This window comes from Symphodus melops, assembly GCF_947650265.1.
Source record: "Symphodus melops genome assembly, chromosome: 10".
Taxonomy (NCBI): Eukaryota; Metazoa; Chordata; class Actinopteri; order Labriformes; family Labridae; genus Symphodus; species Symphodus melops.
Window position 1 is genome coordinate 23613608 of NC_136700.1, and position 70572 is coordinate 23684179.

General features: G+C 40.5%; 5 protein-coding genes and 1 long non-coding RNA gene across 12 annotated transcripts in view; all 6 read right to left on the minus strand.

Annotated features, from left to right (window-relative positions):
- LOC306830928 overlaps positions 1-3065 on the minus strand; it is a 131751-nt gene extending 128686 nt beyond the window's left edge. For 3 of the 6 annotated variants that reach the window (XR_013780031.1, XR_013780032.1, XR_013780036.1), the window contains exons 1-2: positions 2617-3065; positions 1524-1688 (exon numbers count right to left, since the gene is read on the minus strand). This is a non-coding gene — a long non-coding RNA (uncharacterized lncRNA). The remainder of the gene's footprint in view (positions 1-1523; positions 1689-2616) is intronic. The other 3 variants (XR_013780034.1, XR_013780035.1, XR_013780033.1) reach the window with 2 other exon arrangements.
- Positions 3066-22900: 19835 nt separating this feature from the next.
- On the minus strand, positions 22901-26990 carry LOC306830466 (dehydrogenase/reductase SDR family member 13-like). Its single transcript, XM_079354000.1, has 5 exons — positions 26803-26990; positions 25847-25965; positions 25486-25609; positions 25086-25412; positions 22901-24076 (listed from the first exon to the last, which is right to left on the minus strand). The coding sequence occupies exons 1-5, from the start codon at positions 26927-26929 to the stop codon at positions 23817-23819; spliced, it is 957 nt and encodes a 318-aa protein (XP_079210126.1). The 5' UTR covers positions 26930-26990; the 3' UTR covers positions 22901-23816.
- A 7617-nt stretch (positions 26991-34607) lies between these two features.
- LOC306830468 (dehydrogenase/reductase SDR family member 13-like) lies at positions 34608-38613 on the minus strand. Its single transcript, XM_079354002.1, has 5 exons — positions 38434-38613; positions 36930-37048; positions 36555-36678; positions 35970-36296; positions 34608-35361 (listed from the first exon to the last, which is right to left on the minus strand). The coding sequence occupies exons 1-5, from the start codon at positions 38555-38557 to the stop codon at positions 35102-35104; spliced, it is 954 nt and encodes a 317-aa protein (XP_079210128.1). The 5' UTR covers positions 38558-38613; the 3' UTR covers positions 34608-35101.
- A 1677-nt stretch (positions 38614-40290) lies between these two features.
- On the minus strand, positions 40291-43650 carry LOC306830467 (dehydrogenase/reductase SDR family member 13-like). Its single transcript, XM_079354001.1, has 5 exons — positions 43452-43650; positions 42166-42284; positions 41791-41914; positions 41205-41531; positions 40291-40884 (listed from the first exon to the last, which is right to left on the minus strand). Exons 1-5 carry the CDS (start codon positions 43573-43575, stop codon positions 40625-40627), a joined length of 954 nt encoding a protein of 317 aa, XP_079210127.1. The 5' UTR covers positions 43576-43650; the 3' UTR covers positions 40291-40624.
- Positions 43651-44885: 1235 nt separating this feature from the next.
- Positions 44886-55550, minus strand: phf12b (PHD finger protein 12b). Of its 2 annotated transcripts, none has more exons than XM_079354582.1 (15): positions 54786-55550; positions 53999-54180; positions 51722-51794; positions 51158-51611; positions 50850-50970; positions 50625-50757; positions 50364-50528; positions 50093-50236; positions 49114-49810; positions 48107-48208; positions 47839-47988; positions 47636-47731; positions 46712-46794; positions 46488-46626; positions 44886-46087 (listed from the first exon to the last, which is right to left on the minus strand). In XM_079354582.1, the coding sequence occupies exons 1-15, from the start codon at positions 54849-54851 to the stop codon at positions 45609-45611; spliced, it is 3084 nt and encodes a 1027-aa protein (XP_079210708.1). In that variant the 5' UTR covers positions 54852-55550; the 3' UTR covers positions 44886-45608. The 2 variants fall into 2 exon arrangements, with proteins under 2 accessions (XP_079210708.1, XP_079210707.1); XM_079354581.1 differs by having other exon boundaries at positions 51158-51614; positions 54786-55549.
- Positions 55551-62377: 6827 nt separating this feature from the next.
- Positions 62378-70572, minus strand: part of LOC306830035 (seizure protein 6 homolog) — a gene marked incomplete at its 3' end in the record, with an annotated part of 130905 nt that continues 122710 nt past the window's right edge. The window contains exons 13-17 of the mRNA XM_079353252.1: positions 67878-68072; positions 66270-66302; positions 65533-65641; positions 63887-63986; positions 62378-62395 (exon numbers count right to left, since the gene is read on the minus strand). Of these exons, the coding sequence (XP_079209378.1) occupies positions 62378-62395; positions 63887-63986; positions 65533-65641; positions 66270-66302; positions 67878-68072 (455 nt within the window). The remainder of the gene's footprint in view (positions 62396-63886; positions 63987-65532; positions 65642-66269; positions 66303-67877; positions 68073-70572) is intronic.

Consider the following 70572-nt stretch of genomic DNA (forward strand, 5'->3'; position numbering starts at 1 on the left):
GCAAGCAGAGTAACAAAATATGGGCAAAAAACAGCCATCTAACTATTCCTAAATAGCACAATGTAAAAGTCATTGTACAGCATTTCACGGAATGATGACTGATCCAAATACATTTAAAAAAAAAACCACTGCTATATAAGTAAATATATCTGTCTCAGCTGTCATCTCCTATCAAGAGAAGACAGGAATTAAGGGGGAGACCCACCTCTGGAATCTCCAAACAGGATGTAACAACTGAATGGAAAATATTCAAAGTCGCCATTGCATTGTCATCTTTTGACTGGTGAGCCGCTGTTATCAAGTTTGACCTTTTGAACATCAGCGAGTTAGGGTTTAACATAACAACGTGGCCCGCTCTATGTGGAACAAACACTGAACAAGCTAAAAAGAAAGGTATGGTGAGCACAGAGAAACTGATTACTGCCAATAAGTGCTTAAAGATCAGACATATTGAATTGTGTGCAAGAACAATAAACCACACAGCAAGGCAGATTGTTTTTGTCTGATATTTAAAGGCACATTTCAAAAAGGCTTAAACATCACAAACATGACCCAAAGGTTAAGATCAGGGACACCCATAGCAGATAACTAGAGGCTCCCACCTGTCACTCAAGGAGGCCACGCCCCTAATGATGCACAGTTTTAAGCCTTAATATTCATGAATCAAGATAAATCTATGAAATTCACTCGTGTGTTTCCAGTTTTCAGAGCTACCACAACAGATTTTGTAGCATTATTTCACACGTTTAACATGAGGTTTGGCTGTAATCTGTCACCTATTACGATGTTTCCCACAACGAGCAACCACGGCCTTCCTCCTGTTTTTACCTGCCAAATATCAAACAAGTAAGATAGCGGGGTCTCTTTGCGACCCCTCAAACAGTCCCTTCCTGCGCTAAATACGGCATAAAAGAGGAGGCCATTAGCTCATGATACACAATCCTCCCCAACTGGCGGGAAATTAGTGTCAGCGGGACAGCTCGCGCACTGCAAGCCTCAAAACAATGGATGGGCCTCGACTGAATTAAAGCTTCATAAATCACAAGGTGTTTAAGAACGCAACGCATGTGGTGGCTCGCCTCAACGTGAAGAAACCAGAGGGGGAAGAGATGGAACGCAGATGGAGGGGTGTCACAGTGTGATGAGTTTAGGGTGTGTGTGTGTGTGTGTGTGTGTGTGTAGCATCAGTATAGCAATAAAGAAGGAGGAGAGCTTCTTCTCGTTTCCTAATGTGAATCAGAATAAGTGCAGCATATAACACCATGGTGCAATGCTACAGGTTCACCTGTGCCGGCTGACGGTGCCTCACCATCAGAAAACCAGGCAGCCAAAACGTGAAAGAGTCAAACTTTTTAAGCCCACAAAGTTCTTCATTCAAAATAGAAGATCCTGATAATGCAAACAGATCAGGCTTTCAAACATACTGTTTAAAAGAGCCTATAGCATTTTCCAAAGCCTGCCCCAGCTGTAACCAAGCAGCCGTCAGTGAGGATCTTTCCCTCTCTTTACTTAATTCCTCTTACCTGAGAGACAGAGTTGTTCTTTAGCCACGTGGTTCTTTAGATCAAAGCGATGAGTGGCTCCTGGTCTTCAGAAAGCCCTTGCTTTACTGTTTTGATGAGACGGTTCAGATCCATGTTTACAGCTGTCTGTTTTCCACTAGAGATCCTGCCGACAACGACAAGTTTCTGTTGAATAAAGCAAAAAAAAAAAAAAAGCGTCTGCAGAGTGGAATGAATGATCGATGCAAGTGAGCCCAGAACAAAGGAAGAGTCAGCTTTTTATAAACAACGACACTGCGAGGTCAGAGAGATGGTGAGTGACTCAGTATCTTTTAACTGAATAAAAACAAAAGCATCTTAGAAGACAACAGAGCGAGTAAGGCTATATGTCATCACGTTCATTGTGACTAAGCAGGAGATGGTGGGGAAAAAATTTTTTTTCTTTCTCTGCAAATAAAATTGATGAAACAGGAGGAAGGAACTTCTACATGAGCGGATCATGGTCACCTTTATCAGTCTGGATTGAACATAACAGCTGAGTACATCCTATAATCAGATCAGTCTAAATCTTGATTTCTATTTAACCAACTGGTATGAAGTCAGCTCTTTAGTTTAAAATCACATGTGGTTTTAATTGAGGAGTACCCAAAAAGACTTTCAAGTTAAACAAGTTAAAAGACATGTTTTAATTTATTTCCATTGCAAAAAAAATGTTTCATCTTAAAAGGAAAGCACTAAGTTGTTGAGAATGTTTGGCCTTTCTTTGAGCTTTCTAGAGCCGTTTTCACGTTATGCACTCCTGAAAATATCTAGATAATTTTAGGATGAGTGCTCCATATATTTACCTGATTTATAGAGGGAGAACATCCCTGTAAGAAAGGAGAGAGGGTAAGATGTGACGTAAAAAAAAAAAAGGACACAGAAGTAGCAGACAAATTATGGTATTACAAGAATATTTGCCTTTATAGCAATGCTACATGTATTTCAATGGAATCACATACAGTAAACAAAGACAAGAGTAAAGAACAACATACTGGCAAACAGAAAACGTAATGCAGGAATTTAACAAAGTGTGCAGAGATCGTAGTGTTCATGTGCAGACATTCATACGCACCGTGCAGCAGTTACAGTATACAAACGTCACTCCCTCTCCTCTTGGCTCGAGGTCAGTTCACAGGCTAATATCCTGCTGAGTTCTCACATCAGCTCACTTGGACTTGCAGCGGAAAAAACACCAGGGGTTCTGGCAGGAGAAACTCTTGAAGTGAAGTCCGAGTTTGCGTTCACAAAGTTCCACCTGGAGTTTTCTGCAAGTGTGAAAGCCCTAAAAGGGAACTGTCCCATTGCTCAGCTCACATGCTTTGAGCATGTCCTCAAAACTTGGTATTTGACTCTAAAATATATTCATTAATTATACACTCTAACTATGAGTTACTGTTACAGCTGTATGTTTCCCTTTACTATTTGTCCCTTCTCCCGTTGTTGCGTCCAGCCCAGGTGAAGTCACTAATTGCCCAACGAGGCGCACCTGGTCTCAGAGCCGAAAAGACCGGAGCTTCAGCAGAGAGGAGGCATTTAGAGTACTGACTGCTGTGCCTCTCAGCCAGGGATTGTGTGTGTGTTTTTGTTTCATTATATTAGTTTAAAAATTTGAAACAAAACCACACACAAAAAAACGTTGTTTTAACGATGTTATTTTAATAGTAATATGATTCCAGCGGTTTGGCTTTGGTTTGGTGTTTAGTTTATTTCAATTGATCATGTGTGGTTTGTTGTTAGCTTCATGAGGCTGCCTTATGGTGGGGCTTAATAGTTCTTTCTTTCAATTAATTAATTAATTAATTAATTTGTTGCAAGCATAGCGTGTACCAGAGGTTGAGTAGGATATCAGTATTTGGTTCTCTGGATCTTTGTATCAATAGTTTTGGCATAAGTGTGTTCTCACTTTTGCTCTTAAGCGTTTCAAAAGCAACATACATGTTGAAAAAAACACTGAAAGTGGAGAAAATAGAGTACCATCGTCACTACGAACCAATTTAACAGACCGTTTGTATTTCAGGGCTTTGTGCCTTTAAACAAACAACAACAACAGTATGGCAAATCAGTAAGAGAATTGGCCAAAGCTGATTCGAAACAAACAAATAAAAAATAGCTGGGTTGGCCTCGACCGTCTGCTGTAACTGCCGTGGTCACAGTCATTTCAAATGAACTGAAATAGTCTCTGAACTCTTTCGCTCTTTTTTTCCGGCTGAAATAATCGAGCCAGGAGTGGAGGTGTGCTGCAGACCTCAGACACAACATTTTGATAAGAAGGACAGAGACATTTTTTTTGTTTCATTTTTCAAGGGCACTGTGCTGCTTTCACCAAGGTCCTCATGGATTTTCAATCAGCGCTAACAGCAGTATTTGGTGACAAGCGCTCAGGAGAGGACCTCACACAATGATATTTGACTTTAGGTTCAAAGAGGCCGTCAAGTCATTCAGACGTTGGCTTTCCCTTTTTCTCCCCTCGCCGTTGGCTGAATGTAACATTTCAGACAGAATGGAAGCCTTTGTGCGATATGCTCTAACAACAGCCACCACAATGACTTCTCATTACTTAAAGATATTTGGAGCAGTCTTTTAAATTACACCAGGCCTGACAATCGGTACGACCTGGAATTCATTTTCACTGAAATGGACAGGTGGACAATTTTCAACTCTTACATCTCTTCGGAGATAATAAACCATTTCAGCGTGAGGAGGAAGAGGACAATTTTGTGGACTGAATTGTTGGACACATTAGTACAGATGAGTTCTTCAAGGTGCAGTTACAGGCACACTGTGATAGTTGTACAGTAAGACAAAAAAGAGCCCCACAACAAAGCAGATCCAGTCCTGTCAGCTAACTATTTATGGAGGTTTATGGACCAAATTTACCTGAAAAACAAAACCATCAAATGTTTACAATTGTCCGCTTAGCTAAAAAGAGATCCATGTGGTCAATGCAGAAATATCAGAAGAGTCTTTACACTCCCAGAGTACATTTGTACATCACATTGTTCTGTCTTTGAGGGTTATGTTCGGCTTTACTGATGTTGGCTGTAAGCAAAGCACGAGTCAAGCATAAGTGTTAAGATTTTTTTTTTTAAAGCATCGACTTAAAAGCTGGAAGTTTTTAAATAAGGTAAGAATAAAAGTAATTTCAGTCAAGCTGAAACATATTTGAAAGAGACTCTCCTCGATGCGTTCCACACATTTGGGGAAAATGGGACGATGATGGCCTAATGGTATGGTTATCCAAGCGGGTGGCCTGGGTTCAAGTCCATCTCCCGCTCCTGTCAACGTTGTCATTTCCAACTCTCTCTCGTTGGATTTCCTACTGTATGTCCTTTCAAAATAAAGGCAGAAGGCCCATAAACAAAAACAAAAAAAATAGACCAAACTGGGCAAACTGTTGGATTTGCAACAATTCAAATTTGTTAGTTTGCACTTTTTCAGTATTGGAACTAATTATGTAATTGTAGTGTTTCCCTTATCAACAAAAACAACATTACAACGCTTGGTATGTTTTCATGCCTTTTACTCCACACTCTTCTAGGAACATACAACTGTATGTTTTGTCTTAACATCATCTATGTCACAACACGCCACCTATTACAGTAATACATTTTATTTCCATTCAATTCAATGTGTTCCCTAATTCTTTTCTAAATATATATATATTTATTTATTTTTTACTTGTTTTACTTTAATTTGGAGAAATAATCCTCATGGAGAAACGAGCTCAGTGTGCATGTGCTGCAGATTCAAGCAGCAGTTTTAAAAGAGAAAGTAATTTCCTCCACTGATCTTACCCAGACTGAAAGCAAACTTGTGATTGAATAATGTACATGATTAAAGACGAAAAGTAAACGGCTGTTCATAAAGAGCACTGCAAGGCGCAAACACAAAGACACACACAGACATTTATCATTATTTAATAATGAGCAGGAAAACAATACAAAAAACCTCCAGAGTGAAATCAACAGGGGGCTCAGTTGATCACTTTAAAATAATGGTAAAGACCATCTTGACCTTTTTTTTTTTTTTTTTAGATTAAGTTTTTAATTTTAAATGATTTGATTAAATCAATCAATCAATATGAATGTTTGAACTGTGTCAATTCATAAAAATGTTAACCTCAGGACATGTTAAAAAAGAGCAGATTAATTGCTGTTCAATTGTGTACACAGCGCAACATCATTCATCCTGTTTTTTTATACTTTTATACTATGTGTTTATGTGACCAGTTTTTACATCTGTTGGTGCTTTCACACATGCATTATTTTTTTGGGGTGAGTTGCTTGTGCGAACGTGAACACTTTTTCACTCCCAATTTTAATGGGATTCTTCCTGTCAGCCCCCCCAGTAGATTTTTCTAAATCCAGCACGTGACCATTGTTCTGTTGGAATCTGCATGCATGTAGAAAAACTATTTCATCTGTTTGAAAGTATGTTCTCCTCCACTCGTTGGTTAACACTGTCCATGATAGATTGATGTATGATTGATGCATTGATAATCAGTACTTGGACGTAAAGGCATAAATAGTCTATAGAGTTAGACTCTTGTTTCATGACCGTCCTTCTTGTACCGCCTCCTCCCGTCTGACGCTGATAGTTTCCCACTGTGAAGTGCACAAGTGACTCAGAAAGTCAGAAAGATTTCAGGGGCGGAATGCCTGAAATTAATAAATAAATAAGCTTTACGCTAATTAGCAGACAAATGTAAAGCTTATTGTTGTGGCGCTTCATCTTTAGTAACTAAATCTTACATGTGGGATGTGTACCAAAAACAAATACAGAAAGTCCGTTTTTAGAATACAGTAGCAGCAGCCAGCTGTGTGAGGTTCAATGAGATGGAGGTAGTAAAGGTAGGCAGTGCACAGGATCAGGGTGTGAGCTGCCTGCAGTATGATTGCAGCGCCATCTAGTGGCACATACAGAAAGCTCACACATGACGCTATATGGGCAGTGAAAATAATGCCCTTATCAGCCATCTATTCGTGTATTTGTTTCTCATCTATCCAAGCTAAAACGAGTCTTAGAATATTCAGTTTGAGAATTTATCAATGTGCGTTTGCATCAGAGTACTGACCTTAAGAAGGGAAGAGTTAGGAAAGCAAGCTGCAAAGGTTTGAAAATGTTCAATATATCCACAAGATGACAAACACATCAACACATCAACAGGGAAAAAGGGATTACATATACTAGAGGAAAAATGTCAAAATTAAAATAGAACGAGGACGGATATTGATACAATTTAATATGTCTAGGCATTGCTTTAAGTTCAGTATTATCTAAACTATCTAAACTAAATCTAAACAAACATTTTGCTTGCTTTAGCTGATCGTACTGGTCTTTGAATTCTGTTTTTCAGAGGCTAAAGGTAAAATTGTTCTCCCAGAGAAGTTCAGAAAAAAAAAAAAAAAAAAAAACCTGTGACCCATTGTTTCTGAGTTTGATTTTTTTTCCTGTCCAGATATAAAAATAGTCTTTGATATTTTTTAAAAATTGTTCTGTAATTGTAGTAAACTAACCGAGGTCTGAGCAGAACAAACAGCAACCTGGTGATTAATCTGATCCACGTGACATTCTTGAACAAAACCTATGCAGAAGCATCACCACCTTAAGCATACAGTTTCCATTCTGCCCCAAACTGCACATGTATGTATGAACTGCAGCTTCGAACTGAACACTTCTATATACTAAGACTCAGTCATAGTCATAGCATCACCTGGTGGTAAGAGGAAGTAAAACTTCTGTTACTCAATCTATATTGGTACACTGCGTGGTCTCGTCTTGATGTGCGGAGCTTAATGCACGTTTGCTTCCTGGTCTTCAACGTCAGATAGTCACAGAAAAACATGTTCCATTTTAATCTTATTTTTCTATCATGTTAACAATTGGATGTAAGTCCCATCTTATTATGTTGGCAATCAGTCCTTGTTTTAATGTTCCTTCTCTTTGTATTCATTTACATTGTTTTCTTACATCCATGCTGGATTTGAAAGTGCCATAAACATATTGTTATTATTATTGAATAAAATTCACTTAAAACCAAGTATACTTTATGTTAAAAGGGGTTGTATGATTGCTTTAAAAATACAAATAAAGACACTGATGCATATAAGCAAAGTGCAGTGAGTAAAATAAAAATAAAGTCTATTACAGTGAGCTCGCATCACAGGAGTGGCCCCCTCACCTTTTGTTTCTATCTCGGGCCCTGAAATCCGCTGAAGGGCCTGACAGCGGAGCATATCACACTGCCACACGCTGCCTATCTGCATGCTGAAAGACAGATCCTGCCTATAGCACATACACCTCTCACCCCCACCAGCCTCCCCGTCCTTCCCCGCTGCATCCCCGTCTGGGCCCGCCCGCCGCCGTCACTGCTTCTGCTGCCGTTGCACCGAGAGGGAATTTACATTTTAATAGGCAGAGCTGCTCACCGTCTCCGAATGAGGGTATGTGTTCAGGCGAACAGCAGGAAACGCACCCAGCTGCACAAGTTTCCAATGAACCCTCCAGACGATTCCTGGGCTGGAGAAATTGATATTTTTAGCCACTGGGCCTCCCTGTCTGCAGCTTATGGCAGCATATACATAAACATGTGTGTACACAGATGCATATTTTAAGAAACAAACCCGAAATGAGATTTGATGTGTTGCCACCTTAGATGAGAGGTGATAAGGCGAGGATGCAGGGCCGTGTTCGACCGGCATAGCGCTCTGATTGCTGCTGGGGGTGGATAGAGACAGAGAGCGAGGCGAGCGGCGGCAGCAGAAAGAAGGCCGGGCAGTGAGCCGGTGTGATCACAGAGCATGACGGTTCCATCACAGCTGTCATTAGGCACCAAACAATAGGCACATCAAGAGCAGGACAGAGAGGAAGAGGCGGCAGGGGGAGGATGGTCCTCGTCACTCCTGCTCTGTCACAAGGCCTCTTGATGAAGTGTCAGCCCCGCAGCACTGAGAGGGAGGTCAATACAAGTGCAGCTCTGCAGGACCCAGCCTGCAGAGGGGGAGTCGGGATGCCAGAAAGACTTTCAATGCTGAGACAGATCCTATGTAGGATATCAGCAGATGTATTCAACAGTTTTCCCATCTTATTTATGAATAAAGGCTATAAAAACTAGCAATGCAATGAACAAATACATAATGTAAAGCTGTCACTACTTCCCCAGACAACAACCATGGCGAGTAGGGGCTCATGGGGTCTAGAGACTGCCAAAGAGACTGAACAAGCCCCCCCATCCCAACCCAGCCTGCTCAAAAGGAAATTTAGTAATATGTATCATCTGAATTATATTCAGAAAATTGCCATACTTGTATGTTTAAGTGTTTTAAAGCAAGCTATTGTGAAAACCTGGGATTGACATATTTCTTATAATGATTCTGATACAGCTACCAGGCAGCTGTTAGCTAGCAGGAGTTGTATTATGTTGTTTCAGTGGCTTTAGACTAACCTGGTTTAATTTCTCCTGCTCCAACACTGCTACAGGTTTCTGTGTTAAAAAAAAAAAAAAAAAAAAAATCAGCAAATGTTTGGAATCATTCAATCACTAGTTAAATATTGTTAAGCACAAAAAGCATTTTTTTAGGGTCTGTATGCATTGAATTTGTTCATTGTTAATGATTGAAAGAAATTGCACAATCGTCATACATTTACAGAAATTGAAAAACACAAACTCAGGAAAGAAACTGATGCAACAGAAAATAATGCTGAGACTGACTTAGTAATCTCCAGGCCTCTAGGAGGCGCTCTGAGTGATGATATAAACAATGTCACATTCTGAAATTGTGGGAAAAAAGTAAACTGTGGCTCTTGTTCCTGAACATGTAAGTAAATGCCCAAAATACATTTTATATGAATGCATGACATAGAGTAATAGGAGCAGCACACTTCCTGTTCAAATCTCGCTGTTTTATATGTTCTTAGTTTAATAGTCGATACCTGAGGGGTTAGAACCGCCACGCTCTCGACCCTCACCACTCTTTTTTTAACTGCATCTCTGTTATTCTGAGTGTGAGACAATACAATGACTCACAGCTCCGGGCGTGCAATCAAGCCTGGGACCCCTCCCCGCTCTAATTAATAACTATTGAACACGCCAACAACAATCAACACTAATTAAACTGTGTGCTTGTTGACAAGGGTATAAGCCTTATCGAAAGACAGGAGTGTGTGTGTGTGTGTGCCTCAGTTTTCCATAATAAGTTAACAGAGGGCCTCAGGCAATAGTTTTAATTCAAAAACCGCCACAACCGCCGCTGCTGTGTGACACTGACTGTTGGCAGAGGGAAGCAGGACGGCTCGCACAGCTGCAGAGGGGTGACATGGACGGTTAGAGTGTGTGTGGGTGGGTGTTGTTTTATAGGGTTGGGACCTTTGCAGCATCACTTGATTAAACACAGACACAGTATGTGGACAGGACAGTCCATTTCTATTTGATTTTTTAATTATGTGGTACAAAAATAACGTCGGAGCTGCAGAGGGGAAGCGAAGATGGCTAAAATGTTAAAGTAACCTAGCTTAATAAAACTTTACATGTTGTGATTATTGATCAGAGATTTAGTTAAGCTTCATAGATCTCTGATTAGTCTTGAATTAAATCAAGATTGGTTTTCCAGGTTGACCATTAAAGTTCCAGTAATCACTATGTTTTTTCAGCAGGCTAAATTCTTTTTAGAGCCTAACCAATATGGCATTCATTAAAACCAAAACAATACTGGAAGAGAAGGTTAATGATTACTGATACTGCACAATATATGTTGAACCTTTGAGTAAAAATAGACCCTTTCTACATATTGTCCACATTAACCCTGATATGACTCTGTAAAAGAATTACCATAGCTGACTTGGTTTACAAGCAACCTTTTAAAGAATATGTTGCATGATAACTGTCTTCATGTTCAGGGTCGAGCATTTTACAGCTCAAAGTTCAGCAAAGACAGAGATAACCTGATGTGCAAATATAGGAAGACTTTCTTTTAAACAATGCATATACCACAGAAAACTCTGCTCAGGGAGTTAAAAACTGATTGTGTAGTTTGTCTGGTTTAGATAAGTTAAGTTTTCAGCACTCCGAATGACGTCAAATATATTTGTAAATAGGTGTTGTGCCTCATAAGGGGCTTAAACAATTGGAAAGGGGTCCTATAAGGTGACACGTCATACAAGGTCATTTCTGCAAGCAAGTTTGTTTTCAGTGATGTCATAAGCTCCACAGATATTGAATAATTGATCCTTGAAATGACCCAGAAACCCTTTAACCTGCCGAAGCCCAGTGAGAGTGGCCTACATTAGAACCTCTGACAGTCCTTTGGGTGCAGCGTTCCCAGAGGAGCAGAACCAAATGAAAAACAAGTAGCTTAGCCTCTTCAGATCGGACAGTTCAAGGATTTAAAGGAGAGAGAGCCACTGGATCAGGGCAGGACTGCAGCGTTGAGGTGTGTTTGTGAGTGTGTGTGTGCAGAAACTGAAGTTCTTGAGGGGTCAACAATGAGTGTGGCAAGGTGTACGAGTGTAATTGCTTGTCTTGAAAAACACGGCCAGGAGCTCAAGATTCTTACAGCTCTACTGTTACAACTTGTGCTTGGATCAACAAAATCAAAAGCCCTCAAGTTTACAAGTCAGACACTCGACCTGGACATGTTTTCACCGAGCTTTGAAGGCCCCGAGCCGGAAGCTGATGAATCAGCGCTTTGCTCCTCGTAGTGTTTTTGGTGGTAAAGGCAGCAGAGGGGTAGACGGCATGCACCGCTTAACTTATTTTAAGTTAGTCTTCACTTTAGTTCAAGGAATATAAATATCAAGAACATTGGCCAGATACATTGTTCCATATAGAGGTAACTTGCCTTCAGATGGGATTCTGTGACATTTTTAAACAGTCAGTGAGATGACCACTGATAAATTCATTGGATAATTGATATCAAAATATGGCTCTTAGCCAAATGCATTTTTAAGCTTTGCTCACAATGAAATTTCCTAAATTTGTCCTGCTTTATCATCGCACATGAGCTTACACAGAAAATCTTACAAAGGGGCTGGCAGAAAAAAAGGTGAAGTTGAGGTTTCGTATGTGTAAAAACACTATCATGCTTTTTTTGTTTTCATTATGGCTCCATGAGTACAAGAAGCCAAATTCTGAAAGACAAAACTGCTTAGTCATTCCTAAAGTGAGATACCTCAGTACAGTAAGTATAAGCAGTGCAGCCTGATGAATCAAAGTCCAGACTGAAGGCTTAACGCTGACTAAAAAAAAGGCCCCTCCTATTCTGTACAATACAATCACAATCAATGAGCGAATCAATAGCTAGCGACTGATATTGATGGCACTTCCTCATCTGTTCATTCCCAGCTTGTGTTGGTTCAGTTTCACACACACACACACACACACACACACACACACACACACACACACACACACACACACACACACACACACACACACACACACACACACACACACACACACACACACACACACACACACACACACACACACACACACACACACACACACACACACACACACACACACACACACACACACACACACACACACACACACACACACACACACACACACACACACACACACACACACACACACACACACACACACACACACACACACACACACACACACACACACACACACACACACACACACACACACACACACACACACACACACACACACACACACACACACACACACACACACACACACACACACACACACACACACACACGCACACGCACACACATTTGTAAATGCGGTCAATAAGGGTACAGAGAAAAGTGTTTATCGTGCTTCTTTGCGATTCTCTTTATTAATAACTGATTGTGAATCACTCATTACTAAACTAAATACTACAATAAATAAAAACTTTATTACAATAAGAAGTTGGCATTGAGTAACAGGAATGAAACACCAACAGGGTCATGCAGTGAAAGCTGAGACTCTCCGCTTTCCACCCAACCAGCTAACATTATATATATATATATATATATATATATATATTATATAACATCTTTTTTTCTGCCAGCCCCTTTGTAAAATTTCTGTGTAATCCAAACATTTCAGTGAGTTGTGAATGGGTTGCTGCAGCATCCCATAGTTTAACCTCTGTTTATCATTTTTATGAGGCTTTAAATGCCGCATAATAAATTATGCTAAGAAAAACGCTGATTTCTGACATTTTTCTGGCTTTCACTAAAATTACACTCACGATTAATTGACAAAAACTAGCTGTTTTTTGGAGCTGACAAGTAATGCTATCAGCATACCATATTTAAGGCACTGTTGGAGGCCGATACTGATACTGAATATGTGTATTTTACTGGTATTAGCGTTTTAAATTCTGCACTTTTATTTTCCCTCAAACTCTAAAAGGAGATACTTTTTAAGTCTGGAACTTAATGTAAGAAAAAGCAGAGTATGACCTACTGTATAAGACAATATTTGTACTGAATTAACCCTATTTTAAAATCAAATGTGTGCTTGGAAGAGCATGGCACTGTGGATGAAACATGGAAAGCAGCTGAGGTGCACCAGGTGGTTGCTCTGAAGCCAATCTTCAGCAGCCACCTGATTTAAAACTCCTCAGATATCTACAAGGAGGCCTCCGAGTACCAATCTAAATGGGGTCTTGGCTGAGGGGGCTCTCATCCTGAAGCTCAGGTGCAGTTTGGTTTTACCTTTCTTCTCTCAATCTATGTAAATCAAAGACTGAATACACCAAAAGATTGGCTCCTTTAATTAGGAAGGCTGAAGAGGTTGGTATTTTGGAGTTTTTCAACTTTAAATGTAACAGCTGGAACAGTTAGAGCAGGTTAGATGGCGATTAAACAGGGAGCATGGAGAGGGGATGCAGACATAAAGAAGCAGTACAAGATGAACAGGAACCACATGAAAGGATAAATAAAGGAGTTGTGATGACTGGAATTTGAGTAAATTGTATGTGGAACAGGAAATGGAGGATGTGATCCATAATGAAGATTAATGAATTTGTTTTGTGATTTGTAATGGTGTTTAAATGCACAGTGAATGTCATGGCTGGCTGGGGAATATTAAAATATATAGTAAAAACAATTATTTTATACTTTTTTGGCAACTCACGAAAACGATCGAACAGAAGACATGATCTGTTGTGTTCAGATGGGCTTGTGTCAAGGATTCATTGATTTGGCAGGCTACCGGTAAAAAAAACATTTAAGAATAAAATGAAATCCATAAAAGAAAAATGTAATGTAATCATTTTTCTGTTCATCTTTATTTTAAATTTAGCCTTTTGGTTGACTTAATTTCTTTATTGATTTCTTTAATGAAGCTATTTGTGCGAAATCTGTCATTCTAATCCATCCATGCCATTATAAATACCGCCTTTTCCCCATTCTGGAACGTGTGGGACTGGAGCCGATCCCAGCCGTCATTGGATGAGAGGCAGGATACACCCTGAACTGTTCCCCAGTTAATCACTGCGCAGAGACAGACAACCAGCCACACACACCTCTCACCAGTGAACCTTACAAGCATGTCTATGGACTGTGGGAGGAAGCCAGAGTACCTGGAGAGAACACCAACAAACACGAGGAGAACATGCAAACTCCACACAGTGAGGCCACTGTTAGACAGAGATTAACCATGAACCTCCTCGTTAACCACTACCCCAGTCATTTTTGTGTCAAATAAAAGTGCTTGTTTTTCTATGTCGTGTATATCTATGTCATTCTTCTGTATTTATGTTTATGTAATTGGATGTACTCACTTATTATTAATTACTTTTATTTGTATTTATTCTTCTTTCTGCTTGTGTATTTTTTCTGATTCCTAGTAGTATCTGGTTTCCATCAAACCTTTCTGACTCTACTTTTGGGACAGAAAGGATACACTTCACAAACTGTTGGTTTTCATATGGGTCTCTTATATTTCGCGTCTGTGCATCCTTTGTTGGCTGCCCAAAACCAAACTGACACAAACTTTTACATCTACAAGTTTCTTTGACAGTGACCCTGTGTCTATATTGTGAATGTTTGTTTCCAACCCTGACCTCGTTTCAGACGTCTTCAGGGAAAGAAAGGCGTGCTGCGAGCAGAGTAAACAAGTCCCACATCACAAAGAGAGACAGATTCCTGCACTACAGCTGCAGGAAAATAACCCAGCACGCACAGAAGAACACTTATCATGCAGGCCATTGTGTAAACAGTGTGTGTTTAAATGCACAGACAGCTGACTTCGATCTGCGACTTCTAGCGTAGGATGTTTGGCTTTTCTTGCCCACCCACAATCACAGGGAAATCAATAGTTCAGCTGTTGAGGAATTTTTCAATCAATTTCCGATGAAAAGCCGAGAAAACCTGCAACCTTGAGAAAGATGAGCTGCTGTCAGAAGGCTTCAAGAAGCTGCAAACGTTACAGCTGTTTACGTACTGTTTCTGTTTCAGGTTATGTCTCACACTCACTGATATGATCGAGATATAAAAAGGTGGTCCAAGTCTTAAACACAAGTGGGTCGCGGCCAGTGTTGGGCTTGTTACTGAAAAAAAGAATGTTACTCTTTTTTAAAGTCATATATTACTCCCTGTCAATGGTAATATGTTAAACTACTATCTATGTCACAATGTAATTAGTTCTTTTTTGCCTGTAGCTGTCAACCATTTAAATCCAGTCTTGGTTGTTTTGCAGGCATTTGTAGGTTCTACAGCTGGCGGGATTTATTTCCACAAGTTTCAAGTTGTGTTGTTGTCAGTCATTGTAAGTGCTGAAGGAGGTTCGAAGTCGTGTTTTTTCAGTAGAAAGAGTCCTAATACCGGGGCCAGTTTATTTTATTTATAATTAATTTGACAATGATGTTCTCGTCATCTTTCCTCTCAACAAAACTCAAGTAATGGGAATATTTCCAGTCACTAAATTTAAAAGTGTGCGCTTCCATGTTCCAGGGTTGCTCGGTATGTGACAACAATTTATCAAACAAGAAAAAAAGTGAACTTGAACATTTTTCACCAGAGAGCTCAGGCTGTTTGTACCTGAGGGATGTGTAGTACAGAGTTAGGAAGTTATCATTTTAAACTCAAACATTATGGCAACAAAAACAAAAGCAGTGACACAGTAGGTAGTATGTAGGTCGCATTCTCCTCAACATCCCCACTCTGAGTCTCCAGCGTTTTCCTCCATGCTCCATGTTTTCCTTGGCCCTGGACTCGTTTCCATTTAGTTTAGATGTAGTTTTGAAATACTTAAGAATTTAAACCCAACAAAATCTTGTTTTTGTTTTAAGAGCTTTCATGAAATTCTGTCAAATATTTGAATGATGTGCATCTATTCTTTCTTTCTCTCTGCCCAGGAAAAATAAATTTTTAATCTCAATGAATTTCTCTTCCTGGTTAAAGAAAGGTTAAATAAAAAAAATTATCTTTTGACTTTGGATTTTCAGGGCACACGATTCACTGATGTTGACTGACCACTGATTTATCCTTTTAAAATTAAACTAAGAAAATGGACACCATTATTACTGTGAAGAAGCAGGAGGATTCAAGCTTTACAGTCTGGATGTAACAATATTACATGAAGGCATGAGAAGTATATTTTTCTGAGCATCTAATTGGCAATTAGTTACCATAGCGACCAATAAAACAGTATGATTTCTGCCTAATTAATATGTTGTACAACATTTACCTCTCTGCTACGTCACCGTTTTATGATCTCCGCTCAGCAAGCAGCGTTTTCTCATTACATTTTAGCAAATTGGACAACAAAGGCTCATTTAGCTTTAAGTGCTTTGACTGAACGTGTTTGGAAATGCGGCAGGTTTGATTTCTCGCCACGTCTGTGGCGTGTTGTTTTCAGACCCAGTGGGTAACAGGCAGGATCATTAAAACACCAACATGACTGACTGGAAAGAGTTTACATGATTTAAACTTCTATTAACGTCTGCACAATGGAGAGTAGTCGTTTAATGCAGGAATTTGTCTGGAATCTTACAGTGTTCACAGGAGACTTTTTAACTGGTGCAATTGAATACATTGCATTTAAAGCTGTTTTTCTGAATTGCCTTAACGTGGTAACCAACCTATTTTTTGGCTCGTGACCCCACTTTGACTTTACAAAACTATTGCGGCCCCAGACGTCCAAAACACAGACAGCTTTTTGCTAAAATGAATTTGTTTTCAATCATGTCATAGTATTTCTATTTCATTTGAGAGCACATTTTGGCTCATGTGCGTATTATTGAGGACAGAGGAAGAAGGGCTGAGATGACATTTCTGCACAATGGATGACCGACAGACGGACAGAGACTCAGGTCAGGTTTTTTTCTTTTAGTAATAGCTATAGGGCACAGAGCACACTTCTTTTCTTCTTTTTTTTTGTGTTGTATTTGAATTTCCTTTTTTGTCTCCTATTTCTGCTGCCCTTTTTACTACTTCCTTGAGGTTCCTTCAAATGCGTTTTGTAAATCCAAGATATTACTATTACTATTACTATTATTTAGCCTGTGTTCATTATATTTTCAAATACAAAATATTTGTTATTGATCAATAAATAAACAATTTCAGGTAATGCTATTCAAATTCTATGTAACCTGACATGAGGATGGGACCCCGAGGGTGGGACGGCCTGTCTTAATGTTCCCTCCCCTCTGTGCGCCCTCTAAAGCCACGCCCCTCACTTACATGCACAAGCCAAAAAACAAATTCAAAGAATAAACTCTGTCATCTGTGACGCACGTTGAGGGAGGCCTGATTGGTTCTTCAGATTGGTACCTCATGGCAGACATTGGCCAATGTTTTTACTTCCTTATAACTGCTACAGATGATGGACTTCTTCATCCATGCATTCATGTCAGGACCTAAAGACAATTTCAAACAAAATGTAAAATTGTATCTGGGGAAAATACCAACTCTGCCTTAAAAACTATTTTGGTACCTCAAATGATATTTATGTATTTATTATTTCTAATAACATCTCATTTACAATTGAGCTCGATTCACAAATGTAAATATTCTTTCAAGATCCTGACTTCCAAAAAAGCAACAAATTAAAAAAAGCTCCCACACAACCCTCCAGAAAGCCAAGTGGGACTTGACAGACACACAGAGTCAAGTGAGTCCAGTGTTAATCTTGATCAATGAATTGTTCCGATATGTTAGAAACACAATCAGTGTGGATAATCTGGGCTGCAGCATATGGCACAGTAATTTAGAAATCTTTCACTTTTGTGGGCAGATCCAAAAATCCCAGGAGACCAGTTCTGATAAATCCAATGTTGACAGTCTGAGCTGCAAATGGGAGGAGGGATGAAGGTGTGTGTGGGAGGAGGTGGAGGAGGATGAGGGTGTGTTTGGGAAGAGGGAGGAAGGTGTGCTCTGTTACTGGAGCAGTCGAAAACGCCACAGCGTATCGGTAAACACCGTTAATCACAGGTTAGCAGATGGGAACGTTAATTGCCGAGGAGGAAATAACAAGACCCAGAGGATGCTTCTATTTATCGACACCCCCACTGTTGCTGATAAGAACTGGACGATGTGTGTGCATGTGTGTGTGTGTGTTCACGCTGCAAAGTGAGGAGTGTCTGGAGGGAAGAGGTGACGAGGGGGGGTTTAATTTTGAATATGCGCTCACTAACAGTTGTCTTTGTTGTTTACATGTCGCTTGCCCTCATCACTGTCAGAGAACACAACAACTGATTAGGTCTAAAACCATCACAAGTTTAAAACCCTTTAAAAAACTGGATTCAAATGACACAATGCTGGTGATGTAACAATACACTGAAGCCACTATTCGATAGCCTGCATGTCACAAAGCTGTGTCACACTATAAGTTATTCACAATTACTTGAGACACATTTTTCTACACGCTGCCTCTGTTTTCTAAAAAGACGTAATGACTTCAGAAGCAGAAAGCTGAAGCAGATAACCCTCTCTTTTGCTTCGAGAGTTTCCCAATGGTTTAGTCTCAGCGATTACAATTGGTCTCTTATTTGTCATTTTTCATCATACATCCCTACACAAACAACACAACATTAATTGAAACAATTTAAGGACAAGGACGCCATGGATGTGTTCCTAGAACTGGATAGTAATCCTGTCTTCAGCCTGGCTGTGTGTTGTCTGCGTGACAGCTTGGTTTTATTTTGTCATGCATCCTGGAAATCTGACAAAAACACAAGGCAGGCCGATTTTCACTGCTAATGAGTGCGGTTCTTAGCTAAAATTTAAAACTCTTCCCACAATGCTCACAGGTGTTTGGCTTTTCATCAGTGTGGATATGTTGGTGTATCTTCAAGTTACCTGATTGACTGACTCTTCTCACATTGGTTGCAGGGAAAAGAATGAGGGCTATCCGTGGATTGGTGGAGGCTGACCCACATCCAACATCCAACTTTGGTAATGGGTCATCTGGGTTTTTGCTGACCGGTTCCTACAAAGCAACAACAAATAAAGAAAAAGACAATCATAAGATTGTATTAGGATATCATACACATACTTCCTGAAAATATAAGAGAAGTTGTCAGGATCCAAGTGAACATTTGCTTAGTTTTTTGTAAGACCTATAATTGCTTCAAAAAGACATGCATTCTGGATCCTAAAACATGGTAGCCTATAGATCATCCGTGTAATGCCTATGCCTATGGTTGACCACCTTTCCATTGGTCAGTTGGTCTCAGTTAAAAGTGCTGCTACAAAGCCTTAACCATTTAGGAATACATGTTGTCTTTGATAGTGTTCCCTGTTTTAAGTTGTAGTTCTGTCTTCAGTGTTTCATGGTTTACTCTGTAGTTTTCAGTGTTCCCTGCCTCTCTATGTTTTCCCTCCTGTCTTGATTACCCTGATTGTCCTCACCTGTCTCATTAGTCTCACCTGTGTCTGATTACCCCTGTCTATTTAGTCTCTGTGTTTTCGTACACTCTTGTTGGTTCATTGTCTTTTGTACTTGGCTTGAAGTTGAATGTTTCTCTGTGCGCTTGACGGATTGGATTTACTTTGTTTTGTGCTCATGGTTTTTTCCCCGTTTTGGATTTTGTTTTGAATAGCACGTTTTTGTTTGTGTTTTTTTTTTGCCTTTTTAGTTAAAATAAATATTTTTTGTTTCTGCATTTGGTTTCTCCTCCCTGTTTTCTGCCCACACACGTGACTTGAACACCATTATGTGAAGTTTGAAGAGTTAATAAAAAAAGTTAACATAATGCCACAAGTGATCCACACTGCAGTCGGTTGATTTTGATGCCATGAACGTTATGCTTCATCAATCTAATCAGTCGAAAATGGAGGACCAGAAATCCGCTAAGGAGGAACAGGACCAGAACATCTGGTCCAGTGACACGTGAGTGCCACATCTGGGACAGGTGGGGAGACCAGCCCAGTATATTTTAGCTAGCCTGTCGTTGGAGTAATGTTACCGATGGAATACTTTGGATTGTATCAGCCCGTGCCTTAAACACATAGAGGAGGTTTGTGTGTTGGAGATGCATTTAGCCCAAACATCATCTAGAATCACAGTTCCCAGATCCCGCTCCCATGCTTTAAGTTTTTTCTTGTGCGATGGTGAATCCATGTTGTGTATTATATATTATAGGCCCTGGAGATCAGAGCAATGTTCCACGGATTCAGATTTAATAAATCATACACAGAATCTTTGATCTGCTGCTTGGGAAAAGTAGGGAAATGTTTGGAAGCAAAATGACATGCTTGGAGGTATCTCAAGAAGTGAGAACTTGGGATATCATGGTCAGGGTCAAAATTTTGACCCAACTGTTTTACTATCAGAGTTATCTCTGAGTAGAAATCCACGAGTCATGTCCTGTCTTAACAGTTTTGCCACTGTGACACTTTGACCCTGATATTTAGATATGTTTTTGTTTTACATTTATCTCATGTTTACAAAGTGACATCCCCAAAAAAATGTCTTTATCACATAGTGAAAATCAGACACAGACTGAGTGAAGGATCAGAGTTCTTCTCCTTCACATGTGTTGATATTGTCCTCAGACAAACAACCTGCACGAGGCTCTCAGCATTCAAATCAATCAGCATGGCTCTATGAATCCAGAAGCTGCCTAATTGATGCACTAATCCAGTCGCTAAGTACTGCAGCGCCGTGAAGTCTGCCCAAAGCAAACAGTAACACACACACACACACACACACACAGGAGTCATCAATGAGCTGCTTCTCAAACAGCAGAGAGCTGCAGGACTGACAGAACGTCTATGAAGTATAGATCAAGGAGAAGTGCAGCGTCCTCTGCTCAACACCTTCAGCCAGAAACAACAACGCTCCTGTCCAATGAGCATCCAGGATGTGAGGATGTGACACTTTTTCATTGTTTGTCAAACACTCCTGTAGATTTATGTCATTTAATTTGGCTGCAGGGTAAAAGTTGAGATGACTAACTTCCAAACATTTAGAGACTTTAGTGAGTTAACGTTGTACTAAAACGTGTACTCTGTTGAGTTTTTGTTTCTTACATCACCTCAAACCTTACTTTATACATATCCTCTGTGTTTTACGCAGACTTTAAGGAGTTAAAGAGCCCATTAGGAAGGTTAAGTTATCAGTCAAAAAGATTGTTTATTCCACATCCTATTCCTCAAAGCATCATATCTTCTGTGTTTCCAGGTGGTTTCTCATGATCAAAACATGCACGTCTCCTTTTTTACGTCTACATATAAATAAATCCACTCCTTGCTCAGAAACGGTCAAAGTCAACCACGTCTTCAAAATCCAGAGGACAGGGTCTGTGCAGACAGTCACCACCACACGTGTGGAGTGATGATTGAGTGACGTTACTGTGATGAAGTCTTTACATGACAGAGATTCAGAGGTTCAAATTCACTGCAACAGGTCTTCGGTTCATTTGGCGTCTCAGTAGTCTGCTTGCAAATTTCTTGATTATAAAAGACAAGAAATTGCAATTTGGTGTCAAAGCCTTACACAGTTGACTTAGCAGACGCTGTTATCAAAAGCGACGTACATTACAAGCAAGGACCAAGAAAAAAAGGAAACAATGTCAGTACATGCAAACAAACAGCTTTTAGTCAGATCGGACACACAGGTGCGGACAGGCATCACATTGACGGCAGTTCTGTAGAGTTCTAACCTGTATAGAAAAGTTTTGTTGCCATGGTATCGATATTGTTTTATTTGTCCAAATTTCAATCGCTGGTATTGAGACAACCCTAGTCTGTAATGTGAGAGCGTTGCAAAATGATACTTTATTAACTTAAGAACAACATGTCTGTTTTCAGCTTCATCTGAAGACCTCGGAGTCAAGAGTCTGCACCGTAACTGTTAGCGTGTTAAACTTTGTATTCTTGTTCATGTTGACACTGAACTTCAAGACCTCTCGTCTCCAAACTGTGAGATGAAGTCCTGAAGTAAAAGAAGAAGAGAAGCTTGTCATTAAAGCTGCTACTCAAGGAGGATTGAAGTTTAGCGCAGGTCCTTTCAGCATGCAGCTGAGACAGCAGGAGAGGAGGGGGAGGGGGGACGAGATAGGAATCGATCGAGAAAGTGTGTTCCTCCCCACCAACGCTGAGGTTAAAGGAGAAGCCTGCGCAGAAGAATGTCCTACTGAGTAATTACAAGAGCACCCCTCTTAACACACACACACTGACCCGGCTTTGAGGCGTACGCCTGTTAATAATCAGAGCTCATAATGAACAGAATCCATAGGTCCGCTGGGTTAAGGTCCTCTACAACCTTGCTCCAAGCAACAACGACCAAGAAACAGCACACTGCAAGAAACGCTGTGCTTTATAATGTTAGAGCTGTGCTGTGCTACTGCCCCCTTGTGGACACACAGGACTCAGACAACCTCGAGTGGATTCAAACTGTTTCACTTGAACTTTTATTTTACAAGAGAGGAAATCCATACGAGTCGGTTATTTCATGAGGAGGGTCACAATCACCCAACCAGGAATGATCCTGTTCAGTCCTGTTGGTCTGTTTATATCATTTCATAATTCTGGGTGTTTAAGAAATGGATTTTTCGTATTAGTTGTTTTTCCATCTTATGCATCTAATTTTTTGTTGTTTTTACAGACCCTTTAAGAAGCAGAAGGACTGCAGTTTAACTTAAACACCATTCTCTCAATACTAAATCAAATAATATCAATAAATACATGAATAATTTACAGTAATTCTGCTTTTCCATAGAGAGTATTTGTCATTGACCATCCAAGTTAGCTCACTTTGTTTTTATGAAATAATGTTTGCTTTCAGAGTGAAATGATTTGTTGGAGCTAAAACAGTAAAACAGGTTTTTGTTTGGGTTCATTTCAAAGGAAAATAATACCTTTAACGTTTTTTTTTTAAGAGTTATAATCCAACCCGAAAACATCCAAATCCCTCCAATGACTGTCAAAAGAAAAGAAATAACAATTTATCTTAGTTGTTTTAATATTTATTCATTTTGTCCAGTGTAAGAAACTTATAAAACACATGTAGATGATGTGATGAGCTTCCAGGAGTTAACACCACAACACATACAAACATGGTTTTAACTGGGAGTTAAATTTTCCCATATAGAGTTACACATATGAACATTTACATTTCTAAAATGTTTTCAAATGTCTTTTATTCTTAAATGTAGCTTATGCATCATTAGACAAGGACACATTTTCTGTTAAAATGACTCAGCATTTAAAGGAAGAATGTGCAACTTTTGACACAAAAATCCATCCCGTGCTAATGTCTCTCTGAGTCAAGTCAAGAAGCGTGCTAACATTAGCCTGCGAACACAACAATACAGGACGCAGACAATCATCTCGAGTAAAGAACAATTAACTCCATCCATTACTCCATTGTGTGAATGCGAGTGGAGAGGGGTTGGAGGTGTGTCACTACAGCAGAGTCAAGGATTTGGTTTAAAGCTGGTGGTCGATGATGACATCTACTGGATCACAAAGTCGAAAAGTTCTTCCTTTAAGAGGTGAATTTGAAGAATCTCCACAAAACCTGCTGCAGGTCCTTGTAGGACACTGTGCCTTTTAAGCAGGTATAAATGCAGACAAGCTGGAGTGTGAAGGGTTAATAAAAATCTGGATAAACCACACATGCTATCGTGAAATGTCTTTGTTTCTGTCACATCTGCCATCTGATAAAAAAGAGAATGTGAGGAGCGCAAACAGAAATATTCCAACATTTTAACCCTTTGTTTCCTGTCCTCACTCAAAGATCATCTCTCATGTTTATAGAACCACAAGACAGCAGACTTTCACACTGAGTCCTGAGAGGTCTCACATGAGACCCACAGAGTCCTCAGGGCTCCAGGATCCAGTCTCAGTCTCTCATGATAAGCCGGTTAATCTTTCGCTCACTTCCCACAGCTTCTTAGCCAGAGCATCATCTCGTCCCCGGGGCCCCACTTGCTGCAGAGCACAGCTCGAGAAGTAGCGCCCACTGAGAGGTTCGATCCCCTCCTGCAGGGCGCAGTACAAGGTGGTCTGGGACCCCCCCTCAGGGTCCAGGAAGAAGAGCTTGGCGAAAGGAGACAAGAGGAGCTGCTGCCACAGGCTCATACTGCGACACAGGTCTGTGTAGATGACTCCTGGAGGAAGAAATACAAACAAACATGAAGTACCCCGACATTCACTGTATTAGGAAACAGGTAACTCCCAAAGAGTCAATTAAACAGTCAACCAATGAGAGAGCGTCTCAGTCCTCTAAAAACCCTCTTTGATTTGTTCCCAGCACAGCCTTCCCCTTTAAGAAAAAAGTCCTTGTGGGTAATGTATGCACGCAGAGTAGCCTTTTTCCAATGACGGATAAAACCTTGAACTGGCACGGCTGCTCAGCGTTGCGTCGTGGTTTGCCCGGTGGTCAGTCTGGGTATTGCAGCCAAAAATGTGCTATGGCCCACATAGACCCCCGCTATCAAAGAGAACCATGAAAAACTCCTATAAGTTCAAACTGTCAACACATTGACTTTCACACAAGCTGAGAAGAGCCATTTATGGGCCTGGCATGAATTCTTCAGCCAGCAGGATAATCTCTATAACCAAATAAATTTGACCCCAAACTCAGGAAGAAAAAGAAAAAACAAACCACCTGATGTACAGGATCCTGGGTGGAAGACGTGGGTGATTTAAATTTCTGCTCACGCCAGCGTAATATTAAAATGTTTTCTGACTGAATTTAAAATTTTACGCTGTGTAAGTGAGATGTTTAGAAGAAAATAATAAATGCCAAGCAAAATGATAAAGCTTCACTCTTTGCATAGCTACATATCTGTGTGTAAAATTTTAATAATACCAAGTCTGAGCTGCTTGCTGAGTTTTTCTTTAATTTCTTTTATATAAGAAAATAAATGTTAAATACTTTCATGTATTTTTTTATTTTTTATTTCTGTACTAAGAACTTGCTGTAATGAACACAAATTATATTTATTTCTATTTTATTTCTGCAAGGGATCTATTCGGTCTTGTAAGAATAAAGAAAAAGCTCAAAATCATACGATTAAACTGAAAATACTTCCTGATCCTGAAACCCAAAGTAGCTTCCTCAGGCTCTGTTACATAACACAAACATCCTGTACCAGCTGAGCAGTGAGCACGTACCCGGGTGCAGACTGTAGCAGGTGACGCTGGTGCCCTCCAGCCTGTTGGCCAGCTCCCTGGTGAAGAGCACATTACACAGCTTGCTACTGCTATAGGCCTGAAAGCCGTGCCAGGTGGAATGACCGGACACTAAATCCTTTTTAGAGGCAAGAAGGGGGAAGTCGATGTTGCCCAGGCGATGCAGAAGAGCAGAGACCGTGATCACCCGACTGGGACCGCACTTCTGCAGACGCTCCAGGAGGAGGTTAGTGAGCAGGAAGTGACCTAGGTGGTTCACACCGAATGCCACGCCGAAACCATCCTCAGTCTGTCCTGAACCCATCACACCTGAGACACAGAGCTGGAAACTTAAAACACTTTCTTTGCAGATATTTTGAGGTACTAAACATTCATGCCTCACCTGCGTTGTTGACGAGGAGGTCCAGTCTGGGTTCAGTCTTCAGGAAGTTTTCTGCAAAGCTTCGAACTGACTTCAAACTGGCTAGATCCAAGTGCATAAACACCACCTGATTGTTCCCAGTCTCCTAAAGGACATCCATGCTTAGTCAGTCTGACTGTATTTTACAAACAAACAAATATTTCTTTTTTTTTTAAATTCTTCAGTAATTAGAATAATGTTCCTTCTACAGTGCATTGCAGGACACTTTTTTTATTTAACTATATATATATATATATATATATATATATATATATATATATATATATATATATATAGTTATTTTGCATTGCAGAACACTTTCCAGTGGATGTTGACAACGTACTCTGCGGATGTCGTAAGCAGCCATCTCAGCCTTCTCCTTGTTGCGGCAGGCCAGGATCACTCTGGCTCCTCTCCTCGCCAAATCCAACGCTGTTGCCTTCCCAATGCCCGTGTTGCTTCCTGTGTTGGTGAATAATTCTCATACATTAAACTGTGTGGTAAAGTGCAGCATGTGACTTCAAAATAAAGGTGTTTTTATTTGTTTATTTGAGCACAAGACGATAATGAAATCGAAGACGTATAAATCGTCATGTGAAACAAAAATAGCCTATGGCAGGAAGTACCTCAAAGCTGTTTCTTTTCATGATCTCTTTTATTGAACATATTTAAACAAGTATGGTTATGTTCAAAAAGTAAATAAGCTAATGAAAAGAAAATGCATTTCCAAATATGTCATCGTTATATAGTTTGAGTAAATCTTCAGGCAGGGATATTGTAAACATTTACAGAATTAATAAAAAAAAAAAAAACATCTGAACGTTTTCATTGATTTAAATCGACACAAGTAGGCGATATAGAAAAATGTTTATAATACTTGATATTTAACAAGGATGTTGATTTGACTTAGGACCTGTTTTAATGTTGTCGTTTAGAGATAATGTAAACTTGTCTGGTCTTGTTTTTTGTGATAAAATAATCTGTTGTAGAGGCTGCACTTTCTAAACATCCAAGTTGCAGCATGCTTCATATTAAAAAGACAATAACACGTGAAAGAGATTCAGTGTGGGCAAGAAAATATTTCAAATAAACTTCAAACTTCCCTAAGAGCCCTTACTGAGACTATAAATCAAAGTCTCAAATGTCTCCTGTGTTTCAGACTCTAGCAGCTGTGTTTACTTTGCTGTTTCTTTATTGTGACGGGTGAGTCCGTCCAGCTGTGTCAACAACATCCGGGTAGTTGCAAAAACACCAGCTTACAGCTACGACGTCAGCATAGCTAACAGGTGAGTGCGTTACCTGTAACAATGGCCGTCTTCCCCTTCAGCTTCACTGAACTTGAGCACCGGGCTGCTCTGAAGACACCGTAGTAAAGCAGCACATAAAAGGAGACTGCTCCCGCTGCGAGGCAAAGCAGAAGCGACATCTTTTAAACTTCGAAATAAAGCTACCGACTGACATTTCAAGACTCAGCGCTCGACTGTGCACTTAAGATCCCGGTCAAGACTTTCAAAATAAAATGTGTGGCAAGGTAAAAACACGATATAGCCTTTAGTGATCATATTAAAGGCAGATAATTGTAAAGACGGGATATGTAGCATTATTTATTTCAAAGTGGTAAGCCAACAAAAAGTAATAAGTGAATTTGGTTTCATAAAAAAACAAAAATAATTTATTTTGAAGGACAGACCGATTTTTGTAACATTGGCGCAACTTCCGTTTGCGCTTCCTTGTTAAGCGAGCATCAACCGGAAGATGTCGCCATTTATTCCAGTAAAAAATAAATAAATTTAATGACCTCTGTATTCGTGTGCAGTTACAACCACAGATCTTTAAGAGTACATGATAAAAAACAAAACAATAAAAAAAACATTTTTAAATTCTTCAATACCACTACCTCACTCAAGTATCTTAAATGTGTGAATTATTATGTTTTTAAATATGAGTAGGACAATTTGAAACTCTTATGACATTGGGGAAATATCTTTATTGATGGTTTTAGGCAGCAAGTTAACCATTCTTTTCATTTTACTCAATTAAACCCCAAACTCAAAGGAAAGACTCTTTAATGCACCAATCGGATGTTTCAGTCTTTTAAAGTTTATTCTTTTAGTCTTTTGTTGTTGTTATTTTCCTTTCTAACTATCTGATGTACCTTACCGTTGTTTTCATGCATTTATTTGCATTTCAATTGTGTTTATTTTATTTTAGCAGTTGAAACTAATGATTAGCTGTTGTTTTTTGTCCATCATTTTTTATATTCTTTAGCCTTCTGTCTTCTCCATTCGAATAATTCTTTCCCCTGTGTTACATTGAATTTAGTTTGCTTGAAGTAAAGCAAAACAGGAAACAAAGCCCAAACAGGATGCGATTTTTTTTCTTTTTTTTTATGCAGTTCTCATTGTGTCCAGAGTCTTGGAGTTTATTAGAAAAAAAATCAAGTCGGTACTCAACTTTGAAAAGGATGCTTTGAAATAATTTGTTTACTCTTGGTTTGTGGTGAAAGAAATGTTGACTTTTAGCGATGGCATTGCATAAAACACACTGTAAGCAACATGTTATTCTCATTATGCTGTATAAGAGTGTTTGACCCTATTAGTAGAGGCAGTATTTTAAGATCATGAGTGGCTGCACCTCTGGACTCTAAAAGATAAGTAGAGTAAATAAGAAATAATAACCATTTTGAAATTGGATTGATTACTCTTGACATTATCATCACAGAGAGTAGAATGTCTGAAATGCTGTAGCTGATTTATCTCGACATAATAAGTTTGTAACATGCAGGCAAATTAAATATCAGCCCAGATGTGCACATAGAATGAATTTGAATTGTTGTTTTGGTACAAATAAATAGAAATGAAGCCGACAGCAGAGCTTATAGACATAAAATAATAATAATGTTTGTTAGTTATATACAACTTTGTAAATCCTGATTGAAATTTCTTAAAGTGAAATAAGCGTTTTAAAGTTTTGAAGGAATGTGCCCGGCATCGCCCATGTGTGCAAACGTTGTCTGTCTAAAATACAGAGATGGTTTGTGTAAAGTGTACTGTACACAGGAAATAATCCTCTGTTTATTTCCAGTATATGCAAAGCTGTTTTATATGAGTGACTTTGAGTTGGGTTTTTTTTCCAAACAACCGAGACAATAAAAAACTGGTTCTACAGCACAGTGTGGTCAAAGGTTTTTTTTGTTGTATGCAGTGATTAGCCTCCTTTGAACTGAAAGTGCGTGTGTGTGTGTGTGTGTGTGTGTGTGTGTGTGTGTGTGTAGGTGTGTGTGTGTGTGTGTGTGTAGGTGTGTAGGTGTGTGTGTAGGTGTGTAGGTGTGGCCTGTAATGCCGTTGAGGAATGCATTTAAGCCTTTAGATGATGAAGATTGTTTGGCATCCGTGACAGTAATGTAGGCAGGAGGTTAAGAGGTTTTCTTAGTAGATCTATATGGTATCTATGGTTAATAGACACAAAGGTTGCTCATATATAACTTCAATCAGGGCATAAACAAAGCTCCATGCTCAGGCTTTGACCTATGCTCACACAGCGGTATCTGTCTCATTTCTGTATGGGAGCTCTGTGTGTACACAGGGCAATATTAGCTGACATGCAATAAGAGAAGATATTTATGAACTGAATACATATCGTACTTAAATTCATCGATCGCAGTGTTTCTTCTGATTTTGACTCCTGCTTGGTCTCCGATCCTGAAACCCCCCTTTACCCCTTTTTAAATAATTACTCCACTTGCATCTCTTTTAGCTGATCTTTAAAATCATGTTGGGAAAACGTCCGAACAAACCGCTCTATTTCATCGAACATAATCATTACAAAAATAAAACACAGATTTCTTTGTCCTGAGTGCTAACCTGCTTTCTTAATTATCCTGCAGTTATTTCCTAATAATCCAATGATATCAAATGTATATTAATTAGCATTCATATTTAATAACTCATGATGTCATACTTGCTATTAAGTTTGTACAAAGGTCTTTGGAGGATATGACTAAAGCAAAGTGAACTTTTACACACAGTCATGCTGATATATTTGATGGTGTGAATGATCTGTTCAGTGGTGTGTGCACTTGATACACACAAACATATCTCTACTCTAATGAAAGTTGCCGAGTCATGATGACTCAACCATCAGGTTTTACTGGTTTCAATGTTAAAGGGTGAAGAGTGAAGTGTGATAAAAAGAAAAAAAAAAGAGAGAAGGCAGGAAATAACCAAAATCACACAGGGAAACTGGATTTGTGAGTAATTCTTCATTTTACTTAAAAAGACAAAACTTTGATTCCACATTTTAGCCTTTAGCAAAGCTCTCTAAAAGAAACAAGCTGGAATAAAACTGCAAATCACACTATTACATCCAACAAAGTGCTTTGTGGATGGACAGTATATATATATACATCATATATATATCGTATATATATATATATCAGCATGTCTATATATCAGTTTCCGCTGGTCCTGGGTCAGAAAACAGTCCTAAAGCATATTTCTTTGTCAGTAATCCCATTCAAACGCTTTCATACACCGCAGACGAAGCAGCAGGAGCAACTTCCTACTCATCTGACGTGGGGCTGCAGGAGCTCGGACTCGAACCCCCGACCTTGCGGTTTAGAGAACTTCTTTTACGAGGAAGGTTCAGTCAAACAAACTGCTTTCCTCCACTGAAGCTTTGCTATATGGGTTTTACTTGTTTCCACTTTAAAGTAACTGGTAGCTAAAAAAGTTAAGTAGCTCCAGAAAGATGCATGTCCAGAATCTTTAAATGTTGTTCCTGTTCATTCATTTAGTAACATGAAGCTATCATACAGTTGTTACTTTGCTCTGTTATGTCCTCTCATCGGAGACATAACATATGCTCAGGGCTTATGAGATCATAGTGTGGTCGGGCCTGTCTGAGCAGGATCCCTGCTGAAAGGCATTCTCATGACAACATTATCTGTGTGGTTTATCAGGCTGCAGCAGCTGACAGCCGCAGGTTGGACTACCAGGGTTTGTATCACATGTAGAGAAAACTGTATTCAGTTTCACATCACTAGCCTCCTGAATCAACTTTTCTTATAGATTTTTTATGCACATTTTGCAGCAATTGACAGATTTGACCGACATACTGATTTTTAAAGAATAAAGCAGATCCTCACCGGTATTAGCGAGAACACATTCAGTGGAAAAGCTTTAACAGTACAGACATAAGCAGATTTAATGTTGAGACATCGTGTTTGGTTAGAGTCTGTAGGTAAGCACTTATTTCCCCACATTTATTCATATAGCTCTGTCGATTCAGAGTGCTTCACACAAGGCATCAACAGCTTAATAACAAAGTGGAAAACGAAAGTGAAAATGTAAAAATAATTCAAAGAAACCACAGAGAAGACTAAATGTGTTCAAATCAATCAAATAAGATCACAATTGAATATACAGAAACAACATATTAAGCAATACTACAGCTCATTGCTGTAAGATGTTCTGACCATGATTGTGGATGTCGTGTCAAAATCCCAAAATTACAAAACTTTGGTTAACATGCATCATTTAAACTCACTGTGGTCAGTGACTGTCAGATCTGTCTCTGTGTCACACTGGTCACAAGTTCCTGTTAACTGTCTCATGTCTGCGTTGGCAATAAAGGGTACTCATTTTTGATTATATTTTGATTTATTTTCCAAAGCCTCACTGGAAAAAAAAAAACTTCTCAAAGAAAATAAGAGCAGGTGAAACTGAAAAGTTCCCTTTGTTTAGTTGTTTTTTTAGTTCACTGTTAACTGCCTGTAAGGAGTTATAGTATATCTTCAATGTTACATCAAGAGTAATCAATAGCATGTGCTGCCATTGAATTAAAGCATATTTCAATGATACATTAATGTTTTTGAAACAGTAGCCTCCTAAATTCTTACAATGAGCTTCAGTGAAAAAAAAACTGGCCCCTTTTTATTAATGTTTTTGGTCAAAAGATGTTGGCAAAGTTATTTTTCTTCCACAGACAGGCGCAGGTTGTTATTCTAAGTGTCTGAGAACATTTCAGAAAGAGTGAGATACCAAACTTCATTGACAAAAACATTTTACCACATAACAGAGCTGGCAGTCTAATGCTGCTGCTATCTGTTAGTTTATCTGTGAAACTGTCGTGAAAAAAATGTAATGTTTGAACCGTTTAAAATGTTGTACTGAAACAAAAGCTGACTGATCAAGGTAGACATAAACCTACAGTGTTTAATTACAATGTCAAATTCATATTCCGACCACTGTGGCATGTTTCATGACCGCAGACAACTGGAAGAAATTAAAAAGCTTTTAGACATTTAGTACTCCACAAATGTATAAAACCAGGGACGAGGTTCAGAAATACTGTAACTCCCCTTTCACCGACAGTGCACGGGTGTCAAAACAGGAATCAATGTGAAACACACCCATAGATCTAAAACAACAGACACACCAGAGCAGGTTTAACTTCCTCTGAGCAGCTTTTGTTTAATTTTAACTTACTCACAATCAGTCGTTCATGGTTCTTGTGCTTTCCCAGCCAACAAGTTATTCTCTCATTGAATCTTTCTACATTTATAGACCATGATGTCTGTAGTTGGACAGATTAACTCAGTCCACATGATCATGTATTGATACTGATCAGCAGCACAACCCGACCATCACTTGTTTTGACCTCTGAGGAAAGGAAAGTCCCGGTTAATAACTGTCTGCCTTTAACCACCATCTGTAACATCATCAGGCTTGATTTTACAACGTTTAATGTGTGATGGCCCCCTCCCCTAAAAATTCTTAACGTCATATCCCTGTTGATTCTCACTCATTTTACACTCACATGAAAAAAATCATTGAAAAAATAAACACTGGTTGAAGTCTGCAGACGCTGACCTCGATCTGTAGAGTTTCTCCATAGTCCATAAAGTTAAATACGAGTTGTTACTCACTTAAGTCTCACAGGGTCCAGACACAGAAGAATATGATGTAATAAAAGGCAGTGAAACTGAAAATAAGCTGCAATTTCCTGCCTGTTTGACGTTCAATGAGATTAAGTTGTGGAAAAAATGTAATATTTGCTAATCTGTGCTGTTAGTGTGCTCTTACAGATGTAGATGTTTAAAACTATGGGAAGCCATGATTGAATTGCTGTTTATATTCCCTGTTTTTACTGTTCTTTTTTAGCTATTGTGACACCCAAATTTCCCCTATCGGGGGATAAATAAAGATTATTATTATTATTATTATTATTATTATTATTATTATTATATGTTTAAGGATGAAGCACTTATCAAAACCAGCGTTACAAAGTGCTTTACAGAACATAAAAATCCCAAACAATAAAACCCCTGTAAACCATGAGAATAAAGGTATAATGTAGCAATAACATAAGAAGACTGGACAGAATAGAATAGAAACTACAATGATTGACTCAAGGAGACAGTAAAAATAAATAAAAACAAATACAAAGGCCTTTCAATAAATATGAGTCTTCAAAAGTGATTTAAAAGAAGCTACCAATGTAGCCTGTCTACATGTTGAGGTGGGAGCAGACAGAAGGTTTCTGTCTGATGGTCTGAGGCTGGTAAGGGGACAGCTGCAGTTCAGATTCTGAGGAAAGAACGGGAAGTGTTTTAAACATAATAAGTTAAACCTTGACGTCCATCCTAAAAGCAACTGGTAGCCATTGTAAGGTCATTAAGAGTAATGTGTTCTCCGTCTGTTGCACACTTGTACACGAATGACCAAGCGTGCATGGGATTTTTATAATTCACAAACACATCAACTTAGCGTGGCTGCACGATCTCGGACGTCTGGGTCGACTGAGCTACGCATGGCATCAAAGACCCCCTGTGCTGCCCTGAGCTGCCCCAAAGGTGCCTGTGTTTTAGACTTTGTACTTCTTCAATCCACAAATATACCCACTAAAAATATCACAGTGCCTTTGTGCAGATATATTTAACAATATGACTGAACAACTGACAAAACAAAAATATTTAAATAATATGTGAGGGGGGTGTCCACAAACATGCCTGACATAATATGGGCCTCACACGACACGTCTTTAGCTTTTGTTAGAAGTCTGGCTGACATCCATCATTTTTGTCTCTATAACAATTACTGAGTTCTGAGAGGTCTGGAGAGGACCTCGGTTCCATTGGGAGATGCAGCTTGTGTCTTGTGTAATGTGGCAAAAAGGCAGCATATAGAGGGAGAATAAAATTGGTCCCAGTATCCAGCCTTGAGGGACGCCACAATTCACTGTGTAATGTGGTGAAGCATGATCACCAATAGACACAAAAACATTTACTGTTTACTTATCTGTTAAATAAGAGTAAATCCACATCAAAGCTATCCCTGATAAACCAACCCAGAGCTGCAGCCTCTAAGTCTGACATTTATGCTGCACTGTATCAAATGCTGAACTAAAATCCTGCAGCATCAGGACAGTGCATACTGCAGCATCAATCATTCTTAAAAAGATCATTTGTAACCTCATAATCAAAGTTGCAGTACTGAGACTGGAACTGTTCATGTCGTGAAATGTTACAATGACTTCAGTGGCATAAGACGATTCATTCATTCGAAATGAACCAGGCTTGTTCCATGCATGCTTCTTGAATGTCATTGGTTTTGATCTACTTTAAGAGGCTGTTCAGAAAGACTTTCTGCATGGGCCTTGTTTGTATGTTACTTCACTTTCCTTTTCCATCCAATACATGCACAATACACTTTTTAGACACTCACTGTCCTGACTCATATCTGTGTGTAATCAAATGTATGATTTTGTAAATTATTCAGCCTAAATGTTATTTCAGTGTCTCTCCTTTTATTTGCCAAGCACAGAAAATGAGTTGAACAAATTAAAAATGTTATTATTTCCACAGCACTTGTGGCTTAGTGCTTTGTGTGCATCCCATGTACAGAGTTTGTAGTCCTCCAAGCGGGCCTGGGGTTCGAATCCAACCTGTGGCTCCCTTCTCCAATCATCCCCCTTCTCTCCCTTCAAGATGTCTAACTCTGTCCTCTCTCCTACCTCTAACTAAAGACATAAAAAGCCTAATAATAAACTCCAAGACTTTGTTATTTTCATGCAGCATTGTTCATTCACTATGAACATTAAACGATTTTTGACAGAGTAAATCTCTGCAATACCTGACCACACCTTCTTCAAACAAACCCTGCCCAGTGAATCCAGTGAGACAAGAACCCTTTCATGTCAAACAAAGAGAAGAGGTAAGAAGGTTTGTATGCAGGAACCCAAACCTTTAAGAACAGCCCCATGCACAGACAGTAAACTGATTGTTTTATTGACCTTTGTCATGAATAAGTCAACATAAAAAAACAATAATACATGTCATCATTAGCTGGCAATGTGATGCATTTACAACTGCTCATATAAAACAGGGTTATTAATTCATTTGAGCTGTACAAAATGGACTTTCCTCTGTTTGTTTGATCAGCACAAAGGAGTGGCAGTAAAGTGCTCTCCAAACTTAAACTCTCCTAATCTTACCCGTCCGTCACCTGTTTCTAAAATGTCTCAACACAATTCAGATATCTTCCTATAATTAATATCAAATATGCATTATCATTAATTGCAGGTTGTTTACAGCTCTCTAAGCGAGCCCACACATCCTCTCGCTGAGCTCCCACAGCTTCTTGGATGCAGCGTCGTCCTTTGCTTTGGCGTACACTTCTCTCACGGTGCAGTTAGAGAAGTAACGCCCACTCAGATGTTCGATTCCCTCTTGCAGAGCGCAGTGCAGGGTGGTCTGGGCTCCCTGGACCGTGTTCTTGAAGAAGAACGTAGTAAAGGGACTCATGATGAGATGAACCAGGGAGCTAGCATTTCTTGCAAGTTCAGAGTTGATGGCACCTGAAAAACAAGAAAGAAAGAGCGTTTGGTCGCTTGCTGTGCAGGAGCATGCCCAGATTGGACTGGAGTGGCCTCGTTTTTTCACTCCTTCTATTCCCAATGACGATAAGTTTGTAAGTAACACAATTTAGCAGCATATACATCTTTCCAAAAACAAAGATGTGCAAATTCATAACTTAATGAACTTAGAAATGGTATACAAACTCTTATGAGCTGTCTAAGTTGCAAAAACAAATTTATTGGCAATGATGACCATTGCAAGTTAGACGATGAACACTTATACTTGCTTTGGAGGTTTTTATGGAATGTGTTTTTTTGACATCTGAAAGTACTGAAAACAAGAATATACTGCATTAAAAATTATATGAAACTAACAGGAGCCTGTTAAAAGCAGACAGAAAAGTTGATTTCAACTGAAGTCCCGCCTCTAACAAGGCACATAGCCAATCACTGATTTGATTCTGTGTTGACTTCATTCTTATGTTTAAACTGCAGACAGAAATAAGCTAGAAGACAGGAAGTATCTCAATGCTTATCTCTGCCTGCTACAAGGGAATACCTAAAATATTGTCATTTGGAAAGCAGTGATTGAACTATGGCCTCCTCACCTGGATGGAGGGAGTAGCACGTGACCTTGGTTCCCTGCAGCCTCTTGGCGAGCTCGTGGTTGAAGAGGGCGTTACACAGCTTACTGTCGGAGTAAACCTGAAGCACCTCCATGAACGACGTTCCCAGTCCCAGAGCTTTGTGCTTGTTCAGGCTGTCAAAGTCTACTTTACCAAAGTTATGAGCCACAGACGACAAGTTGACCACCCTGCTGGGCCCCGACGCCTTCAGACGCTCCAGCAGTAAGTTAGTTAACAGGAAGTGACCGATGTGATTGACCCCAAACATCATCCCAAATCCGTCTTCTGTCCGACCCTGCATGTAAATCCCTGTGACAAGAATATGAAGACTCTTTAATCCTCTCTCCAGACCAATCAACACAAAGAGCAAACTAATATATCCAAACTGATGAGTCATAGTGAAGGTCGACATGATCTTCAATCCAGAAAAATACATTTTTTATTATTAAAACTAAAATGGAGTCATACATCCCACAGTCCTCCAGCTCTAATAAATAACTTCACAGCAAGTGATCAACTGTAGCAAAGAGACACAAAGCCCCAGAAAATTCAAGTGACCCGTCCTACCTGCATTGTTGATGAGGAGGTCCAGTCTGGGCTCAGACTTCAGGAAGGTTTCTGCAAAACTGCGAACTGACTTCAGACTCCCCAGATCCAACTGCATAAACACCACCTGATTGCTGCCGCTCTCCTGCAACAGATATTGGACATTTTATTTTTACAGACAGACTAAAAATGGAAAAAAAGAAGCAGCCTCTAGCTTCATTGTGTGAGTGTGACATGCTGTGTAAAAGCTCTTAGTCAGCTAGTAGTCAGAAGACGAGACAAGAGATATACAAGCTCATGTCCACTGACATGTCAAGGTTTATCAGTGAAGTATAGAAATATTCTTCTTGTTGGGACGCAGCCGTAAATCCTGAGATAATGTTTTGTTCTGCTCACCCTCTTGACATCCTCCAGAGCGGCCTCTCCTCTCTGTTTACTGCGACAGGCCAGAATCACTCGAGCTCCTCTTTTAGCCAGCTCTATGGCCGTCACTTTCCCGATCCCCGTGTTACTGCCTGCAGGTGAAATAAAGGAGACAGACGTCATACACGTTTTATTTACAAATCTAACTTAAGTGAAACTACAACACTACAACTTTAAACAGGGCTGCTTATTTTATTAAATGTGAACATCAAAAGAATGCAGCCCAGCAGACGTGAATGGGATGTCATTACAGCTTCATTTAGGGTCGGTAGCTCCTTCTGTAGGGACTCGAACAAGGAACTGAACCCCCAACTGCTCGGGTATGCTCCCTGTGTAGCCGCGTGCAGCAGCCCCACTCTGACATCTCTCCACTAACACATGTCCACAGCTCCGGTTTGTGTGTGTGTGTGTGTGTGTGTGTGTGTGTGTGTGAGAGAGAGAGAAGCATGTCTCTAAAACAGCAGTGTAAAATCAGAACTTCCCCCAGTGATTAAAAAAGTATTTAAAAACAATAAAATACAAATATATATGAAGACATTAAGGCTGAATAAAAAACTTAATATGTTTTTAATTTCAACCAAACTGAATTTATGATTTGAATCTTTTATAAAAAATAAAAAAAAAGATAAATGACCAATAAGTGAATAAAAACAAGTTTTGCTTTTCTTTTTTCATTCATCACCTCACATGACTCCCTCATGTATTGTTTTATTTGTACATCAGATAAATGTGCTATACAAATATAGTTATTGCACATTATAATTATTATAATTATTTTGTTTTGTATATTAAATAATAAAAATTAGGACATTTTGAATTCATGTGGATTCTGAAACAGGAATTCAAAGGTCACAGAGTTATATTTAGAACAAGTCAATCCAAAACTGCAATCATAACTACACACATGACAAGCTTCAAGAGATGCACTGATATCTGGTGTTTTAGTGATGTTTTCACCCTGTGAACTGATGCTCTGAACATACAGTGGTAACACACTCTTACCTAAACATGTCGTAAATCTGCAATCATTATTTAAACAATCAAATGTAATCTCTTGAACTGAACTTTGGTTTCCAAAAGTATAACCAAGACCTGAAATATTAGAGAACAACTTTCTCATTTATAATTCAAATGTCATCTGACGTGACGTCACATGGTCAATAACTATTCTGCCCTTCACTTTACTTCCATGTCCTCAAAATCTTCTTTGCATGCTGTTAAATGGAAATACATTTGCATGAAATAAACATTATTTAAATTTTTGTTCGGCAGCTTGAGGTGCATGTCATCTAATTACTGCACACGATGAGTGGTTAAAGATGACCACCACAGCAGCATAGTGGTATTAAACTGGCTGAATTTAAACAGTCAGTGGGAGCATAAGTAAGGTGAACTCTAAAACTATTCCCTGTTACTTATTTCATAATAGAGACCTGTGTTTATTATTATCCCTGCTGTCCTCCTGATCTTCGCTCACCTGTCACTATCGCGGTCTTTCCGTGCAGCTTCACCGTGCTCGTGCACTTCTTCCCCTTCACCACTTTCTCACGGAAAACGTAAGCAGCACCCAGCACAGCTCCGAGCACGAGCAGCAGATACATGTTGATGTGTGAGCGTCACAGTGCACACTGAGCGAGAGACAGTCAGGGACCTGAGACCAACAGAGACTTTTCTGGGCGGGTCACTGTGGAGCTCTGTTATCACAGTACAGCACACCGGAAGGACCCGAATGGTCCAACAATTTAAACCTCCTCCCACCATGGAAGTTATGCAATGTATGAATATTGAACGTATGTGAGCCACGTTTGTTTTCAAGCAGATGGTGTTCAACATAACCATTAGGATCCAGCTCCCTCGTGGCAGATTTAGTCATGGGGGGGCCTTATAGATGAAAAGTCATTTTAAACTAAACCCAGAATAAACCACAAATAAACAAACAGCGTACTTTATGTTGGTAAATCCAATAACAGGAACAGTAATTATAGAATTTAGATTATGTGATTCCACCTGCCTCTCAACAAAAATGGAGAACAACAAATGCTACTTTATGAAGGTTAGTTGACCTGTTGTTTTGCTAAATATGGATTTAAGTAAGTAACATTTATTTATAAAGCACCTTTCACAGATCAAGATCACAAAGTGCCTTTCAACAATAAAAGCAAAAACAATATCAGTAAGAATAAAGTATAAGTGGTAATACAGATAAAACAGGCAAGTAACAGTTAAGAACAAACACAGCATAATCAAACATACCATAAATAAAACTAGAAGAGAGCAGCTACTGGTGTTGTGATTTGGTTTTGATAAAAGGGTTGATGAGGTTGTTAAACAAGTTGTTATCACGGGGTAATTAAGTGTTGTTTTCTCCAGGTATGGAGGAGTGCTCTAAGGAACAGTTTATTACTGAAGGGAGTTCATTCATTAAATAGGAGGGATCATGTAGCCTATTTACTGTAGTATTGTTCTGGTTCTAATGCTCTTCACATTTAGCAGTAGTTTTGTTTCCGTCAAACAGTCAGGTTATTTGTAACATACTGATGATGAACACTGGTAGTATATGTGTCCCATCGTGGATGTTAGCCTAGGGCCTCAGGAGACTCTTGAATAGAATAGAAACTACAATGATACAACTACAATGAATGTAAAGTCATTTTATGGTGCACTGTGTCAAATGCTGAACTAAAATCCAGCAGCATTAGGACAGGGCATACTGCAGTATCAGCCAGTCTTAAAAGATCATTAACCTCATAATCAAAGTCGCCGTACTAAGAGTGAAACTGTTCATAAATGTCATGAAATATTGCGTTGATTTCAGTCATATAAGACAGTTCAGACATTCAGAATTATCCAGGCTTGCTCCCTTCTCCATTCATTCCCCCCCTCTCTCTCCCTCCACGATTTCTGACTCTGTCCACTCTCCTATCTCTAAATAAAGGTAATAATTATATAATTAAAACTCCAAAAAGTTATTATTTTCATGCAACATTGTTTATTCAGATGACCATTAAAAGCATGACTGGCACACACAGATATTTATGTTTACTTTCTGGGAATCATGTTACCTCATAACAGAAATATCCAGCTAAGCTTTTCATCTGAAGGTTGTTTTTAGGGGGGGTGTTGCAGGATTGTTTGGATGTAAGATTGGATTGTTAATTTTTCTTTCATAGTTTAGCTTTGAGTAAATCTGTGCAATATCTGACCACACCTACTTCAAACAAACCCTGCCCAGTGAATCCAGTGAGACATGAACCCTTTCAGGTCAAACAAAGAGAAGAGGTAAGAAGATTTATGTTTGTATGCAGGAACCCAAACCTTTAAGAACAGCCCCATGCACAGACAGTAAACTGATTGTTTTATTGACCTTTGTCATGAATAAGTCAACATAAAAAAACATTAATACATGTCATCATTAGCTGGCAATGTGATGCATTTACAACTGCTCATATAAAACAGGGTTATTAATTCATTTGAGCTGTACAAAATGGACTTTCCTCTGTTTGTTTGATCAGCACAAAGGAGTGGCAGTAAAGTGCTCTCCAAACTTAAACTCTCCTAATCTTACCCGTCCGTCACCTGTTTCTAAAATGTCTCAACACAATTCAGATATCTTCCTATAGTTAATATCAAATATGCATTATCATTAATTGCAGGTTGTTTACAGCTCTCTAAGCGAGCCCACACATCCTCTCGCTGAGCTCCCACAGCTTCTTGGATGCAGCGTCGTCCTTTGCTTTGGCGTACACTTCTCTCACGGTGCAGTTAGAGAAGTAACGCCCACTCAGATGTTCGATTCCCTCTTGCAGAGCGCAGTGCAGGGTGGTCTGGGCTCCCTGGACCGTGTTCTTGAAGAAGAACGTAGTAAAGGGACTCATGAGGAGATGAACTACGGAGCTAATGTTTCTTGCAAGTTCAGTGTTGATGGCACCTGAAAAACAAGAAAGAAAGAGCGTTTGGTCGCTTGCTGTGCAGGAGCATGCCCAGATTGGACTGGAGTGGCCTCGTTTTTTCACTCCTTCTATTCCCAATGACGATAAGTTTGTAAGTAACACAATTTAGCAGCATATACATCTTTCCAAAAACAAAGATGTGCAAATTCATAACTTATTGAACTTAGAAATGGTATGCAAACTCTTATGAGCTGTCTAAGTTGCAAAAATTAATTTATTAGCACTGGAAATTATTGATTTGATTCTGTATTTATTTCTACTTAATTCTCATGTTTAAGCTGAACCATGGCCCGCTCACCTGGATGGAGGGAGTAACACGTGACCTTGGTTCCCTGCAGCCTCTTGGCGAGCTCGTGGTTGAAGAGGACGTTACACAGCTTACTGTCGCAGTAAACCTGAAACACCTCCGTCAATGACGTTCCCAGTCCCAGAGCTTTGTGCTTGTTCAGGCTGTCAAAGTCCACTTTACCAAAGTTATGACCCATAGATGACACGTTGACCACCCTGCTGGGCCCCGACGCCTTCAGACGCTCCAGCAGCAAGTTAGTTAACAGGAAGTGACCGATGTGATTGACCCCAAACATCATCCCAAATCCGTCTTCTGTCCGACCCTGCAAGTAAATCCCTGTGACAAGAATATGAAGACTCTTTAATCCTCTCTCCAGACCAATCAACACAAAGAGCAAAATAACATATCCAAACTGATGAGTCATAGTGAAGGTCGACATGATCTTCAATCCAGAAACATATTTTTTTTATTATTTAAAAAAAAAATGGAGTCATACATCCCACAGTCCTCCAGCTCTAATAAATAACTTCACAGCAAGTGATCAACTGTAGCAAAGAGACACAAAGCCCCAGAAAATTCAAGTGACACGTCCCACCTGCATTGTTGATGAGGAGGTCCAGTCTGGGTTCAGACTTCAGGAAGGTTTCTGCAAAACTGCGAACTGACTTCAGACTCCCCAGATCCAACTGCATAAACACCACCTGATTGCTGCCGCTCTCCTGCAACAGATATTGGACATTTTATTTTTACAGACAGACTAAAAATGGAAAAAAAGAAGCAGCCTCTAGCTTCATTGTGTGAGTGTGACATGCTGTGTAAAAGCTCTTAGTCAGCTAGTAGCCAGAAGACGAGACAAGAGATATACAAGCTCATGTCCACTGACATGTCAAGGTTTATCAGTGAAGTATAGAAATGTTCTTCTTGTTGGGACGCAGCCGTAAATCCTGAGATAATGTTTTGTTCTGCTCACCCTCTTGACATCCTCCAGAGCGGCCTCTCCTCTCTGTTTACTGCGACAGGCCAGAATCACTCGAGCTCCTCTTTTAGCCAGCTCTATGGCCGTCACTTTCCCGATCCCCGTGTTACTGCCTGCAGGTGAAATAAAGGAGACAGACGTCATACACGTTTTATTTACAAGTCTAACTTAAGTGAAACTACAACACTACAACTTTAAACAGGGCTGCTTATTTTATTATCTCTCCACTGACACATGTCCAGAGCTCCTGTTTGTACACGTTTGTGTGTGTGTGTGTGTGTGTGTGTGTGTGTGTGAGAAGCATGTCTCTAAAATAGCAGAGTGTAAAATCAGAATTTCCACCAGTGATTAAAAAAGTATTTAAAAAAAATAAAATACAAATATATATGAAGATATTAAGGCTGAATAAGAACTTGATGTTTTTAATTTCAACCAAACTGAATTTACAATCTCAATCAAATGTTTTCCCCATGTATTACTGTCTCTTTTATTGTTGCTTTATTGTATAAGACCAATTTGTACACATCAGATAAACATGCTATACAAATATAGTTATTGCACATTATTATTATTATTTTGTTTTGTATATTAAATAATAGAAATTAGGACATTTTTAATTCATGTGGATTCTGAAACAGGAATTCAAATGTCACAGAGTTATATTTAGAACAAGTCAATCCAAAACTGCAATCATAACTACACACATGACAAGCTTCAAGAGATGCACTGATATCTGGTGTTTTAGTGATGTTTTCACCTTGTGAACTGATGCTCTGAACATACAGTGGTAACACACTCTTACCTAAACATGTCGTAAATCTGCAATCATTATTTAAACAATCAAATGTAATCTCTTGAACTGAACTTTGGTTTGAAGTACCAAAAGTATAACCAAGACCTGAAATATTAGAGAACAACTTTCTCATTTATAATTCAAATGTGATCTGACGTGACGTCACATGGTCAATAACTATTCTGCCCTTCACTTTACTTCCATGTCCTCAAAATCTTCTTTGCATGCTGTTAAATGGAAATACATTTGCATGAAATAAACATTTAAATGTTTGTTCAGCAGCTTGAGGTGCATGTCATTTAATTACTGCACACGATGAGTGGTTAAAGATGACCACCACAGCAGCATAGTGGTATTAAACTGGCTGAATTTAAACAGTCAGTGGGAGCATAAGTAAGGTGAACTCTAAAACTATTCCCTGTTACTTATTTCATAATAGAGACCTGTGTTTATTATTATCCCTGCTGTCCTCCTGATCTTCGCTCACCTGTCACTATCGCGGTCTTTCCGTGCAGCTTCACCGTGCTCGTGCACTTCTTCCCCTTCACCACTTTCTCACGGAAAACGTAAGCAGCACCCAGCACAGCTCCGAGCACGAGCAGCAGATACATGTTGATGTGTGAGCGTCACAGTGCACACTGAGCGAGAGACAGTCAGGGACCTGAGACCAACACTCACTCACTCACACACACACACACACACACACACACAGACTTTTGTGGGCGGGTCAATGTGGAGCTCTGTTATCGCAGTACAGCACACCGGAAGGACCGGAATGGTTTGGAAGTTATGCAAGTAAACATTGTATGCGAGCCAAGTTTGTTTTGAAGCAGATGGGTCGGCTATTCAACAGAACCATTTTGGTCCACATCTCCCCGTGGTGGATTCAGTCATTTGGGGGCCCTTATAGACGAAAATCCATGTTAAACTAAATCCAGTAGAAAACACAAATAAACAGTGTAGGACTACTGGTACTATGTTGGTAAAGCCAGTAACAGGACCAGTAATTAGAATTAAAATAATCTGATTTTAATTCTGAACTTTGTGCATTTTAACACATTGTATCTTGCATAATTTGTTACTTTTACTCAGGTTTCGCTGTCCATTAGTGCTAAATATGGATTTAACTTGTAATTAATCTGAATTCATCCTGTAGGTGGAGATTTTCCACAAGATTCAGCACCCACACACTGGCCTCTAGTGGTGAAAAAAAGATCAACAATGGGAAACTCAAACTGTCATGATTTATGTGGGTCCTGTTGTGAATTTTACATAAAGACATGACACAAGACAAGTGTGTTAACTGAAGAAAAGTCCCAGGGTCAAAATATTGGATGATAGCGTTCACAGACTTGTCGTCAGGACTATCTTTCCTTTGTCGTATTATTTTTTCATCAGTAAAAGAGCTGTTCACTTTGGTTTCTATCGTTCATTCTTTGTCTTTGAATGATGCTGACCCGCCCCCCATCCAGGACTTACACCAGTCCAGGGACAGGAAACGAGCTGGTCGCATCACTGCAGACTCCTCACACCCTTCTTCTTCTTCTGTTTATTTTGTGTATATTGTTGATATTAAATGTTGCACTTAGTGATTTGAAAGCACAGTTCACTGAAGTTAAATCCACATAGTTAAATCCTACATAGCTCTGAATAAAGTTTGAAAATAATCCTGCCTAGAGACACTCTTTGTGATCTGACTTCATGTATATTAACTCCAATGATTAGTGATTTTAATATGTTCTTCTTCAACGTGGAGTTAAATCACCTTCTGCAGGCGCTGAGTCAGCCAATGGCAGGCCTGCAAAGACGAGCCGTGAAATCCACGACAAGCCTCTAAATAAACGGCAGAACAGAGAGGAACCCAAACACAGAGGTGGACCCAACTGAAGCGTGAACCAAATAAACAGACGACACAGATGTGTTGCGTTTGTTCTTAGAAAATCTTTCTGTATTTACATGTTTGAACAGACGAGCAGTACAGACAGAGTGCTTATATACAGAGCAGCACAGGATGTTAAAATGAGTGCTAAAACTAGAGGGTATTTACAGATGGACGACAGCGGGAAGTACAGACTAAGAACGTGTTTTATCACAAAACTTCTGGTACTCTACACGGTATCACAAATTCCATGAACTGTACAGTTAAAAACCAAAAAATGGTAAATCTACATGAAATCCAACGCATCTCCAAGTGAGAGGCACTGAATTATATATATTTACATTATATATACATATCATAGTGTATAAGCATGTATGTTTTCATACATTTTTAGCTACCTGTGGTGCAAAAGCAGCAAAAGAAATTAGAACATATGGAATCTATTACTACTAAATAAAAGGTTTGTGCTAAATGGGCTGACTGACAAAATAATGTTACACCATACATAAACGATATACTGGCAAAGAAACGGTGAGCGCAGGTAAAAAATGTTCTCTCGCTCTGAAGTGAACAGAAGGTTACCGTCAGTCATCAAAAACAGAAGAGATTGTCAATAATACTTCAAGTTCATGCAAAGATATAAACCATTAAAAAGAACCAAAAATAAACGTTTCCCTGTTGACCAACCAGCTGTGCAGCTTTCCCTTCATCGTGACTCGAAAGGTGCAAAACAAATAGGAGGGAGGGCGGGACTTCCTGTGCGGGTTATGGATCTGAGTTGGCGTGCAGAACGGGCATTTGGTGGGCTGGGACAGTCTCGGTTTTGGGCCTCTCCTGGCTAGAGGGGCCGCTCACTGTGGCAGTACTGGGGAGTGGAGGAGGGGGGGTGGAGGAGGGGGCGGTGCTGGTAGTGCTGCTGCTGCTGGTGGGGTTGGTGATATACGTGGTGCTTGTGAAAGTGGCAGCAGGCGTGGCGTTCTGCTCCTCTTTGGGCTGCTTGCTGGCGTACTCTGTGATGCTGAAGACGAACTGGAGGCAGCCCAGTTTGATGTAGCTGCCGTGGTGGAGCAGGGCGGTGCCCTCCCAGCCCGCCCCGCTGCCCCCGATCAGGCTGGAGCTGCTCGCCTTGCAGCTGCACGACGGCTCGGAGCCGCCCTGAGACTGGCTGCTCATCACACCGCCGGCAGGAAGCAAGCCAACAACGGAGCCGGGACCCTCCTCATCCTCACGCTGCTTACTACGACCTGCAGGGAGAACACACAGAGAGGAAGCATCTAACCTCAGTATTCAATTGTTCTTTCAGAGCACGCTGATTCCTACTGAACGTTTAGCATATTGTGAAGACAATCTGTACTTATTAGAGTGAGTGAACAGCAGCAGAGGTTTCACTGCAGACTTTAGATCATATTTCTTAAATGCTGTTGTTTTTTTTCTACAGAAGAAATGAAACAAAAACAACCGTGTCCGCTGTCCTCCATGCATTGTCAGATTTAGAATTTCAACAATATTCTGATTGAAAAGAGAATTAAATGATCTGTTTGGTTGTTTCATGAACATTTGCACGATTCAGTTTGATCTCGTGTGTTCAGACTCTACTCGACGCAGGACATTTAAAGTTAGTCAAGTAAAGAGAGATGAACTCACGGATGATGCCTTGCACTTTGGCCACCAGGCCGCCGGGTGGAGACGGCGAAGCTTTCTCAGAGAAGTCACACGAGTAGAGGACGTTGTCGACGGTGGTGCCGTGCTCGCTGTAGTTGAGCAGCTCGTAATGCTTCGTATTCTGCGGACACAAACGGAAACTGTTTCTACCCCGGGGACTTCAGTATCAGGAGAACAAAGAGGGCGGTGCAGGTTCAAGAGCATACCTCGTCATAGAAAATACAGGCGTGTTTCCCCGATATATAGTTGCAGTGACCATAGTTTGTAAGGCACACGTCCATGTCAGCACCTTTACGACACACAATGAAGAAAAGACACAAAATGAAGATCATGGGAGACAAAATTAGAACTTTTAGAAAATATTACACTTCTGAACTCAAACAGCGGGCCACAGAGGGCCTCGCATCCAATCAAGAGAGCCGCTGTCCGCCAACACGACGTGACAGTGTTATTCAATAAATGAACTCACAGCTTCAGAGATGATGACAGGATAAACATATCTCATGTGAATGAACCTCAGCATTTACTTTGTCCTCTGTAAAATAAAGGTATTGTCCTCCATTCTGAAAAACGAGTGATACATGGCGACGCAAGTCAGGGTGACAGCGCCAGGTTTCCTCCCTCATTAGGTCATAATCTTTCATTTAAAGGAATGGAAGTAAACTGTTCAGTTAGTAAAAGCTCGTGCAGCCCTGTTCAATTATAGGCAACAAGTGACCAGCAGGGGGCAGCAGTGCGCCTCTCTGCAGATCTGTGGCTGCTGTTACCATCAGCTGAGAGCTCAACGAGACTACTGGTAGCTGTGAGGACTGCAAACTCCACAGGTAGAAAACTGATGACACTAGTAAGTGTTAACAGCTGCAAAAGGAACTACATGCTGTGGAAGACAGTTTAAACCTTCGGTGCAGAAGAGGAGGGGACACTTGTTAGTCTGAACTGTTTCATTAAAAACATCAGTAGAAGAAAGAAGTTGGCTTTAACACTTCTCGGACACATTAACGTCCAATAAAAGCTAAAAAGTCTGTCCTATAAAGTCTACAAGTTAACAGCTCATTCTTGACACTGTGAACATCGTTCACTCTGCAAAAGTACACGACAGGCAACTCTTCTCAAACTGCAGCAAATCTTACCAGATCCTATGTATAATGTTCTGTAACACATGCTGACCGCTCCTCCTTTTCCCGTCAGAGGGTAGAAGACGGCCCGGGCCTGCACCTTCTTCTTACCTGGGGGGGGGGTTAAAAAGATGGGACATGTCTGTGCTCAGGTGTTCTTAAACAGTGAATAAAGAATCATTTTAGAAGGTAGACTGAGCAGCGTTCGAGGGTCTTACTGTCAGGCCGGGGCGACGGGGATTTGACGGCAGCGCTCGGGGCAGGGAGAGGAGGAGTGCTGGGGGGCACTTTGGGGGGAAAGAGCTGCTGGATTCTCTGCCATGCAAGCAGCTTGATCATCTCAGCATCCAGTTTGTCCAGCTCGATACCTGCACACACACACACACACACACACACACACACACATTTAGTGATGTATAAACAGCTGACAGCATAAAAAATGACAATAGCAATAGTCAAAGTTAAATATCAAGTGTCTACACCCACCTCCATCCATATCCTTCATACAGCTGGAGAGGTTGGTGATGGAGGACAGAGTGCTGGGCAGCAGTGAGTCCATCAGTCCAGGTCCAGGACCAGCCTTAATGTCTGTCCAGGAGAAAACAACAGAAAACATGAGTAAGAAGAACTCAGAGTGATCATGAGAACATTTGAGTCGATGGGGACATTCTGTCTTGGTCAATGATTTCACATTTTGATTCAAGTCTGTGTATTCATGCAGACGGTGAATTAGTGCTCAGCAGCACCAGAGGGGGCTGTTGGGCTCTGAGCTGCTCAGTGACAGCAGAGGGCAGTGCATGCTGGGAAACAGCCAAGTCGGAATAAATGAATTACTTTCTTTCTCTGTTTGCATTTTTTAAGAACTCAAACCATGAAAGACAAGCTCAAACCTGCGCTCCCGTTCCCCTCGTTTGACAATAAAATCTATTATGTTCTGATTATTTTCTGCAAATTTATAATCCCCATACAAAAAGACCGCGGAGGTTCTCAGGTCACGTTAAAGTTTAAGTTTGATCACACTTCATTTAAAGAGCATTTTTCATCTTTCTGCTTTGAGTTAATGATCTACTTATTTGGGAAGAAAATCGTCTCAAGCACGTTGACAACAGACAGAAAAGACAAAACTTGAATAGATTAAAATAATAATAATAATAAAAAAAATCAAAGCAACAAGCTCAGACCTCCTGAGAAGAGGCGACCATGAAAAATCAAAGGTAGCAACTAGGAAGTTTCAACAACACTGGACGGACATCTTTTAGCAAAGTGTCATCAAATCTTTGAGTTATTGACCGTATGGAAATCTCAGCAACCCAAAACTCCTGTGGTTCTCTTCCCCCCAAAGTTATACTAAAGATTAGAAACTATTAATGTTTCTTCATAATGTGTCAATTCTCGCTTTAAAAAGAGCTCGCACAGCACTGATGACATTCTGACCACGCGGAGATCTTTGCCTTGTGCTTGTGTGGCACTTCAGTGGTTCAGGAGGGTCATACCTTGAGTGGCTGGCGTCGCCCCCAGCTTGTTGTGGCCGTGCTCCTTGTCTCCTTTGGGCGGCGTGTCTGAGCGGGCACTGCTGGTGATGGAGGGTTTTTCTTCGCTGCTCTCCTCCTGCAGCTCCGTCTGGCTCCTGTGGTTCTGCTGCCCGCTGTGGGGACATAACGTCGGGGCACTGGGGGAGATTTTCTGAGCGCACGCCTCCGTCGTGCTCTCCGGCTCCTTTTTAACCGTTTCGGCCCGTAAGTGGTTGAGCAGCCCGGAGGCGGGGGTGGGGTCCGAGGGGGTGGGGCTGGGCTTCAGTCTGTGCTGCAGCTCCCCCTGCCTGCAGGAATCTGAGGAGCGGCTACAGTCTACAGGTCCGTTAGCTTTGGGAGGCTGGTGCTCCTCTGGGAGAGGTCCGTTAGGTTTCCTGCAGTTCTGACAGGGCGTCGTGCTGCATTTACAAACAGCCAGCTCTGAGAGGGAGTCAACAGGTGTACTGCAGGGCTTAGAGCAGGGCTCAAGGGAGGAAGTCCTGCCTATGGAGGCTTTAGTTTTCACATCCTCGGATGTTACACAGGATTTAGAAGTAGATTTCTGCTCAGGGCTCCACTCTGCTGGAGGCGTTACTGACGGCAGGGTGGATGAAGATTTCGGCTTGATTGACAGGTGTCTCATGATGCTGCACTGCAGGGCGATGACATCCTGAAGCCACTGTTCGAAACAAGAACATGATTCCACGTGAGACGAACATTTTAAACTGTTGGAGTCTACTGTATTATTTGAAACAGCTCTAAGTACTTTTTGACGTCCTGTCATCCTTACACAGATCCTTTTTTTTTTTTTTTTACACTAAGATGCTTCTTTGGACCTGAAACAGACATGATGTCACTTCCTTTAAAGCCACAGCCACCTACTTTACCTGACAATACACAGGAAGCCCATCAATGACTTTAACACACAAGATACACAGACTGTTAAATTCATCATGTTTACCTCCTGCTGCTCTGCATCTGTGGTCAGGTGCTTTGACGACTGATGGTCGGGAACGCCGCTACAAACCAGCTCCAGCTGGCGCTGCCGTGCAGGAAGCAGCAAGGGGGGAGGATTCTGGTACTGGGACTTGATGGAATCAGGCACCTGAGACCAAACCAGAGAAGTGTTAGTAGTTGCCAGCAAACCATGATGGAGATTGTTTGGCCTGGTCTCTCTGTTTTAGAATTTAAGAAACTGCATCTATAAGTTCACAATAAGACAGCCACTCTACCTTTATGCTCTTCTTGTTGTGCTGGTGGGTTGTGCGTCGGTTGGGTGTGTTCTGCCGATGAACTCTCCGTAGAAAGTCCACCTTGACGGCGTGCTGGGACATGCGGTCCTGGAACTGGTCGAAGAGCTGGCAGCGGCTGGACAGGCTCAGGGTCCTCTGATTCAGCTGGAAACCAAACAGACATTTGACAAAGAAAACCGATTAAACCTCTGAGACATTGCTACCAAAAACAAACTCGAAGGCCACAAGCCTGACTCTCACCACTAAGTGCTCCACGTGGTTCGGACACATCCATTTGCCGGCAGGTAGAGCTGTGAGCGGGGGGTCCAGACAGTCCATATGGAACAGGAGGGGACAATAGTCACACTGGATCAGTGGTGCCAACCTGCAACTCCTGTTGAGAGGAAATACGACCAGATCGATCCCATGACATATTTACAGTCCGTGTGAACATCTGTGCATTTACAATGACCTTGCAGTGCTCACCTGTTACAAGAATAGCAGACTCTGACCGGAAGAGGGACCAGACCATTCGAATCCAGTTCATGCTGAGGTCTCCTGAACGGCTTCCCCAGCAGCTCCTCTTTCCTCCTCCTTTTACTGCTGCCTGTGAATCAAACACGAGGAGACAGGAACATGTGAGAAACAATCAAACCCAGAACACGAGAGTAACTAATCCGATAAGGTCATTCCAAAATTCTATTAATACTTTATAACAACCTCCTGAAGACTTGTAAAGAGCCCTCTCATAAATAAAGTTGTCGTTTATATGGGTCTCTTAGTGACAGACTGACCTGGCAGTGCAGTGGTGCAGGTGAGCTCGCTGGGCAGCTGGAATTGCGTGGGGTTTCTCTCCATGGCGGCTGCTATCAGCAGCTGGAACGGTCTCTTGAGGAGGCGTGGCATCGGAGAAGTCAGCGTAGCACCTTCTAGCTCTGCACCCTGCACCTCCTCCTCAGCCTCTGCAGCCTCCTCCTCTCCATCATTCTGCTCCTCAGAGGGGGTCGGGGTGGACGACGTGTTGGAGTTGGGCGTCCCCGGCCTGCTGCTCGGCCTGCTGCTGGTCCTGCGGTCCAAGAGGCGAACCTGTGCCACTCGTAGCCCGGGTCCAGCCGCTCCGGCACCTGGAGGCAGCCCATCGAGTCGCAGCGGGCCGGCGTTGAGCTCCAGCTCCACGGCGGGGGATGCAGAGCGCTTGGTTGAGGTCCTGTCTGGTAGACCGTTTGTCTGCTCTGATTTCTGCTCTCGCTTCTTCCAGAAAACAAAAAAAGATGTATAAGTCCATTCGGCAACTGAAAGCTACCACAACTTTTCTCAACTAGAGGAAGACCATGTAGGAGGAACGACCTGCCACCCACCTTTTTTCTAACATTACAACGATGACACATCCATTCCCCGGGGGGAAGCATTTCTTCACTCAGAGGCGGATTACTGTAACAAGAGAGAACACAATCATGAGTTATCCAGATGCTAATTACATTTGTTTATGCAGCCTTAACATTATGCTTAATAGGTATAGCTTCTTATTTCAGCTGCAGGCGAAAGTGTTACTCTGTGATACGAAAAAAACAAATTCATCTAACACAACAACGCAGAGACCTTATAGTTAAAGTAAAACTTCACCGCTCTCTGCTGCCATCTAGTGGACTCACTGTTGATCTACAATGAAGAAAATGCCGGGCAATAAATTGTTAGGTTCTCTTTATGTGTTATCTTTTATCAATAATAAAGCACAGATGGAGCATTAAAATCTTCCAGGAGCTCAAATAGCACAAACATAATCACAACATGGAGTTGTCATTTAAATGACCACAGAAAATGTTGGAATAATGTAAGGATGGCATATTCACATTGACAAATAAATAAATATAATTTAAAAAGCTGTCTCTGTGTAATGACAAATACTGTCACATATGTGAAGTCAAAGAGGGATCTGTGGTGCTGGTTTATAGTGGACAGCATTAACTATAAATCTCTCACTGACAAGCAAACAAGAGCAGAAGTGACTGTGTGTTAATACCTTCCAGATTATTTACATTTATGCAGCAACCCCCCCATATGACATGTTATTAAGATGACGCTCTTCACTATCATGCCCATATATGGATACAAAGTCTTTCTGTTTAGTTGTTCACAAGTGACAGTCTAAAATCCTCTCCTCCAAATGCCGAGGTTAAAACATTCATGCATGCACACGTTCATCGAGGAGCAATGCAAGGCGAGAAACACTCCGACACAAACAGCGTCAGAAACGCTTAAAACACGGCCATGTTGCTGCTTTATCTCTGCAAAGGACGACACGTTTCTGCAACCCTTTCTGCTAAAAAAAGCTCAATTTTAAAAAGGTTGGTAAGATGGCGGGTGAATAGAAAAAAGGGAGCAGTGAGGTCGCCATATTGTAAACAGAGGCAGACTCGACTCCATTTTTAGCAGCAGCCGCGGCCGGAGGGGAGGACCGACTCCAGGCTCATTCAGCCGCCTTCACAGAGGAGCCAGCTCGAATACCACCAGCTTTAGCGTTGGCAAAAAAACGCATAAAACGAAGCTTTTTTGCAACAATTCAATGTTATGGTTAAGCACACACACGACGACACACCCCATACCGAACAACACAGTCTCCGGACTGTGAGGAAACATAACGGGGAGCAACTTTGTTAGCCGCTCGCAGAAGTCCAGCCAAAAACCCCTCAAATTTAACAAACAATCTCTCGCAGCTTCACCAAAAATACGACGAAAATGACTTAAAATTATACTGTTGATAAAATGAATGTATGCCAATCAATTCGGCGTATTAACTTTACAAATTAAAGATCTCCACAAGGCTCACTACCGCCCCCTTTGGTTCAGTTGTACAAAGAGCTGAACAGTGAAAATGGAGCTGAAACAGAAATATGGTTTAATTTGTTTTTTCATGTAAGAACAAAACGACGAATGTGTTCAAATGTGTGAATGAGTAATTAGTGAAGTCAGTGTTTTTTCTTGTCATTTCCAGGTTACCAACTCATCTCGGCTGCACCAGAAATAGGTCAGGGGAAAACTCCTTGCAGAAGATAACATCAACGTTTTGTATGCAGACACCACAAATGGGACAGCACATTTTCACATAAGGTGAGACCAAAACAATCATGAGCTACTATTAAGGAAACTTTTCTCTTTGCACTATGAACTGCATTCCCTCTGAAATAAAGGTCACTGGGAATGAATTAGAGACATGGCTTATATTTGAATGGTGTGCAGGTGAATTCGGTGTACTTGCTTTTGCAGACTCGATTGCCACATAAAACTCAATGCTGCCCTTCAGGGTCAAGTTGTGCGAGATACAATGTGAATATGAAGCTGAAATCCTCTCAGGAGGAGTACATACTGTACATATGTGTTGAGTAAACACAATCCCCCTGTCCATTTTGTTGGGAGGTTTTCTTCTGAACAGTGAATAGATCTGACTCAGTTTGCGGCGTAGAAACATTACATGTTCTGCAGCATGACTTCATCAGAGAAACAACCTATGCAGTGTTAAGCACCCAGCCGACTGAAACCAAATCGTGCAGCCCGTTGTGTGTTTTCCACTTAGCATGCACTGATGTGTGCAAAACTTTTCACTGAGACCTCCTTTGTTGAAATCCTTTGTGACTCACCAGCACTGGAGGTGGAAGGCTGCAGGACAGTGGTCGCAGCAGAGCAGGTCTCCCCCCTCCCGGCAGCTATCGCAGGTGTCGTGGTTGGTGGCCCTGCCGCTCCTCCTGACGTCCCTCACCAACTTCCGACTCCTCTTCTCCACCTCCTCGGACTTCGGGGGCGCGAGCAGTGTTTGGATTTGCTGGAGAGGAAAACAAAAAGAGCACAGATTAATTTGAGCATATGATAGTCCTGACCTTTTTTACATATAGATAATCTGAACCTCTACTAACATGTGGATTATATAGGAGTATGCAACTTCTCAAAAAACACAACTTGGACGATTTCTTTACACATCCAATAATATCATCTTATATCACCTGTTATTTTAATGTACTACAAATGAAGAATAGTGCACATGTATGCATGAATCTACAGCTGCTAAAATAAGTAAGTAATGCAACACTGTTATTACAGTATGCTAAAAAATGACAAAATCTCACATTTTAAAGTTTTTTTTGCATGCACTACATCCATACTACTAAGAGATGCCACATTTGACTAGTTGTGATCAATAAAGATTCATCTGGGAGGCTAAACAGCTGATCCAAGGGGGGGGGGGTCTGATCTCTGAAAGGGCCTGAAAAACTACAACTAGCCTCCATCAACCACACATACAAAGTTAGCAATCAGGGAAATGCAATGTTTAAGATAACGGTGACTCTTCTGCATGCATGTGCATGTTTTCTTCATAATAAAAAGGGGATATTTGAATTCAGTGAGGCCTGAAGAGAGGAGCAGCCTCACCTCCATTAAGCCCCCAGAGGTATCCAGATCGTACACAATCGTCGGGGTCTCCATTTTGTCCCACATTCATCCAGCAGCAGACGGTGCAAAAAATAGAGACTGCGATACAAATGCCCAGTCGGCACAAAAATGATTAGAGTAATTCCCGTAAGAAATGTCTTTTTTCCCCCCCAAGTGTTTTTTTCCGCCAGCAAAGCGACGCTAGCTCTGGTTAGCCGGCTAACAGAGCTAACTACGAAAAGAGAGACGTCAGCCAGTCAAGGTTGTGAAGCTAGCGGGCTCACTAGCTTGAGCCGCAGGCCCCTTAGAAAAAGGACAACAAATCTCCACCTAAATGTTCAAACTGAAACATCAGTTTTTTAGCACCAATCTTAAAATTCTGGCGTTGAGCCTACATGAAATCTCCTCTATCAAGAGACAGCTGCGGTTAGCTACAAAACCCTCCCGCGGCCTAGCTGGCCAGCCATGATTCTTGTTCCAGCTCCTGCAGAAAGGAGCCCTGTAAATCTGCAAACCCATCCGCTCCCATTGTCAAACACCACATTAAGTCCAGCTCCTACAAAAAAAAATCCCACGCGGTTCGGTCCAATGCACGTTTTCCGGTACGGTTCCGAAAGAATGATCCTGAAGTCGGGTCCGTGGAGATGCAAATTCGGTTGATGTTATTGTTGTGAAAAAGGCTGTGCATCTACCCTGGCTGCTAGCAACATCCTCTACCAGTTGGCGCAACCGCGAACCGACTGAGGCGCATGCGCAGTGGGACGGATATAGACCATTACGACGACACAGTTTCCAAAAAGGAGCGAGGAGTATGTCTTCAGATTGTATCCCACGTCCACCTTTTCTAACGGAATAACTCTCATGTGCACTTCTTTATTCGGCACTGTCTACTTTTGTTTTCACACGTTTCTAAGGTTGGCATATTGCTGCAACTCTGCAAAAATATTATATTCGAGCCCAGGCTAAAGAGCGACACTGAATGACATTTCCATGGAAGAAGAAGAAGAAGAAGAAGAAGAAGTTACACTTTATTAATCCCACGAGGGGAAATTCGGTTTTTTACACTCTGTCTAATGACACACACATAGGCCGAGATACACACTCATGCACAAACAGGGTTCTAGTGACATGCATTAATGGAGAGGTCTCAGAGTGAGGGGGCTGCCCACAGCGAGCGCTCCAGAGCAGTTTTGGGGTTCGGTGCCTTGCTCAGGGGCACCTCGGCAGTGCTCAGGAAATGGACTGGCACCTCTCCAGCTACCAGACCAGTTTCCGGACTTGGTCCGTGCCGGGACTTGAACCGGCGACCCTCCGGTTCCCAACCCAAGTCCCTACAGACTGAGCTACTGCCGCCCCAATAGGCCTGCACGCATTTATTTACTCTGTAGGAAATGCATCAGTTACACTTTCTTTAACCCTTGTAAAAGTTTGCGTTGTAGTGTCTGAGATGTGCTCGTAGACTTTAAATATCTAACTTCACATCTTCAGGGGGTTAAGGATAAGGAAAATGATTTGGTTCTTTTTGTTCTCATAACACAACTCAGGAAGCAACTCATTGAACATATTATTATTAATATTCGCCTGAAGCTTTACCAAATGTACACTTGAAAGGACGTATGTTGGAATTAATTATGTCTGCTGGTTTATTCGGCATATTAACTTTACAAATTAGAGCGCGTAACAAGGCTCAATGTCACCATCCACTGTTCAATTTTATAATGAACTATAATGTGAATTTGGAGGGAATAAGCAGTGGTGGAAACAAGTGGATCTACTCTTTATTTTCCCCCATGTGTTTTTTTTAAATTGGCCCGTCCTGCAGAGGATAAACGGCCTCTGTTATATCTATATTTTTCATAAGCAGTCACTGTTGCACATTTAGTCATGTGCGTAGGCCTACTAGCCAATTAGAGACAGAGTAGTTAGGGTCATCCCTTCACCGTCCTGAAAAAGCAAACTACTAAATATTTATCAATTAATCAGTGGTGTGAGTCAAGAGAGATCCCTAACAACCACTGTTTGACTGAAGGTTACATACCCAACTTGTATTTTAATGGAACAAAACATGTCAAAATTAAGGTTTTTCTAATCTAATCCAGAAGAAAATTTCTTTTTTTCCCCTGTGATAACAAAAGTGTTTCAGATTACCCAGCAGACTGACAGAAACGTCCTAATCAAATGCCAGTTAAAAAAAAAACATTGTAGGCTACTGTAAACACACCCCTGCTCATGGACAATGTCATGTGTAGCTCTTACCAGCAGAGGGCGGCAGCGATCTGTGTTATGATAGGGCCACAGTATCAAAAAGGTCTGTTTTTTTATAATCTAGGTTTTGCCGTCAATGCAACCTCTCCTTGTTATGACAAATTCATATTCCTGCTCAGAAATCCTTTTGGCTGTGCTGTTTGTTTGCAACTGGAGGGACAAATACATTAAAAATCTGTGATTGTCCTCAAGTTGCCTAAATTGTTGACAAATATCATAGTTACACTGAGGGTAAAGGAACCAGGCTATAAATTGTCAACGTAAAAATATTTGCTCTGTTTTCTTTCAGGATGGTGTTTATTGAGCTTTCTTTATCCACTTGCTGTGTAAAATAAATACATTATGTCAAATTCCCTTGCACACATTTAAAAAAAGAAAGAGAATGTTATAACATTTCAAATGTACTTATGATGAACCAAAAGGCAAAGGGAACACTGCATTTGCAATTAAATGAACACAGTTTTTAGATAATGGCAAGCACTGAGGTCATTTACCTGCAAACAAGCACTCTTACCCAGGATGATTCATTTTAAAAGCCTCAGTCACATGGACAAAGGCTGTGTTTTCTGCTGCAGGTTCCCTCTCAGACTTCCTCTCTTTTGAAAGAAATCTATTACAGCCTGCTGAGAAACACACGGCTGCCCTGACAAACACAGTACATCATGAACAGCAGATGCATCGCAGTTTGTTCATGCCATGACTTCATTACACAGCTAATTATCACTTTTAATGGGACTATTTCACCCGTTCATTAACGTATACGCTGTTGCTGATTTATTATGTGGAGGCACAGAGGAAACTTTGGGCATTAAAAGGAAGAGATCAATCTTAACTTTTTAGTGACTGCAATAATTGCCAAGTTGTTCAAGTAGAAATGACAGATTACTTTAATTAATACCAAAGGAGGTATCTGCCTTCTTTCTTTCTTTCTTTCTTTTTTATTTTTTTTGGAACAGGCTTTAAAATTCACAAAGTTCTCTGTAATTTCCATTTTGATTACACTGAAGCACTAACAAAGTAGTACAAAATACATCATCATAGGAAGAAATTAATTAGTATTCTTGATATTCACCAAAGTTAAATTCCTTGTATGTGTAACCAGGTCAATAAAGCTGATTCTGAAATTAAAATTGCAAGTTTGAAGTATTTGCTTCACATTTTTTACACCTTGTATAAACATGCATCCAGAAGTCACAATTGGACAGCTGTAAGTAAAGCTTATCAAGCCTTGCAGGTCAAACTCTTCTTGCGGATTTTACATAAAATCTTGTATTAGCCATGTTGGAACTTTCCGTCTATGACAGCAACTCAATGGCACAATTTTAAAGTGATTTTGAGTAAAGTTTATTTGAAAGGGTTAAAAATGTGCACATCTAAACTTGCTTGGAAAATTCTGAATTAGTGTGAGACCTAATTTAATGATTGGCGATGGGACCCAGTGACGACCAAGCCAGCAGGCCACTGGGAGTCTTTGGCTTGCTGTTATTGTCTGTCTGTAGGGGGTGACCTGACTGGAAGCTCATCAGCTACACCTGAGCCTGGTGCACTCTGTCTACAAAGATCTGCCGGGCCCTTTCCAAGCCACAGGCTCTTTCCAAAAAGGCCAGTTCAGTTTGCAGTGAAGACTTTTCTGTCGGGAGTTTCAGTGGACTGAACCCTCTTGGTCATTCAGTTTGGATTTTTTGGGTCCAGCTAAGTAGACTGAACATTTCAACATACTAGCTGAGTTTTGTGCAGTATGGTTTGGATGCATCCTCTCAGGAAATGAATTATGTTTAAAAACCCACAATGCTGTGCAAAATTAAATGTCAAACAAGAATTTCTGTGCGCCTCCCAAATCAAAACAAACACGGATAAAAAAAAGTGCTCCTGTAACGCTCCTTTCAAATGTGAAGTTTTGTATTATTTACTGAACCATCGTGCATATATCTGAGTTGGAGTGTCAATAATACGAGGTTCACTCTCTGACACACTGACTTTCTGGCCCTGTTTTGCTGATTTTCTTACTCTGACTCTGGTTCTGCTTCTGCTCTTGTTTTGAAAAATCCATCTCCTGACAAAGATTATTTTCTTATTGTAAAGCACATCACACATTTACCCTACACTACTGATGACATATTTATGTTTTTTGGAAAGAAAATCTCTTTTTTAAGTTGCTCATCTTCTCTGCATACTACTCCCTGTTATGGTAATGTCTTCTATAACTGTGGCATTAATGAGACTGTCATGAAAATAGTTGTTACGGTGTCTGGAAAGTTTTCTAGTTAATCCCTAATCGGAGTTTTGCTCAAAAAAGCTCTTCTGTATGCTACAAACACATCTGTTACTGTCCAAGCCTACTCTGCTACTCAGCACTTGTATTGCGTCTTTATATATTCATTTATGATTTCTGTTAAAGGGGAAAGTTATGTCATCACTTGCATACAAGCTTTAGTACAGTAATTCAATCAATTCAAATAGACATACAAGAAGACCAGAAAAAAACACCTTTGATTTTTTTCTGAACAATAACTTTTATTGAAGATGTTTGTGAAGTAGCTTAATCTGTACTTTATGTACAGTCAAACAAAAATAGGTTAATTATTATCATTGTCATCACACCAGCTTGCATGGATACATATTATCATCGGACAATATATAGTGTATGTTCGAGCGACTGTAATGGTCTGAATTTAGATGCAATCTCCAAAACAAGCAGTGTCAAAATAAACGACGCTTCCCTCAGTCTGCATTTTCCTTTTGCTTCAAAGAAAGAATAACGCATGAGAGGCCACACAAAAAAAATCAACTCAATTTGTTACGCTACACTGATGTGGATAAACTAAAAAAATCTAATCGCCTTTTCTTTAACTCTGCATATGAACACATGGACTCTGTTTGATTGTTCAAATACAAACTCAAATGATACATTTTGGAATATTATTTTCTTTAATTCAAATTACTGAAAATGTGTATAATCAGAATTTGACAGTTTTTTAAAGACAGTTTGAGAAAAAGCTGTATGATTCCTGAAAGTGAGCTGGAAGATTGGCATCTGACATGTTGAATACAGAGCTCGTGTCAGGATGAACCGATTTAGCTTAGCTTAGCATAAACACTGGAAGCAAGGGGAAACAACTAGACGAGTAACAAAAAACAAACAAAAAACAAACATACAACCTTATTTAGCAAAGATCCAATGATTGCAAACATTTCTTCAGGGCTTCTTACTCTATATTGATTGACAGTATGTTAATGCTGGTTAGCAAATGAGTTGCTAATTCATTAGCAAACACCTAGGTAGGAAAACCTGAAACCTTCTCTGATGTGCTGAAAGAAAATGGATTAACTGGAAAAATATTTTATTTCTTGTTTGTCAAAAAAAAAAAACAGTAACAAGATACCATGTTTTTAGAGAGCTTGGTGTTTGATGTATATTTGATCGTGGAAAGAGCCCGACTAGTTATTCCTATAGGCTGTAGGCTATGTAAGCAGTGGTTGAAACTATTTATAGTTTACCTACAAGGTTGATTTCTGCTGTTTGCAAGTTTTGAGTTGAGCCTTTTAGTCTTTGCCTTCTTGTTTTATGGAACCACAAGTGACCATATTTAGACAAGCAAGCTAAGCTCCAGTGATGCTTGGGTTTAGTAAATGTAAAAAAAAAAGCTAACCTTAGCTTTGTTAGTAAGGTTCATGTAAAGTAATAAGTGTATTGATGAAGGGAAAAACAGGCTTTAAATAAATTGTTTCTGTTGTAGTGTTTCAAGCTCAGCCAAGCCAAACCAATCACTAAAGGGTACCGCTGTTCTTCTTCTATTTTAATCTATATTGGACCATAGTTTACTAATGCATAGCATGCTATATTGGAGAAGACTTTAAACTACAGATTGAAAAAATGTAAATAAACGAGTAGACTGTTTATTAAAACCTTAACCACAAGTGGAATTGCCCTCTTCTGGCCATTTTCTGGATTGCAGTTTAGTGTTAGCTTCACCTTTTAATTTTTGCGCTGGTTTCCCCCTCCTTCCATTCTTTGTGCTAAGCTAAGTCAACCAAGTCAAGCTCTGCACCAAACATGCAACCTATTTGAATAAAGATACATAATGAGTTCCTCTTTTGATAAAGTTGCATTCATTATCGGGCACTCTGATAAAAGCAAATGCTGCTGTTTTTTTTAACGAGACTTTCATTGAGGAAGATGTTACTCTTAAACTCCAAGAAAACCATGAGCATTGTTCTTTAAACAGTGGCAGGAGACGTGTAGTGTGTAATGTACATAACATAACATTTCCTCTGTGGTTATATGCACTTAATGATGCTCGCTTGACATGGATTCCCTCTTCTTTCCTAGATGCACTGAAAGTCCTCAGGATGCGAGCTCTGGATTAAAAACTGTACAAACAGCTGCTGGACCGTGACTGTTGAGAAGCTAGAAAAATAATCCGGTGGTCCAGCCTTTTCAGGGGTGGAGTGGTGTCCTCTGTCAGGTAAATAAAGGGAGGCTCATGTTCAGAGAACGGAGGGTGCGGAGGGAGTCACTGAAGGTGCGAGTGTGACAGATGTTGAAAAGGCCAGCGGGCTTCTTATCTGTCCATACTGAAACACACACACACACCGGGTCTCAGATCGAAACCTCATATTCTCTTGATTCCTGTAAAGAGAAAAAAAAAGTATGCTCCGTATTAGTTGATTGACAGCCAACAAACCCAGGAATGTCACAGACTTTTTGTGGGCAGGGATTTAACACCCCTAATAAAATACACTGTAAGCCAGTGTAACCCCACCTGTTAAATCTTTATCTGCAGAATATCCCAACATAAATTGCACATTATGTGCTTTGTTCAAAGACTATTTAAAAATATTAAATTTGGGTATGTTTTGACGAAACTCAGTGATTGTTAAAACAGTTTCAGGCAGGGCTTTCACGGCGAGTTTTTCCTGCCAGCCTCTTACTATTTTTTCCACAGTGAGTCTGAGTGAGCTGATATGAGAACGCAGCAGAGTATGACCTGGTGGTGACATTGGTATCCTGTGACGAGAGTCTGTGAGTCTGCACACGACAACCAGGATCTTTGTGCATGTAATTAAACTGCAGCATTATGTTGTCTGTTCGTCACTATGATGTTCTCCGCTATTCTACTAAACGAAACCTAGAACTGCGACAAAGGCAAACATTGTCGTCATAGCATCGTTTCCTTTCCTGCATGTCATTCCCCACTGATTTCTGATTTTATCCACTTTCCTGTCTCCCAAATAAAGGAACAAAAAGCCCCCAAAATAAACCTTCAAATATTTTCAGTTCATTAAATACATTTGATTTGTTCAGTTTTTTTCACATACGAGTGGGATTAACTCACCTCATTGTTCTTGGGTAATGCCAGCATGGAGGAGGAAGGAACACAAGATTTATTCAACACAGAGAAAAGAGTTACAGTTCAAATAAAACTGCCTTCATGTTTTTGTTAGAATACAAACACACTTTGTGTAACTTAAAAGACACATCATCTAAATGGTAAATCTAGATGCAAACATACACTGTGGCTGTACCATTTTCATAATAATTTTCTTTGTAATGTTCAAGTCCATTGAAATATTCCAATTTTGGAAATAAAAACATAAGTTTGATTCAAAGCAGTAGCTCAGTGTCTTGTTAGTTGGGGACTTGAGGGTTGACAGTTCAAGTCCCGGTACGGGCTAAAGTATGGAATTAGTCCAGTGTTGGAGTATTTGAGTATCTCAGCAATAAATCATGATTTCAGCCTTTGACCTGTCAAGGTTTAAGGTGAAAGCCTGACAGCTGAGAGCTCCAATAAAAAGCTTCATCTTTCATACAGACTGGAATGGAGCAAATAAACAAACTTTCATGCATCGTTTTTATATTTGAAAAATTATTACATTTAATTAATGGGGTTTAGGCAATAGGTAATAATAACACATTTTACTTCATAGGCGCCTTTCATGACACTTAAGGTCACCTTACAGAGGAATAAAAACAACACAATAAAAGACAAACACTTTTAACTACAAATCAACAACAGTGAGGAATGTGTGTTCACACAGAATGGGCTAAAGGTGAGTTTTGAGCTGAGATTTGAAGGTGGGGAGAGAGTTGATGTCATGAATTGGTGACTGTATAAACACACAGGTGTCTACATGCTCCCACACAGCCAGATGTTCCTTCATCTTAACATCTCCTGAGGGATTCAGGCCCTGGATACATAAAGATCTATAGCAGGGTTCACAGCTTCTATGACGCACGTCTTTGATTGTCACAGATCTCAGCTAAGCAGATTTATTTCTCTAATGACTCTTCCGGGGAGCTAAACTCGACTGTTATCCTTTTTGCTGCCTCTCCTCGCCGTCTCACAGGGATTTTGGGTCGTGTTTGGAAACATCCTCTCAACAAAAGCTTTAACCACTTGGAGAATTTCCACGACTGTCTGCTTCCAGCAGCTCTGGCTTTGTTGCTGAACATCAAAGCTAAAATAAAATCAAACGAGCACATCTGAGAATTCCCAATGGTTGATGAGTTCTTGGAAATGTTTGGAATCTTTTTGACCCGTCCAACGTCAGATGCCCTCCGAGGCTAGACCCTCTTGTGTTTGTGTACGTGTGTCATCAACTTAAAAGAGGTAGTCGGGAACAAGTTGTTTAGAAAAATGGTCTGCATTAGACAGAGGAAAGAGAGGTTCGACGGGTCTTTTTGCATTAAAATCCCTCAGTACTTAAAACTCGATATTCTGAACTCAAACTGAGACTCTCATGAAGTTTTGTGTGCGGGGAAAGAAGCTTTGGGTCGGTCAAACACACACATATATGCTATACAGAAGTTCACAGTGTGACACAAACACACTCACCGTTGTCTCATGAACTGAGTTGTCAAACGTAGATTCTGCGCTGATGTTTTCATACGGTAAACTGGAGGCCAAGGAAAGCCGGAGAGGCTTTCTCTGAACCCTGAGCACAGACACAGAATATAACCATGAAAAAGAAAGTGAAATATGGGTTTCACAAAACCGTGTGAAAATTCCTTACTGCTCTAGAATAATGGCAGCAGCTACGATGTTTTTGTATTTTATTTTCAGTCACATTGTGTTGAAATCCTTGATCCTTTCAGGTAAAAACAGTCACATGTTCTTCTCTTTGACCACTTCTTCCTCAGACAGAAGCTGTCCAAACTCCCTTTTTTGTCCTAAAGATCATATAATAATGTTATTTGAAGACACGATGCACTCTGCAGGGCTCTCAGGAGATTAAAGCAGAGGGTCTATTTATTGCACACTTGAACATGTTGTAGAGTGGCATTGAGACTGTTCATTTTGTTCTTTAAACAGATCACTTTTATATTTCTTGTTAAATCTAATAAGAATGGAAAATGGTCGCACCTACCCGTTCACACACTGACTGTAGAGGCTGCTGTGTGAAGAGTCTGTTCGTATGAACTAATCCCTTTCATACACATGCAATTACACATCTCTCCTTCCAATTGAGAGACGACCGACTCAACCAACTGAGCCAGGGCCGCCCCCAAATCTGATTTCCTCTGTCACAAATCTCGTGTATATTTCATTTCGGTCTTATTCAGGATTCTGTGAGGCTGGTGACGCTTGTAAACATGAGCAGAGCTGTGGGGGTTCAATGAAGAGTCAGGCTATGGTAGTACTTTAAAGTTTATCTTCAATCGTAGCAAAACTTACAGACATGAATCAACATCTTCAAGTTTCATAAGCTATTATTGTCCTATAGTCATTTATGCTAACATGATAGCAAGCAGACGTCTATCTATCTACCCACAGCACCACTGGTGTTCATTTGCTTCTGTGCACCTAGAAGACAGGATCACCGGAGCCAGCAAGAAGAGCAGCGTCATATGTGTGTGTGTGTGTGTGTGTGTGTGTATGTGTGTGTGTGTGTGTGTGTGCGTGCGCGCATGGTTGACCGAGTGTTTGTGGAGTGTATTTACACAGCATGCTCTCTCATGTGCCCCCAATGTGGTAATGCAATGTCAATTTTAAAGACTGGGATTCCAATATTCACTCAATTTGAGTGTACAAAGACGTAATGCCTCGCTGCAGAGTCTTATCGCACTGTATTGTACGTTTCTTTTTAAGCAGGGCTGGAGTCCTCAGGGACGAAGCAGCCAAAGCAATCTCAGCTGGCAAAGCGCTGGCTCTCCCTGCACGTCTCTCTCCGAATCAAAGTTCAACAGAGACTGACGATAACATCTTGCATTCCTCAGCACGCCTGGCTTTTATAGTGAAAGATGCTACATCAGTTTGGACTTACTAATTGACATTTAAACTATAGTTTTTGCATTTTTAAGTCAGTGCTCAAAATGCAACATTAAGGAGAAATCTTCCTCCCGTCAGTTCTTCTTCTTATAGCAGGAAATAATAATCCTTCTATCAGTTCCACAGACTGTTGAGAAGTTATCTATCGCTTGCACAGCCTTTACCCCACTGTCTTCACCAGTTCTCTCTCTTCACTGCTCAGTGGAACTTACTTTGAGAAGTAGAGGTAGATCCCGATGATGACGAGGAGGAGGAGGGTGACGGGGATGATGACAGCAAACGCTGCCTGGGCCCCCTCCATCCTGAGGTCTGCAGTGGACACTGGTGGACAAAGACAGTCGACGTTGTAAATATGTTAACAGGTGACAGGTCAGAATCACTACTGTTAAGGCAAACTTCAAGGCATTAATAGATTTGTAAAAACTGGACATGTTCAGTAGAACTAAAGGAGTAATTCTTTACCCAGAATTACAATAAATATTGTTAAACCCAGGGATGTGCACAATGAGCAGGTAAAATGTATTAATTCAGCACCCTAACGATAGACAACCGAATCATTCAGTCAGTTAAAGTAACGATTTATACTCTATCAAGTCAGACCCAACATGCTGGTCAAATGCTGAAACTGTAACACAGCCACCTCGGCCACACAAGCACAGTGAACGGGTAGCATCTGATATAGACAATGGAGATAAAAATGCATACTGGCTGTCAACCGCTCGACAGAAGCAATACATAATCACCTTCTAACCTGCAGTAAGGGATTAAGGATTGCCATGCTAGCACGACAAACTCACAATACTGTGCCCAATTATGACATATGAAATGATGTTTGCTGAACCACTCAAATTGTCGAGAATTTAAACGAGCATTTAACCAAATTTGAAATAAGCTGCTTTGAACATCCCTGGAAAGACCTCCTGTGATGTGCAGGTAAAAACAGACTCACCATCCAATCTGTGGTCGTCGTCTGCTGCGTGGCCTGAGGAGAAAAATACAAACAATGTGAAAGAGGCGACCGATTTAATAAACGTTCAAAAACAAAGACATTTTAACCAACTTAAGTTAAATAAACTGACTGAGTTTGTGGTGCATACTGTATGTTAGATCATAATAACGTCATGCAAACAAGGAACATACAGTATGAATGATCATGTTGATAATGGATTTTGTTGATTTGTTTTTAAAATGTATGTATGTGTCAAGCACAAATGTATGAAATATGCAGCAGCAACGAATCGAAGAGTCAATAAAACAACAACTCCTCTTGTGTACTCGCTGAGTAGATTAAAATACGAGCTGAGCTTTATATTTAACTTCCTTGAGTATAATTTGCTTCCTGTTTTCGTCTCTTACACGTAAATACGTTTGGTGTTAAAGTGTTTCCTCTCTACAGCACAGCAGTGTGTCGGTTTACAGAAGTGATGCAGAGCTGCAGTGAAGGCTGTGAAACACATTACAAAGACTGTGACAGGTCTCTGCTCCTCTCTATCAGTTAGTGTGTTTGTTTAAGACTCCCCTCCCCCCACACCTCCTCCCTCAGGTGCTTTCATCAGGATGCAGCTCAGACTAAAGGCCACTGTTTTTCTAGACTGGAACAACCTTCTTCAGAGTGTCAGGAACACACAATCATAAGAAAAAGGAGGTGTTTTACTCTGCAGCGTTTCACTGTGACTGATTAGTGTTTAATGGTTTATTGCAACACACTCGCTCTTTTTTGTTTAGTTTTTTTTTTTTTGGGGGGGGGGGGGGGGGGGGGGGGGGGGGGGTGTAAAATTGTCTTTTAAGTTATCCAAGTGTTCATTCAGGGGTTCCTACAAATATTAAACATTACAAAAAAAACTTTAAAGGATCATGTAACTCTTTAAAGATAAAGAGGTCCTCTACCTGCTCTTGTAAAGTGTCTCGAGATAACACCTGTTATGAATTGATGCTGTACAAATAAAGATTGGTTGATTGAATGATTGATTAAATGAGGTGAACATCTCAGGTCTAGATCGTGCACACAGAGGGCCTGATTTACTCCGAATGGATGGCGGCCTCTGATAGCTCACTGCACTCTGATGCTGACAAACGGGATTTTTTTTTTCCGTATAAAGCTCCGGACTTCGCTACACATAATTCTTATATATTGAAGAGCTAAAACCTGCCATCAGGTCAAAGTCAAAAGAATATGTTGTGCAGTAAAGATAAGAGACGTTTTTATCTTTTGTTTGTAAGTGATTGGAATTTAAATCGCTGTAATGCAAATTAACCATAATAAGGAACAAATAATATCTCACTGTTAATTTCAGAAACAACAATTTATTTTTTCTTTAAAAAAAAAAAAAGAGAGCATGTGATAATGTGTGTTGACATGTTGGAAGCACAGAAAGTCTGAAGCATGTGAATCTGACAAACTATAAAACATTATCACTGTCATTCAAATGTTATTTTAAATTATTTTTAAAAGGGCAGATGTTAAGCCCCCTTTGTGTCTGTGTTCACATGCCTGACACTGTCTATAACCGAAGTTGACAAAATAATGCAGAGAGAACTTCAGGCTGAAGTTCCTCACCTTTGCAGACAGGTGGCAGCCCGCTCCACTGAGACGGGTGTCCAGGGACACAGTGGAGAACGGGCTCTCCCAGCAGCTGGTGGCCGCTCAGGCAGGAGTAGTGGAGCACCTCTCCAGGCTGGAAGTGGAGCTTTGTGGAGTCGGGGATCCCATAGTTGGGGGTCCCTGGGTGACTGCAGGGCTCGAAGGTCTCAGCTGGAGGTAAAGAGGACAAAGTAACTTAACAAGAATGTGCAGGAAACTGAATCCAGGACAGACTATCCTGCTTTGGAGTCATATTTGATCATGTTCTGTCAATATGAATTAATTATAGCTTGTTTTCCTGATGAGACAAGGTTCGGGATAGAAACATCTGCATACAGAGCAGCTCCAGTTTCAACCTTTTTTATATTTGACATAACTTTGACTTTTTCAAGCCCTGCATCAATTCCATTAACTCGGCACTACTCCTTTGTTTTTCTCGATCAAAGGTCCACACCTCCTTTCCTTAGATTTATTTTAATATGGTGCTTTCATACATACACAATACTGCTGAAAGACCCCAAAAGGTTCAGAGTGTTCTTCATGTGTGAACGCAAACAGACATATTTTCTGAAGCAGGAAAAATTCAGAGGCTTGGTGGTGGTAATGTTCCCATTTATAAAACATCTGCCTAGATGATTTCTTCCCTACATAATCCATGTCTTGTTTGTGCACATTTTTTGAAGGGGTCAGGAAAACAACACTTACATTGAACTAGTTTTGCTTTTAACAGGTTGACTCACGCAGAAAGGTCTGCAGATTGTAGGGCTCAAGGAAAGAGTGCCCTTGGTTACTGAGAAGTCTGCGTGACTGTAAGTCCCCATAAATGTGTAGATTCTGTCTCGCCCTGCTGGTGGGAAATGTGGGCTTTGGCTGCACCATTTATTGGTCGGGCTTGACGTGAACCTGTCTGGCCTCATGTGATGTGAGACTGTCATCCATTACCTGGAAGTAAATTATTTAGGGTAGAGGTCTAAAAAAATAACTCCAACACATGCCAGAAGCCAGAAATGGTAGACGGGCGGCTGTGGCTCAGTTGGTCGTCTATAAACCGGAAGGTCGAGGGTTCAATCCCCAGCTCCTTCAGCAACAGTCCGACGTGTCCTTGGGCAAGACACTTAACCCCAATTGTGCCGGCTGCTTCGTTGGAGGAAATGGGATTAGTTACTTCTGACGGTCTCACTGTATAGCAACCACTACCATCAGTGTGTGAATGGGTCTGAATGTTCAGGTGTGACACAAGCGAAAGTCCATTTACCATTCTCATTTAAAAAAACATCGACAACAGAAAAGTCTAAAGGTTTAAATATATTATATGTAAGGTCATTTAAGAACCTAATTAAAGTGGTGACATCTTTGGCTGCAGTTGTTGAATAATATATGTATATTTTTTGACAAACCCTGTAATAATCATCTTTTTCACTCATGATCTCCAGCTCATGCATAACAACGACCCGCCCGTCTTCTCCACTGTAATTTCCGTTGTCCGGTGAAATTAATTGATAGTCACTGTCATCTTAGCAATATGTCTCCACCTAGAAAATAGGTGAGGCAGTGTCTTCATGCAAATGAGGTTAATGCCTTCAAGGCTGTTTGAAGAGGAAATTATATTTTAATCAGACCGATGCACTTTTAGCTCGTCTGCAGCTCGATCAGAAACAAAAGGAGAAGAAGATGATTACATTTAATCTGTAAACTTTCCACCACAGTTTCCAATTACATAAAGAATATGATTCGATTAGATTATCAGACATTATATGCTCCAGAAATGGGAATTGTTTACTTGCTTTAGATGATAGCGGCTCATTTTTTTCTGCTGTTGAACTGCTGACAGCTGTATGATAGAACTTTGTGTTCAGTCTTGTCAGCTTGAAGACTCTCTCCAGCAGATTTAGGCCATCATGGGCCACTCAAACCTTTATTTGAAATTAGGTTAATTAAGTCCTCCGAATGTTAGCAGCTCTTTAAAAAAAGAAAAGAAATTGTGTCATAGTGCCAGACACACATACAAGTCTAAAGCCCCTCTGGTGGACCCTGTAGGGGGAAGGTAAATATAGACCATTTTAATTGAAGTTTAAGGTAAATGAAAAACATTTGTTCATTTGTTTGATGTTTTTTTGCAAGCTGTAACTTAAGGAAACATCCTGAAGGGTACGAGTTAATTCATGAGTCAAGGCTAATGGACTATAGATTCAATATGAGATGTATATGTTCAGAGAAGATGTAATACATTCAAAATAAAATCTGTCTTTAAAACGAATTAACAGGGGAGAAAACTAGATTTTCTTTTACGGCCCGACACATCAAGGAGATCGTCGTCCTAGTTTTTGTGGTTTGTTTAGGCCTGTCGCCACCTGTCGACCACCGTCTCACTTTTCTGATTGGCTGTTTGGAGGTTTCATATATCTCCAGTTATCGACACAGATTTGGGAAAGCCCCTTGAGCGTGCTGCTGTATCCATGCTTTTCCCCATTAGTGCAGTTTCTCTTTAAGTGTCGCCCCCCGCCTCTTCTGTCAGCTGTAGTCTTCGGTGTGTTCTCGTGCAACTTTTTAGCCAAGACAAAAAGTGAAGTGAGGCAACGCCACAGGCGGCCTTCGTCACCTCTATAATTTCTTTGCTGTCTGCTTGGTGTGTCAGGGCCTTTGCAATGAAAGGGTAACTTTGGCTAAAAAT

Excerpts from the sequence above, each read along its gene's own strand:
- LOC306830467 (XM_079354001.1), bottom strand. The coding sequence starts at position 43,575 with ATGTATCTGCTGCTCGTGCTCGGAGCTGTGCTGGGTGCTGCTTACGTT. Across the intron at positions 41,915-42,165 it reads CTCTGGAGGATGTCAAGAGG|GAGAGCGGCAGCAATCAGGT; the intron begins GTGAGCAGAACA and ends TATCTGTTGCAG. Across the intron at positions 41,532-41,790 it reads CCTCCTCATCAACAATGCAG|GGATTTACTTGCAGGGTCGG; the intron begins GTGGGACGTGTC and ends TTCTTGTCACAG.
- LOC306830468 (XM_079354002.1), bottom strand. The coding sequence starts at position 38,557 with ATGTATCTGCTGCTCGTGCTCGGAGCTGTGCTGGGTGCTGCTTACGTT. Across the intron at positions 36,679-36,929 it reads CTCTGGAGGATGTCAAGAGG|GAGAGCGGCAGCAATCAGGT; the intron begins GTGAGCAGAACA and ends TATCTGTTGCAG. Across the intron at positions 35,362-35,969 it reads GTGCTACTCCCTCCATCCAG|GTGCCATCAACTCTGAACTT; the intron begins GTGAGGAGGCCA and ends CTTGTTTTTCAG.
- LOC306830466 (XM_079354000.1), bottom strand. The coding sequence starts at position 26,929 with ATGTCGCTTCTGCTTTGCCTCGCAGCGGGAGCAGTCTCCTTTTATGTG. Across the intron at positions 25,966-26,802 it reads GAAGACGGCCATTGTTACAG|GAAGCAACACGGGCATTGGG; the intron begins GTAACGCACTCA and ends TCACCAACACAG. Across the intron at positions 25,413-25,485 it reads CCTCCTCGTCAACAACGCAG|GTGTGATGGGTTCAGGACAG; the intron begins GTGAGGCATGAA and ends TCTGTGTCTCAG.
- phf12b (XM_079354581.1), bottom strand. The coding sequence starts at position 54,851 with ATGTGGGACAAAATGGAGACCCCGACGATTGTGTACGATCTGGATACC. Across the intron at positions 47,732-47,838 it reads CCCGTCGCCCCGGCCTGACA|GTAAGAAGAAGGTGCAGGCC; the intron begins GTAAGACCCTCG and ends CCCCCCCCCCAG. Across the intron at positions 46,088-46,487 it reads CAAAGTGCAAGGCATCATCC|GTCGTAGTAAGCAGCGTGAG; the intron begins GTGAGTTCATCT and ends TTCTCCCTGCAG.